We start from the raw sequence: 72,089 nt of genomic DNA, 5'->3' as shown, positions 1-72,089 counted from the left end.
TTTGTCCTTCTTTGAAAAAGAATAATAAAGTAAAATCTGAGACCCAGAGAGAGAGGTGTTGTTTTCTAGTAGGGCAGAAGTGGAACTCAAAAAGGCATATGCCACCATCGATAGTGGATAGAGGTGACAAAATTATATCCCATCTGGATAATTGAATTTGTCTGATCTAAATTAAATCAAGTTTAAACATAAGTTATATATCTAAAATTCGGGTCCAAATACAAAAATTTTGTATGATCTAAAACCACGTCTAGGTTCGGGTTCAAACAAAGAATCATGTCTGGTTTACTTGTTCAGATCCTAATCCGGATTAGGTTATTATTTGAATTTAAACCAATTCGGAATTGGTCAATTAAGTTAATCCCGAAATTCAATCCCGATTAGGGTCCAAACATGTCAATATTTCTTAAACACATGATGTTATGCGATTCGAAACCGATTCTTTTTACCATCCCTGCCCATACAGAACAACATAAATCTTTTTAGGCAAAAAGAAAAAGAAAACCTTATTATTAGTACAAAATTCTTATCCTTTTAATGCCATTCGAGGGTACCCACCATATTTTATTCTCTTAAAAATAATATTCTTCACCTTTTTTTGTGTGTGATTTTTACCTTTTATTTCATTAATGACGAAAATGGTATTTTTCTCTCTCTCTCTTTTTATTTGTTGGTATTTTCACTTGCGTACTATATGCGACTAAGCACAAATTCTTTCTTTCTTTTGGGTCCCCAATGTGGGGTTGGGAGAACAATTAGAAAATGGAATATTTGATAGATTTTGACATTCCAAATCAAAAGTAAAGCTCACTAGCAACTAATCCATCGCTGTGCATGGGCTAATTTGTCTCCTCACCAAGAAAGGACCTAACTACATTTAGACATTTACTTAGTGATTAGTAGTTCCATGGAAGATATTAGACAAGCAAAACGAACATAAGAAATTCAATCAGCAATGTTTAGGGAAAATTATTGACAGCGAAGCTAGTAATTTTCCTTTGGAAGGCAGACTAATAAATTAGTGATCGTCAACATTAACATTGTTGAACAACATAATAAATATATATGTACAAATTGAACAATCAATAAAATTAGGTTTCATATGGATTAGTGATAATTACTTTTCATGGTTACATTTTCATTTAATTTTCTTATCTTGTAAATAAAATACTATGCGCCTGTTTGGCATAGTAGTGCCCACAGCGGTACCGTTGTAGGAATTGGCTCAAAAATAAGATGGGTAAAATCGTAATTGACGCAAATTCTAGGTTTGTTATACTTAGAAGGTTTAAAGATTTCTTTTTGTAACAGTTTATGATCGTGAGAGAGAAAAATAGAGAGTTAGAGAGCCATCCTTGAGAGAGAAACTTTGATCCTCATGTAAGATGTGAGTTTCACTCATTGTAAATCTTCTCTAATATAGTGGATCTGGATCCTCTGCTACTCGTCGACATAAGTTATTGTCGAACCAAGTCAATTTATTGCATTCTTTACTGCTTTTGCTTGATTCTATATCTCTGATTTGCTTAGATCTTTTTATTGGTTTAGTCAATCCTTGTGAACTTTGTTTGTGGGTCGATTATAGCACGACAAATTGGTATCAGAGCTTAGGTCTGTGATTTTTAGAGTTTTTCGCATTGGTTGATTTCAGATATGGGTTTTGTGATTGTGATTGACTGAATATTGATTGTCATTATGAGGTAGAGAAGTTTGATGGGAAGAATAATTTCAGCATGTGATAGTGTGAAATTATGAATATATTGTATCATCAGAATTTGGATGTGACACTAGGTGATAAGTCGGATGACATATTTCTTACATAGTTTGGGAGAAGATGGATCGTCAGACATGTAGCACAATAAGATTATGTTTGGCAAAATTTTTGAAATATTATGTTATGAAGCAGACGAATGCTAAGGAGTTATGGCAGAAACTTGGGGGGTCACTACATGACCAAGAGAATGGAGAATAAACTCTACTTAAGGAAGAAATTATTTTGTTTTCAATATTTGTTAGGTAATTCCATGTTGGAGCACTTGGATGAGTATAATAGAATATTGGATGACTTGCAGAATTTAAATGTCACAATTCAGGATGAAGACAATACTCTTTTGCTCTTGAATTCATTGTCTGACTCATATGAGAATTTAATAATATTCTTTTATATGGGAAGAATGAGATTAAATTTAAAGAATTTTACAATGCATTGACCAACAATGAGTACAAAAAGAATGACAAGAAAGACAATACTCTTCTACTAATGTGTTACGAGTTAAAGGAAGGTATAAAGGAAAGAAGTTTGGGAACCATGGTATGTCTCATTCCAAGTCAAGAAATCCATCGAATAAAGGTAGACCTACAAATAAGGAATGTTCTTACTATCAGTAGAAGGGGCATTGAAAGAAATCTTGTTTGTATTTGAAGCATAAGATAAGAAGGATTTCAAGGCCAATGTTAATCAAGAAAGTAATGAAGTTTTTGACACGTTTATTGGTTCAACACTGGTTAACCACATTGATGCGTGGTTTTTGGATTCTTGTTACACCTATAACATGCGCTCTCATAGGTGTCGGTAGCACTACATATCCCAGCAAATATTATCCCAAAAGCTTTTCAATCTATGTGGTATTGACACATCACTATGTGACATGAAAAGTTGGATGACTTTTTTTTCAAGACAAAAACACCCTTCTATCATGGTCCAATTTATTTTTCAACATGTGATGACATCATTGATTTGTACTTTTTTTCTTAAACAAAAATTCAAAATTATTTATCTCTCAAAATACATGTTAGATTTCGAAAAAAATTATATATTCGAAATCAACATGTAATCCTCTTTAAAACAAGATCAATTGTCTATATGTTTTATTAGATCATTCTTAATTACATTGTTTTCGACAAAAATGTAATAATAATCTGGAATGTTGAAAAACAATGTAATTATAATTTGGAGTTTTCAAAAATAATGTAATAATAATATGAAAAATACAATGTAATTGCATTATTTCTGAGTTACATAGACTGTAATTACTTTGTTTTTTAAAACAATGTAATTACACTTTTTTCACTATCAGACTCTAATTACATTATTTTTTACTCTAATTACTCAAATTATAATCACTTTGTTTTTGAGTTAGATGCAATAACAATTTTGCACACCCAAAGAAAGTTGTATTAGCCAACAGGTTTAGGCAATTAGATTTTCATATCATTTTTGACATATGAGACCATCTCCAACCCAGGTTGCAAATGGGGTTGTAAAAGGCCCAACTACCATTATACAAACCCAATCCCAAAATATGGGGCTCCAACCCAGGTTACAAATCGGGTTGCATTATGCAACCTGTGGGCTTCAGGTGCCAAATTTCCACCTCTTTTCCCTGGGATGGAAAATACGCGGGTTGTCTTCAACCATTTCTTCGTTTCTTCTCTGTTGAACACATATCCACTGTCACCGTCTTGAAGCTTCCATTCCAGGTTGGTTTGCATCGATTTCGATATGGATTTCAAGTTTTCTATGTTTAATCATCTTGTATTTGAGATTGTAATCGATCTATTACCTTCTTTTCTCCGAAAATCCTCAACTACAATGCGATGGGCATCCGGGGTTTTAGCTTGCGATTTTCACTGAACTCAGGCTTCGAATCAGGTATGAATCGATCATTGTATACTAGTTCGTTCAGGTTTTGTTCAAGATTTTGTTGATAGAAAGTTGGTTTGCGAAATAGGGCTTAGGATCTACTGAGTTTTTAGGCGTTTGTTTACATCTTTCTCTGTTGAATTGGGACTGGGAGTGGCTCAATGTATTCATGAGCAAGGATATGACCACCATGGATCCCTCCTCGGCGGCATACTATGAGACAATCACTCACAGTTGCCATGTGTTACCCATAAGTGCTCAATTAAGTCTTGCTTTAGTTGGTTGTGCACTTTTCCACTCCTAATATGTCCCAATGTGGCAAACATTTCATCCACTACAGAGTGCTGACCACTGGAGAAAGTTGTTGGAATGGTATTTCCAACAATATCAAAATCGGTGTCCATAACAAAAGTAGCCCAGATAGATACCATCAACTAAATAATATCCCATGTTATACTCATGGCCGTTGATTACATAGTTAACAGCAGGGGTACAACTTTGAGACAAAGCATCAAAAAGAGGAGATCTATCAAGGACGTTAATGTCATTGATGCTACTCAACATCCCAAAGAAAGCATGCCATATCAATAGATCTGATGAGGCAACTACTTTTAGTATGATTGTAGGTTCACAAGCATGTCTAGTGTACATTTCCTGCCATGCAGTAGGACGGTTCTTCCAAGTCCAGTGCATGCAATCAATACTACCCAACATGCCTGAGAATCATACTTGTTCTCCGAAGGAGAGTAATCTAGCAATATCATTGGAATTAGGAGCCCTCAGGTAATGATCGGCATATACGTCAACAACAGTAGCAACAAAATGGCGAAGACACTGGATAACAATACTTTCACCGATCCGAATGTATTCGTCAACAGAATCTACGGGTTGTCCATATGCCAACATTTGGATTGCAACGGTGACCTTTTGGAGTGATGACAAGCCAAGAATTCCCAGAGCATCTCTTTTCTGACGAAAATAATCGTTACAAGCGACAACGTCGTACACAATACGACAGAAGAGATGTTGATTCATCCAAAAACATCTTCGAAAAAGATGAGGTGGAAATACTGGAACCTCCGTGAAATAGTCATACCATAGTCTTTGATGGCCTTCCTCCCAGTTGCGATTGATAACACGATGACAGGGAACGGAACCACAGTGGCGCATAATTGATGCATTTCAGTGTTGTTCTTCTTCTTCCAACATGGCAGCCACCGTAATATCAAGATCATCATCAGAATCCTCATCTATATTGAGAAGTTCACCTAAGATATCAGGATAACGACTCATTTTGACAACAAAGAAAATGAAAATTTGATGTGAGGATGATGATTCTTGTTTGCTCCAATATTGAATTATTGAACAAACATCAACTATATATAGCCAATTTTTGACTCTCAAATTTTTGGGTTCAAAATTCAAAAGTAAAAACAAGGCGAAAATTTTTTGGACGGGATACAAAATGGATGGGATGAAATTAAAAATTTCAAACATTTCAATTCATTTAAGTGGGAAAAATTGAAAATATTAAATAAGTAATTTTTTGATATTATTTTTTAGACAATTCATATATATATATTTAACAAGTATAAATAGTATCGGGCCGGAATTACAATGGGCCTTCAATTTGGGTTTTAGTCTTAAATATTAAATTGTATCTCCATTTTACAACTCCCCATTGCAATCAAAAAAATTTTCAACCCCTAAAACACAACTATTCATGGATGTAAAATTTAAATTGCATTCCCAATTTCCAACTCATAGTTGGAGATGCCCAAAGGAAACGTACTTCAAATGAGGGGGGAACAAGAAAATATAATGGCCCACCACGCTCTTCTCCCTTAAAGCATAGAATCAAAGATAACCCCATCAGTACCCAAAAAAATTTACAAAACCCCAATTAGTAGCACCAACATTGAATTGCAGAAAGTGTTCATGGCATAACAAAGGCATAGACCGAAGCATCCTGAAAAATCTGTCTCAAGCCAACATTCACCCAAACTTGAAAAGAACAAAACACAATAACAAATGCAGTTTCAATATAAAAAAAGCAGTGAGGTGGCACATCAAGAACAACGCTTAAGCCCTAATTTACAATGTAATTCATGGAGGAGAAAGGAAAGAAAAGTGGGTCGGATGTCTGGTAGGTCCGCCTCCAATATGCAAGTACCTTCTCTTAGCACAATGGGACTTGCCGCTGCCGGATCCGGAGATTTTGTTGGGGTGATTGTGATCGTGGCACCTCTTCTTGCAAGAAGCAGGTGACAGAAGTTTGCGACTGTGATTGAACAAAACGGACAAGAGCAATGATATGCGACAGGGGCAAGAGGAGGGGGAAAGGGTTAGGATTAGAAGGATATATGGGTCATTAAAAAAGAGTGAGATTTTTTTAAAAATTAATGTCATGTTGGCATGCTTATATAAACTTGTCACATAGACTGGGAATGAGCTGAGATATATATCATTTTCCCATAGGTATTGTGACTCACTCTCATTTGTTGATACGTTCTTTTCTTATGGAGTTGATCTGATAGATCTCAGACCGTCCTAAGCTAGTTAGACTGTCCTCTAATTTCGATGAGCCCAACAGGTATTCTTGTGGGTATTTCTATATTTTTAGAATCTATAAGACAATCTGTTTATTAGGTGCTCCGTTGACTATAGCTAGGATCATTCAGATATGTACGACTATTGAGCCTCTTATCATGTTTTTGATTTTGGATTTATATTCGATTATCAAAAGATCTATTCAGAGGTTTGCTTGACCTTAGTTAGCTCGTGGTATATTGATGTGCATATATTTCATCACACTTTTGTACTTATTTTTATAATATTCTTGGTAATTTTTGATGGAATTAAGTAAATGCTATTCGGCCTGGGGCATTCAAGCGGGCCCGACGCTGACAGTTTCATAATTCCTCTAGTTTTTGGTTTCTTAATTATCTAACCCTAACATATAAATAGGAGGCCATGAAATTTTTCTCGGTATTTGGGGAACAAACCTCCTAAATTTCTTAGCAACAAAGTTAGGGATCCTAGCAATAACTATCCCAGCAGTGCGTGACATGTATTCATTGGGTGTGGTGACATTATAGCAAGGGGCCCATTGAAAACCATATCCAATGAATGCATGCCACACACTACTGGAATCTTTATCATGTTTGTTTTCTTAGTTGATTCTTCTAGAAACAAATGAGTACAAAAATCAAATTTATATACACCAAAAAAAATACCCGGATAAATGCATGGGCCGTATTAGTCTTAGAAAAAAAGGGTTAACGAAGCACAAGCAAGAAAAGGCCTTATCGTTGACATCAAATTGAAGCGTTCAATTGGGCTCAATGCTTAAACCAAAAGTTGGTTCAGAAGCAAGGAATCTTTAAGACAATAAAACTGATAAACGGCCTTGGAGTAATAAGCATTGTTCCTCAAGTCCTAACCACAAATTTTTTTTTAAAAAAAAGGAACTATAATTCCATTAGATAAAAACAAATACTATAATTCCATTAAAAGGAGTCATAACAAAGAAAGTTTAACAAAGCCCATGCATGTATTAGACATTGGTAAGCACTATATGCATCACATTTTTAATTAAGTACACATTCAGTGACGGAGGTAAGTGACCTGCATCAAACCAAAAAGTGACAAAGAAAACACCCCAAATGTAGGGCAATCGTCAAGTAATAAATTCGGAAGTCTGGAGTCGAACTCAAAAGAAACAATACTAAGTCGAATGGATTTTATGCAAAACTTAGTAGGAGTGTTTATCGAAAAGAACAAAGAATTTTGTGCAGAAATTTAAACAGGTCGAATGACTAGGTAGCATGAGAAATTGTATCAAAACTAATAAATTTAGAAAACTATGAATGAAAACAACGTAGCCCCTAAACCATCCTAGTAGACACGCAGTTTTCATGTTCAAGGCAATAAGCAAGCAATCACACAAGTTTAATTGGAAAAGTGGTTTTTGAAGACTTCAATTAAACATGGCAAGACATTGGGTTTATTAATTTACGATGGAAGCTTAAGAGTAGCACACTTAATTTTCAATCAAAAGGCCTAGCCTATCCAGCATCCTAGTTCCACACTCAAATATCAATTCACCATAACATTACCATATCTGTAATATCCTGACCCGATTATACACTCTTTATGGTATTTTGACACGTTGATCGAGGTGGAGTGAACCTCGGTAATCGTGAATCGGGATTTAGGGAGAATAAAAATTAAATCAAGATAAAACTATGAAAATATTTTTAATAAATGGGGGATTTAAAAAGAAAATTATTGGCACAAGAATTACTCGAATCGGATTTAAGTTGGATTTATTATAAATTTTTGAAGTTAATTTGAACATTTTAGTTAAGGGTGTTTTTGAAAGATGGGTGTTTTTGAAAGTAAAATATTGTATAAAAGAAAATTTAAAGAAAATAAAAATAAAATAAAAAATTGCAAAAATACCCTTTTCTCTCACGATTTTCTCTCTCTAAAACGGGTTCAACTGTGATTTCATGATTCCGGCGACGGTGACGGTCAAGGCTGGTATCAAAAGAAGCGTACGGACGAGACGAGTGTAACCCAACTTGAATCACGTCGATCGGAGCTCTGGTTTGGGAAAAATCTGAGATTGAAGTTCCGGCCACCGTGAACTTTCATTGGTCGATCCGGCCGATTCCGGCGACGGTTTGGCTTGATTCAGGTACCTATGAGTTCATTTCATCGAGCTCTTCAATTTGATATAAGATTTGGCAGTTTGGGTAGCCGGATCGCCAGCGGTGACGTTGAATGGGTTCCGACCGAGTTGACCGAGTCAGGCCGAGTTGACTCGGTTGACTGATGTGTTGATCTATTTCACCAGTTTGACCCGGTTTTGACCCATTTCACCTGGTTTGACCCGGTTTTGACCCATTTCACCCGGTTTTGATCCATTTCACCCGGTTTGACCCGGTTTTGACCCACTTGATTCGGTTTGGCCGTTGACCGTTGACCATAGTTGACCGAACGTATTTTAACTGTATTTTCGTATAATGTGTTTTTCGATGTAGACAGTGATCCCGGTTGAGATTTGAAGCAGGTTGACTTTCAGAGTTAGGGGTTTATTGGGGACGCGTGCGTGGTATTCGGTTTCTGATTTTCAGGTAGGGGTTTTCTATGTATCTTGCGTGTGATTCTAGAGTTCCGGTTTCACGGACTCTTATTATATTATGGTTCTATCGGTTTCCGGAGGTGGAAATACGACCTGTTTGTATGATTTATACGTATTCTATGTTGATTATCATTGTTGGTACGTCTTTGGGAGTGGGGTGATTGGAGGTGGTTGAGGTACACTGTGGGGCCCATATAGGAGCCCAATATATTGGATTATGATGGATTATACAGTAAACTGGGTACGTACCTGTAGACCGTCTGAGGTGAGGTGCATCACAGGGGACGCTCTCTGGTGTAGGCTATGCTATCGGGATATCCGATCCTCATCCAGTTTCGGTGTGGACCTGGACTGGGAGACACCCTACGGGGATTAGGGTGGGTCCAGGGGTGGATTATGGATTATGGATTACCGGAGATTAGTGTTTGTGGTTACGGTGCTGTATAGCCTTATCGACTACCATATTACTTGGTTGAATTGCCAATGATTGTATATTTATTGTGCTGCATATTATGCGTCATATCCCTGGATTTCTTATTTTTTTTGGATATCGGTGTTCCCTTTCTATGCCCTACTGAGCTTCTTGGCTCACCCCTCTTCTTGTTTCCCTTTCAGGTGAGTTGGATTTAGGTGATGCTGGTCAGCGGCGGGACGCATGAGCTGGTGTGTAGCCTCGAGCTGTTTCTTTAGCAGGTTTTGAGGATTTGGGGTTTTGTATTTGTATATATGTTACTTATTTGCTCAGTCTGATCTCGGGTAGATAAGTCTTCTTATTTTCGCTGTTGTATAGATACTCCGATGTTTTCGATAAGTGTATATATGTGGTATTCTGGAGAGACTATGCCCATGTTATATTTCAGGAGTTGTTACTATTTTATATATTTTATATATTGATTTAGGTATATTGGATTAAGGGTTGGTTCGGGGGATGGGGTCCCCTGCCGGTCACGTTCTTATGGGTTTAGGTACACTTCGGTATACCTTAGGAGAGAGAGGCGTGACAATATCCATTCCATAGGTACCAAACTAATTCCAATCAAGACTCATATAATCACAAAACATGCAATTAACAAAGTTAAGAATTGGGCTTTGAAGACTTCCATACAAACATGCTAAGACATCATATCGCAACATTATCGATGAAAGTTTAGAATACAACACATCGAATTTTATGAAATAATTTTCCTAACGGCATGGCTTAGTTATCAATCTAGTTTTACACCCCAAATCTCTTAATTATAACATTAACATGCTCATTTATAATTATCCAAATCAAAACCAGCTGTCAATCACATAAAAAATCAGAATATTTAGAACTACAAACCATACCTCAAACAATCCAACTTTGGAACTACCGTTCAGGGATTAGAGACTAGATAAAGAGATTAGTCACTCATGATTTTGTTATAAATAATAATTTTATTGATTAAAATCAGTGCTTACACAAGAATCGATGAGAAGAAAACTAGAAAAATCTATGGAAGCTTGAGAGAAAACTGATTTATTATTACAGGGCTAACTATGAAGAAAAACGAAGCAAGTATCAAAAGGTTCCAAAATAAATCTTAGAGTAGGGTTATATACTTTCTCCTAACTATAATAAGTCCTAACTACCCGTATAAAATGAGTCCCAAAGGTTATATGTTTTATTACCCAAGTTTCCTTCCAAAACACTACTCACGGGTCTGCTTGTCGACAACCCATCCAGACGGCAAAGTTGGTCGTCCAGACAACCTCCTATAAAGTGTCTTCAAAATTTTCTTTGCTCGTTTGGATGGTTTATTTAGTCGTCTAGGCGGTTTCTTCATTCTGGCTTCAAACTTGCTTGGCCGTCCGGACGGGTAAATTGGTCTTCTGGACTGCCTCTTCAGTTGAGCTTCGTTCTGCACTTGTTAAACTTCATCTGTTCGGATGGATTTTGATGTTTTCCGGACGGTAGATCTGCTGGTCACCTGGCAATTGCAGAATTCGCTCAAAAAATAGCCGCTTTGCTCCCATTTCCTACAAAATCAACGGGAAACGCTCGTAAACTTATACTAAAACACGAACAAACACATTAACTAGATATCAAAACACCCTCATTAAAAGAGTTGGAACCTCAATTTAGAGGTCCAATCAATAAGTAGGGCCAAGGGTGGACAATTGCCCACGCTAAAAAAAATATGGCCATAGGTTAACTTTTTTAGGCTTTAACCCATTTTTACCCACCCTAGGTTCTAATTTTTGCCCACACTAATAAACTTGGCCCATCCCAAGCACAACCCAAGCCCTACCTTTACGTTTCCCCTCTTCTCTCATTCTGTCATGAAAATTGTCAAGAATCAATTTTGAAATCGAATGGGCGACCAATGATTAAATTGATAGTTTAGTTGTGTATATTGAGAAAATTGTTTTTTATGCTATTCCAAATGAGGTCGTCATGAAACGATTTCTAAATATGAAAATTGTCTAGCACATTTGTAAATTGACTTCCAATTATTATTTATCTCTATTATATGATTTTAGTGTTATGTTTCGTGCTTTCGAATGCATAATTAATAAATAATCCCAAAAAGGGGGCGCTGCTCCTAGGCCCACCCCTGTACACCCCATTAACCCTTTGAAAATACACTAGAGTGGGTTGTACTTAGTTAAAAATGTAACACATATAGTACTCGTCCTAGGTATTAGGCTTAACAAATGTATCGGGGAAATGGTGGATTCGAAACTTTCTATGTAATACATATTGGAATTGCTTAACTTAGAATCAAGAAGGTTGTTAAAGAAATCTAATAAATGAACCATAATTTATATACAATGCTTAAAAATTAAAAACATTTAGAGCTTATTCATCGTTTATACAATACTTAAAACTTTAAACATTTTGTTTATCGTCTTCTGCTCTAGACAGAAGACGTCACAATTCTCACAGTTGGGAACAAGAGTTTTATGGATATGGATATTGGATTTGCAGGTATTCAAGTCCTTGCTATTAGTCTAAAGGATTTGATAGGATGATTTGTAGGATTCTGCACCGAATCTAACCTCTGTACCAAATGGACTGTGCTCAGTTAAGGACACAAGTTGTTGGCTCAAGGTTTGCCTTCCGAGAAAAGGACTTAAAATGCTTGGAGTGTCAATCTAAAAAAAGCAGGAAAAATAGAAGACTAATCACTTGAATGAAAAGAGCTCCTATTGAAGTGAAATGAAAAACAATGCATTGTTGGAATGAATCAGGATCTTCATTGCTAAGGGATACATCCTGGAATGTAAGCGTGCTTTACAAGCTTAAACTAAAACATAGTCGCGAGGGCTTTTGGAAATGTAAATCTAAGTACTAGTTGACGTAGAGCCATGTTAAATAAAAAGATAAGTGGCCACAGTCATGCCTAAGAAAGCAATAGAGGATAGAAGATGTTGGGTCTGTGTTTAACGCGGGGTAGTTTGTTGTTTCTTCCTTTTCTTCTTTTATAGTGCTAAGAGATGAGCACTTCTTCTGTTCTTCTTAAAGGATATGTCATAGGACATCATGGGAATCGTGGTAATACCACTCTCTTGTTGTTTTCTGGAGTAACTGGGTTAGTGAGCTTTGTAACCGCAACCTTTTCCTGAATATGGGAATGATGGCAGCATCTCTCTGGTCGTGCTTCTTCTTTTTGGAGGAAATGGACTCTCTTGGATTTCGTGGTAGTCTCTGACTCGTGAATCTTCAGGCTTCATGGTCGAAAATATGGGAACATAACTCATGGCGATCATTTCGATGCTACTTCTGCATGAAAGATCGTGTAAAATAGGAACTTCTGAGTTGTGCAGGACGAACGTAGGTTGAGCCTTGTGGAGTCGTGCCTCAGCTGAAAACATGTTTGAGAAAAAACTAGGTTGTTCAGCTAATAGAATTTCGTTTCTCCATGAATCTCTTTGATGTAATCATGCTAAAATCTCGATAGTTATCCAACAAACCATGTTTGAAAAGAATCTATCAGTTAGGAACAAGACTCCCTGAATTATAACCTTTTGGACAATCATGATTTCTGAGAACTAAACCCTAGATTTCAGGCCAGCAACCAATCGAAAACCTACAAAATGAACACTGATTAGTATAAAATTCTTCTGGCCTCCACCACATGTCACCAGGAGATTGGCTGCTTTTTGAGCACTGTGGGTCCCGCCTTGTCATGTGTCAACTGACTTGTAGGATTTATTTTTGGTACAAACAATGCCCCCTTCAAACCTTCCTCTTGGAACAAGAGAAGGATTTGAATTTTTGATTTTTGATTCTCCCATTAATTGCGCTGCTAACATGATCTTGGACTTTAATCTCACCCAATCAACTAAGTTTGCACGCCTTTCACTACAGGTGTTTTGCCTCCACAAGAAGACTGACAAAAGAAAGACACTTTTTGCCATCTCTTCATCTCCTTCCTCCCACAAACTCTTCTCTTCCACAAACTTCCTCCGTAGACGCTTATATTTTGTGCATGACTATCAAGATAGGGGTTTTACATTTATTGGCCTCTCGTACCTGATATTTCTTGTTTTATATGTTTCTGTAAATCGTTCCATTCACTTGACTAGAATTGATATTAATTCTCGATTGCTTCGTATTCTTTTCTTGGAAATCGTAGTTGTTACTTGTTTTGTTGTATTTGTGATCTCTATTCGTTGATTCACACTAGTGCAACCGTTGCTAAACTTCTTTTGGTCTTACTGATTATACTTGATTGTTAGTGTGTTTCGATATTCGATTGTTGGATTCGATCTTGGTATCCTCATAGTTGGTTTATGTTCGATTGATTCTCTTGATATGTAGACTAGACATTAAATCATTTTGAGACTTTGGATTGCTAGAAAAAGTTTTATATAAATAATTTTTATTTTAAACCATTTTCCCTTCAAAATAAAATATTTAAAAATATTTTTTTATATTTTTCGAAAAATTTATGTTTAAATCAAATAAAAATAGTTTCAGTTTGATTAGGTTTTTCGTAGAACCTTGCATCACATCTTTTTAGAAAATAAAATATTTTCTAAACTAGTTCTGAATCTTTTGGCGCATGGGAAGTCTATTGAAAATTCATGTTTCACATTATTGATCGATTGATCGATTGGATTGTTGGAGGGATTATCAGTTGTTGTTGATTGGCCTAGTGGGCCGTGTGATTGTTGATTGGCCTAGTGGGTTGTGTGATTACTAAATGGCCTAGTGGGCCTAGTTACTGTTGGATGGCTTCGTGAGCCTTGTTATTGTTTGATGGCTTAGTGGGCCTTTGTTGTTGCTAGTATTGACCTAGTGAGCCTTGCTAGTTATTAGCCTATGAGCTTTATTGCGATTGTTAGCTTAGTGGGCACTCTTGTTGTGGAGATTGTTGGTCGTTGTTTGTTGGGTGGTATATTGTTGGTTGTTTGATAGTAGCTGGATATAGTGGTTGGGCTACTTTGCGATTGTTGTTTGATAGTAGCGGGATGTAGTGGTTGGGCTACTTTGCGGTGCATACCACCGTGAGACGTGATCATTGTCTGGCTTGACTCCCCCATTTTGTTTGTTGTTACCCACGTGATGATACAGTGTTTGATTGATCCTTCGGGTCTTGATCGTTTGTTATTGTTTGATTTGGATATATGTATACGTATTGCTATGCATGATTGGTGTTGACTTGTCATGGTCATTTGCATTGTTTCTTACCTTTTGGGTTGTCTTTGTTGATTCACTGGCTTGTTTTGGATATCATAGATTAAATTCACATTTTATTTGCTCACTTGTTCGGTAGGTATAATCCACTCTATTTATTATTTCATTTATTCCTTGTAATCATTTTCGTTGTTCATTTTGTTCGCTTGCTTGTTGCTTGTTGGGAAATCTATCTCGTAGGTATCTGGGATCCTGTCGGGTTTTGGAGATGACGACCAGCTTCCAATTGTGTGATCATGATGACATGGATACTAAGATCTTGTTGGGTTATGGGTAGTGTTGATAGGTTCTTAAATAGTTTGAGCTTCCGCATATTAAATTTTTATAGGGTTTTATTGAGGGTTGTTTTAACTATTTTTAGTTGTTTCGGCATTAATTTGAGATTGGAATATTAATTGGCTTGATAGATTTTGCATTGAAATGGATAGTCGACGTTAGTTTAGTCTTTTTACAAACCCCTTTTGGGACTGGTTGTTATAGTTATAGTAGTTCCAAACTCATTTAAGTTAATACAACATTTAATTTTTTAAAGAAAGATCCCTTTTTTACAGTTTATCCAGGGTCCCCAGAGACTCAGGTACGCCACTGGCAATGAGTAGGAAAGTGTAATCCATAACACATGAGGTATTCCTTTGAGATTCTTTTTTTTAAAATAATATTTTCGTAAATAGTCAGAGCATACAATGCGTGAGAAGTGTCAACAAAAATATAAAATTTAAGTTTTAACATATATCGTCAAATACTATATATGAAATTCATTTTTTCAATATATATGTTATAGTATTAATAGAGATATAATAAGTTTTTTATTCAAGTTAGTATTAATATAGATATGTTTATAGAGTACAAATACGTATAATTACCATATAAATAATATATATATATATATATATATATATATGATACGTTTTGGTAGACAATTTTGATAGTAGCATATATTGTAGATAATAAATTATGATAATAAATGATAGCAGATATGATAATTGAAATGCGGATAGGTTTTTAGTTGTATTTTTGCTGGTGAGATATATGGTGTTAAAATTGTTGTGTAAATTACATGTAGGGGTATTATGCATTTAAGTTGTAACAAATGTAAATAAATAACAAACAATTTATAAAATTAATAAAAAATTAAAATAAATATATTATCATGAATAGGGTTTATCATGGGTCGAGCCGGTTGATTATCGGTCGATAATCTAATCAACCAGACTAACTAACTTTGATTAAAATGTAAAACCATTACCTTACCCAACTTTATGGGTCGTATAATGGTTGCCAACCGACATTGTCGGTTGGTTGACGGGTCGGGTGATGGGTACACCCGACCTTTTTGTTTATCACCCACTTTAACTTGATTAGTTGGTTTGGGTTTTGGAATGGGTAAATATTTGGATTTGGGTCTTCTTGAGAGTTAGCTTAGTTTGGGTTTGAGTCTCCTTTGAACTTTAGGGTGGGTAAATCTTTAGGCTTCGCCTAGTTTGGGTACATAGTTGTTAGCATTTAAAAAATACTTTAATATTTAATTATGAAAGTCGATTGACAGATAATTATCAACCTGACTGTGTGGGTCGGTTGATGGTTGATTATTGGTTGACCGGTAATGGCCGATAAAACTGATCCATGGTAAACCCTAATCATCAATTACTTTTCAAATAATTTTAAATCATTTTTATTTAAAGAATTAAATTATCAACTAATCCAAACTAAAAAATGTGGGGTAAAAAAGGTGGAGAGAGAATAAGGGTATTGTAGTCACTCCAATGTAAAGTGATGGTTAAAGGGAAATTGGAGCAACTTTTCTCCAAATTTTCCAATATTGGACCATTTGAAAATGAAATATATTATCCAGAAAGTGTCTAGGTTTTTGGGATGAAAAATTACTGTTTGGTTAAGAAAAATCATTTATTTTCAAACTACAATATATGGTACACCAAACGGATCCATATATATATTTGAGTGAAATAATTTCTTATTGGCTTTCACTTATGGGTTTGTTTGGTGCACAAACAACTAATCATATATATAGTGGAACCATTTTGTTACACTTTTATTGTACTTTAAAAATTGTTCTCAATCTTCTAAAAAAATGGTCTCAGCTGGACAATTTTCTCACAATTGAACATTTCATTCCCAATATAACCTCATGTTAATACTCAACTAAATGCGGATGAGATGTCCATGTCCAAATCCCATGTAACTAATCCAGCTACTACAACTACAAGTACAAGCATGGGAACACGGCAAGCATGTGAGGGCACTTGGAGTGATAAGGGTTATTGGAGAGATAAGGAAGTTTGGAGTGATAAGGTATGCATTATCCCTCACAAGCTTACTAAACTGAGTGATAAATCAAGTACAAATTCATCTCTATCAAGAACAAAGTAAAAGCTAAATTCAATCACAACCAAAGGGTGATAGCTCAATATATTCAACTCTACTGGTCCTGCGCCTCAAGTCTCAACAACTGCTCAACAGACTACAGATTGGAAAGTTCTTATCATATTGTTACTACACCAACAAAATGATGATAAGAACTGCACGAGTGGAGCACTGATGGATTTTGTTTTATTCATATAATACTTAACTACATTTTGTATAAGAGTGAGTTTTGTCTAAAACATGTTGGATTCATAAAAAGTCTTTCTATCAGTTCATTTCTCAAATGTACTAAGTTACAGTTCTCCATTCCATTTCTTCTCAACTAACCAAAACACCCCAATTGTCTTCTTCTCTTACAGCAGCGCCAGCCGTCTCTCATTACCGGACTGGTTGCCGTTCTAACCGACTGTGAGTAATCGAACGACTTACCAGACTTGCCGGGATCTATTTTTAGTTCTTATAAAATATTTAAGATCTATTTATCATTTTTATAATATGTTACCAAACATACGAAACTGCTTGTTTTATATATTTTTGATAATTTTAATTAATCATCTTAATTTTAAAATTTGATTGTTATTTATTTTGTATTTATTTGCATTTGTTACAACTAAAATAAATAATACCACTGGACGTAATTTGTCATATAATATTACATAACATATATGCAAGAATTGAACATAACACTATCTACATTTCATACCCCTTATATGCTATCATACATGCTACTGACAAAATTGTCTATCAAACAAAGCCATCAAGTCTATGATATATACCAGACAAAAAGTGGGTCAACGATTCGGCAAAATAGGTCCAACTTTTCCGGTGGGCGTTTCAGGTGGCAAATGGATGGGGTTAGTGCGACTTGATCCGCTGAGTGCAACCGTGGTGTTGGCCTGTCAATGCGTCGTCTAAAACGTCCGAATTGACAACTTTTCCATTCGGGTGGTCGTGGCTTCGCGGCTTGCTTCCGACTGTTATGGTGATTGGTGGAGGTTAGGCCTTGTTGGGTTTTGGTCGTGGCAGTCTACGCTTCAGTTCGGTGGTAGTGGCGACCACTTTGATGACAAGATGACAAAGGGTCCTGGGTGACGGTCCATGTTATCTGCCCTTGGGACGACCCAAGCGCCTTGGGTGGCGGCCCATAAAATAATTATTGTACACAACATTTATTGTTGGATATTCGAATAGCTAGTTTGATATTTACACCACACTATTCTCTTGGACACATACATATCATTTATTGTCTCACATACACCAAACAATTATTAAATCCCACACACTACCGTTTTATTGTGTACCAAAGAGAACTCCCACTATCAAACATTTCATTGATGTGTATATCAAGGATTTGGGGCTCAACAATTCCCTAAACTCTACAATTTTAAACAATTATTAAGTTCCACACACTATCATTTTATTGTGTACTAATGTGAACTCCCACTATCAAACATTTCATTGATGTGTCTAGAGTTTACAATTCATATTTTAATGGTGTTAAAAAAAAATCAGAAAAATTTTAAAAATAAAAAATAAAAATGTGGTGTGGTGTGGTGTGATGTGACACACCTCCCAAACTACTTTATTTAAATTTTAAACGAATTGTAGAGCTCTTAGATCCGTATATCAATATATATAATATTAGAGATTTTATTTACAACACATAAAGTACTGTATCCATATTTTATAAGTTTATATTAAACATTTAATGGATATCTCCTTTCAAAATTGGAATCATAAAGATTTGTTCTTATTACTAAATGTGCATTCATAAATATGAAAGAAAGGAGTCCCCTCATTAACATCATCACAAAATTGATGGACCCAATCTCAACTATGCATCACGGTTGAGAGAGAGAGAGAGAGAGAGAGACTGTGTGTGCATAGTGAACCTATGGTTAAAAGGGTAAATCTATAATGGGTTATTTTTGTTTTTGACAGATAAACCCAATGTGTATTACAGAATTCTCTTACACCGGTATAAATAAGGACCCGTAAGAGCACTTGCAATGGTGTTATTTTGTCTGGGCCAATAAATATGTATGGGGTTTTGTGTTTTGTTGATGTGGTTATATTAAGTTTTGTGTTTTGCTGACGTGGCTATATTGGGAGATGTGTTTTATATTGAAAGATTTGTGTTTTGATGTAGTTTTATTGGGGAGAACATGGAGGGCATGAAAATTTGTTGGCCACCATATTGGGTGGAAAGGAAAATGTATAGAAATTTGTGTTTTGTTGATGTGGTTATACTGGAAGATGTGTTTTATTGATGTGGTTGTATTGAGAGATGTGTTTGACTTGACTTTTTATATAATAGAAGTGAGACCCAACATAAAATTTTATTGGCCCAACAAATTATCACTACTACAATTGCTCTCTGAGTCCTGCTATTAAGACCCCCTTTTTTTCTATTTAAACCTCCTATGAAAAGACAAGTCCAAACTTTAATGCAGCAATCATTCACAAGTGCCAAAAAATATCGTGTAGTTGTCAGTGTTACTAAAGTGCTGGAGACAAGACAATTTTTCTTTTCAAAAAATATATAACAAAATCTATGCCAAAAAATTTTTTACGTGCAAGTAATGGACGATCTTATAATAAATTAATAATTGTTATAATAAATTAGTAATTATTATAATGAATTAATTATCCATTCTGAATAAATATTAAAGTAAACTAATAACTATTATAAATAATAAATTAACAATTCTTATAATAAATTAATATTTATTCATTTATAGTTGTAATAACTTATATATATGAAATAAATTATTTTTATTCATTAATAATAATTAATACAATCAAACAAAAATTTACACAGCTTAACCATTAACAACAGTAAAATTTTCACCAGACACCTCACAACTTATTAATTTGTTATAAGAATTATTTTGACATTACGTTATTTTGACAAACCGTTACACATTCAACTCTCATGTCTAGTAGTTTCGTCGTTATTCCTTGAATGAGCCAAAGACCCATGGGAGACCTTGTGGAATAACTCGATTTTATGAGCTTCGGTCTCGTTCTCCCCATAAAGCCCGATCTTATCTGTCGCTATAGTGGAGTGGGCTGAGTTGACGGCCCGAGTTTAGAGCTAACCAACATGTATGATAGATATGTTGGGTTGAGGAATTCTTAGTTACCAAAAAATGTTATTAACTAATATATTCCATGAATAAGTGCTTCTTTAGTATGTATTACTGAGCATTTTAGGGTTACTATTTTTTTTGCATGGAAGAGTTTTCTTAGATTCATAATCTACAAATAAAAATAAGATTTCTATGTTTAGACCAAATCTGGACAAGTAAATATATAAACTTGGGTTTTGATGGGTAGCGATATGTGTTGGGTTCTATGTCACTAAAAAATATTCATTTAAGATATATATTGAAGTTCATAGTTTCCAAAGAAAAAAAAAATGTTGTCGTCAAATATTTTTGTTTGCCTGTGTTCAAGCTCCACGTGTGCACCTGTCATCAATGTCCCATCTAGTTGTACTCTTTAGTTGAAAAAGTCTCTTTTATTACTCGAAAGTGGACATAAATTTGACAATTTCGCTTAGATTTCTACACGTGTAACCCTATCAAGCATCTTGCCTACCGTACCTCGGTGAGCGTCGATCGTTTTTGATCACTATCCCCCGCTCTTCCTAAAAAGTCTCTTAGTGGGATCCATTGTTTTGTGTCCCAATATATTTTAAATCAATGATGAAAACATGTGTATTTATTTTAGGTTCTTATTTTGTATACTTATAGGATAATTACTCGAGGGAGTTCATTCATTTTATTATCCTTCTATTGTAACTATTTCTTTTTACGGGATGATATTATAGAGGTATCCCGCCCTAGATTTTGTCCAGTTTAATAATATTCTCTTTCTATTAAAAAAAATAAATAGAGAAGAGGGTCACCCCTTGCCTCATTCGTTCTCCTAGAAATCATGGTGTTGTAATTTACATAATTTATTTGAGTATTGAATAGAAATCATTGTGTGTATATTGAATAAAAATCTTAATTAAATGGAATTACATACATATGTATAGATGTGTATATATATGTTGACAATAACGAAAACCAAAAAAAATTATAATAAAATGAAATCCTTGGACGCCGTGCAACTGACATGACAAAGGGAGTAAAAGAAGCAAATACACGGGTGAAAATACTCTATTAATCTTTATTATACCAGCTGTCCATCAATGTATTTTCAACAATTAAAGGTCATAATCACTTGTGAATATCAAAAGGAGTTTATATAGCAAAAATGGGGAGTATCAATAGTGGCGCCGTTGCTCTAAATAGGTATGTTTGCCTCTGTCACTATATAGTGAGTGCGGGGTCCAGACTTTGAAATACTAACTTTATTGACTTTTCTAGGGTAAAATCATTCAAAGTTTAGTTACTTCATTTTTGTCTTACTTTATTTTTATTTTTATATTCTTTTTAAATTTTAATTGTAGTCTCTTACTTTCCTTTATCTTTTTTAAAAAATCTTTTCAGGTAACCTTTTCAAAATCTGACAACACCTACCAAACAATATTAATTCACACATAAACGCGAAGCAGTGCATATTCATAAAATATACTGATAAGTTGATATATTCTCTCATTTTAATACTCTCTAAACTTGGTTTTTGTTAGAAGATTGGTTTTAAAAAAGACCAATTACTTTGTTTTTCCCATTTTCAGTTTTCTCGAGCACGTGGATGATTTTTGATGGAAAAGGATATATTTTGAGTATTTTTGAAGAACTGTCAATTTGAGAATAAAGCTAAGACCTTGAAGAAAGTTGGAGAATATTTTGGGAATTTTCGCTGAAGCCAATTGACCCAGATTTTGAAGACAAATTGAGCTAAAATATGATCTCGACAGAACTGCGCTATCTGTGAAGAAGTGGGTCTAGAAGATTCTACAGAATTTTGCTAGAGACGTGTGAGATGACCCTGGAAAGCTAAGAGATCAAGCTTCAATTTACATATTTTTGGAGATTTTTATGAAGGGCAGAACATGGGAAAAACGTCCACGACATCCAGCAGTGCAGTTTCCTAATCATAGAAGAAGTCAACCTCTTCCCTTTTTGTTGGGTTTATTGTTTTGGAAACCAAGGGTAAATTTCCTCGGAGTTTTAGTAATTGTTGTAGATGAATTCTAGGGTTTGAGAGAGCTATTTAAGGAAGACTTCATAGGATTCGGAGGAACTTTCGGGGGTTCAGACACTCAAATATTCAGTCGACTTTTCTAGGGTGTTCTCCAACCTTTCTTGTGGTTTTCATTCTTGACTATGTGTAACTAAACGCTTTTGCTAGGGCGTGATGAAATCTTAATATGATTCTCTAGTTTGTTTATTATTCTTATCTTTGATTGCTCTTTTGATGTTGGATTTCTAATCACTGTGCTATATACTTGTTTGATTGCTTGGATGATTGGCCACCAACTAAGTTTTCAACTGAGTAATTTGATGCAAGCTCACGTAGATACCATACGGGGTTTGGGACCAGCTTCTTGTGATTAGGAATTGGGAACGCCTAGGGTAAATACCATACTCCTAGGGTTTACATGACATGTTAATGAATTCTTGAACTTAAGGATATCTTGCATGTTCATATTTGAGTTAGATACCATAACCAAATTGCATGTTAAGATAAAGGAATTAGCCTAGATACCATAGGTAATTCACGCCTTAGTGGATTCGCCAACAACATCGATTGAGTGGATTAAAGGTGAGGTAATCAACAACTAGAGAGGATTATTAAGATGAATTCATTGTCCTAGTGCTTTCATAAATTTGCTTTCACAACTAAAATCAACAAGTTTGTGTTTCCTTTACTTCGTTGCTTTAATTTCGTTACTTGCTATCCAAAATCAATCATCTCCCAATAATTATTTCTTTTGCTAAGTTTAGTATAGTAGTTAATCGTATTGTTTATCCAATCCTTGTGGTTCGACCTCGTTCTTGCATAGCCTATTCTACTACGGGTCTTGTGTGCTTGCGAGTATTTTAATTTGGGATTTTTGTTTGCTTATTTTAAGCGATCGAAAATTGCTATCATATACATCTATAAATTTACATAAACATGTGATATGTCTATGCGGCTTCTTTAATAAAATTTATTTTTTTAATTTATATGACATGCCTATCTTGCTTATCACTTAGATTATATAAATTTATGAATAAAAAAATTATGGATATACATCATTTTGATGCACACTTGTATACACAAATAGTCCTACTAAATAGCCCAACATTTTTTATCCCAATTGTTCTCAATCCCACGTGGCAGTCCACATCACATGCCACATCAGCATTTGTATCTATATATACACTCTTCCTCTCTCTTTATTCTCTTTCCACTTTCTCTCTCCTTTTCTCCCTCTCACTCTCACGATACAACAACCACCACCAATCGGAGCTTCTCCGTCCGACCACCGATCAGAGCCATTGACCCACCGAATGGAAGCACCCGACCACCACAGTCATTTCCCAACCCTCCGCACCACTCATCGCCGCTCGTATTGTTGGAAAAAGACATCCAAAGGAAGAGGTAACTGCGACACAAATAGAGTCGATCCAACCACCTCCGGCAATATCTCCTACAACCGACCTCATATTTGGACTCCATGCATCGAGGCACTCCTTACCCACCAATTTTCTGACCAGATAGCTATCGAAATCCGACGACCCGAGCAAATTATACTGTTCTAACAACAATGTAATTTTTCAATTCGAGCATTCAGCCACCTCCAATAGCGCCTTCGACCAGCTCCAGCAACGTAATAACTAGTCTTTGTGGCTTTTTTTTTTTTCTTGCTTACTTTGAAATTTACATTGTTTTGAACACAATGTAATAATCTGTTTGAATACCATTTGAATGAATATGCTTTTGAGACAATTTATCTACCTTGTTATTCTTGATTGGTTTGTAGACTATTTTTCTCCCCAATTTGCATTTGGCCTATTTTGAAAATAGTGTAACCCGCAGGACTGTCAATGTAATAATATGTTTGAATATCATTTGAATGAAAATATTTTTGAGATAATGTATCTATCTTGTTATTCTTGACTGGTTTGTAGACTGTTTCTCTTCCCATCTTGTATTTGGCCTATTTTGAAAATAGTGTAACATGCAGGACTGTCTAGGAAGAAAACAATGTAACTTGTAGGTTTTTCTGGTAAGAAATAGTGTAACTCGAGGGTCGTTTTGGAAATTACATTGATTTGTGCATAAAAAATATGAGAGAAGATGAAAGTGAGAGAAAAGAGGGAGATATGAGAGAGATTATTTGTTTTCAAATTTTTAAAACGAAAAGAAGTGTGAGAGAAGAGAGAATATTTGAATTTCAAATATGTGTCATGTAAGCATGGTTATCCATGTAAGCATCCTAGGTGACAATGCCACATAGATTTGGGAAGATTTGAGATAAAATTTGTTGGGATATTTAACATTTTCGATACACAAAAGCAACTTAAAATGTCTGAAAAAACAAAAATGAAAGTTCCATGAAAGTGATTAGAAGAAACTCAACAATGTAAAACAAACAAGCCATTAATCTTCTCCATCACTATTATGGCTTCAAAGTTGTTGAACGGTCGACTGGGTTTAGTGAGAGAGAATATATATATATATATATATATATATATATACACTTTCTATCTTTTCATTTTTTGGTTGTGATGTTTGATTGCAATGTGGACTATATGCCAAATTTTGTTCACTTGGATGGATGAAAACAAACCTAAAGAAGACAAAATGGACTCATGTTTCAGTGCAATTTCAGAGGCCATGATGAAAATTATTTGGAGACATATATTATCTACTTTGGATTACGTATCATCTTTCGTTTCTTGTCTTTATCTTCCAAATGATCGATTTGGCTAAGCTTGAAGTACAACTACCAAGCAAATTAAATATTTGCTTGCTGCAAAAAGTTAATTAGAAACAAAAAAAATATAATTTTGTTCTTTTTTACTTGTGTTAATTATTTATAGATTATTTTATGATGTATTCATTGAAAGTTATCAAAAGCTAAGGCCCTATTTAATATCATTATTGTTTTTTGTTTTGGATTTCAAAAAAAGAAAAAAAAATAGTGTTTGTTTGTATTTTTTGTTTTCGTTTTTATGAAAACCTACATAAGGTTTTCAAAATTTTTAAAAACACAAAAAATAAGTTTTCAAAAGTTTTTAAAACACCACACACACGACGACCTCCTTTCTCTCTCACATGATATGCGTACCAACCCTTCTCTCATTTTCGGGTTGAGTCCGACCAAGACTTTTGGGGTTAGGTCTATCCCGAGCCAAATTTCAAGCTCAAATCAGTCTCATGTCGGACTGGGCTACGGGCCCAGGTCGGTCCTGGGCTGAGATTCAGGGCCAAGTCCGTTCCGAGCCAGGCTTCTAGGCCTATTCTATCCCGAGAAAGGCTTCGGGGTAGGGTCAGTCCTGAGATGGTCTTCGAGGTCAGGTCTATCCCGAGACGATCTTCGAGGTCAGGTTTGTCCCTAGACCATCCCGGGACAGTCATCGAGGTCAGGTAGGTCCCGGGGTGAGATTTGGGGTCGGGTCAATCCCGAGATGGTCTGCGGGGTCGGGTCTATCCCTAGGCGATCTTCGGGGTCGGGTCTGTCCCAGGACGATCTTTGGGTCGGGTTGGGCTGCGAGCCCTGTATAGTCATTGGGGTCTGGTCAGTCTTCATAGCTTGGTCTATCCCGAGATGGTCATCAGGTTTGGGTCTGTCCTGGGATGGTGTTCTGGGCCCGGTCTGTCTCGGGATGATCTTCGGGGTCGGGTTGGTCCTGGGATAATCATAGGGGTCTAATCGGTCCTGAAATAGTCTTTTGGGGCAGGGGCAGGGGCAGGGGCTGGGTCTATCTCGGGACGATCTTCTAGGTCGAGTCTATCCCGAGATAGTTATCAAGGTCGAGTCGATCCCAGGGCTGGCTTTGGGGATGGATCGTTCCTGAGATAGTGTTTGGGGCTGGGTCGAGTTGTTGGCCTGGGACATTCATTGGGGTCGGGTTTGGGTCAGTTCCAGGATGGTCTTCGGGGCTAGGACAGGTTTCAGATCTGGGTTTATCCTGGGAACATCGTCAGGGTCTTGTCGGTTCAAGGACGATCTTCAAGGCGGGTGTGTCTTGGGATGATCTTCGGGGCTGGGTCAGTCTATGGGCCCTAGACATTTGTCGGGTTCGAGTTGGTCCAGGGGTGGGCTTCGGGGTCGGGTCAGTCTCGGGACAATCATCAGGGTCTGGTCTATCTTAGGATGGTTTTCAGGGCTAGTCTATGCCGGGGTGGACATCAAGGTTGGGTTGGTCTTAGGGCGGGGTTCGGGTCTATCCCGAGCTGAGGTTTGGGTCCGGGGCAGGCTTCGGGGTCTGGTTGGGCATGGACCGAACTTCGGGCATTGACTTTTCTTTGAATCAAGAGCAGAGCTTCACGACATCTCACATGACTATCTCATCTTGAATCATATTTATGTTTTCGTTTTCTGTTTTAAATACACAATCAAACATGTAGTCAAATTTATATTTCGATTTTCAATTTTATATTTTATGTTTTCGTTTTTTGTTTTTGTTTTCATAATTTTTGGAAGTGATACCAAACAATACCTAAAAGATTTGCTAAATAGAGATATTTGGTTAAGATAGTTATTAATATATTTATATTGGATTAGAATAAGTAAAGTAGATGTGGTTCAAAAAGGTAATTCATAGTGGGCAACACTCATGTGCGGGATCCCGCGCTTTAATCATTTAACACCATTTATTTGGTATAGGTGCAGCCCCACACGTGATAGGTGGCCGCACCTAAATGGTGTTAGATGGATCAAAGTGCGGGATGTGTCACACCTGAGAATTTTCTATTGATGGTATTCTAATGTTAACGTCAAACTGAGCATTTGTTCAAATTAAGTGTTGAACAAATGAGTCACTTTCGTTGATTTCTTTGATGGCTTTCCCCTTCCTTTTCTTCTTGTCCAGTCCTTCACGTATCACTACTTCGAGCTGCGTTTCCTGGGTGCTTGTCTGGATATCCATGCTGATGGACTTCGTGTGAGTCTCGAGGGCTTTGATATGTTCTTCGCGAGACTTGTTGAGAATAAGGAATTCAACCTCTATACTCCTCTCAATGAAAGCACCAATGTTGAATTCCTTGACTTCTTGCATTGAGTTAACTAATCAAACACAAGTCTGAAAGTGTACCCGAGTTGAGATGTCAATCTCTAGTTTTTTGTGATATTCCTTTCATAATCAATTACATTGCAATACGTCTCATAAATAGGTTGGGCATTCATGACTATGCAGTGCTAACTACATTAATCGTGCCTGAAATTATTGCTAAATAAAAGGAACTAATAATACCTGCAATATTAATAATAAATGTCTCTTAGTTGACTAATAACTCCTTCAATCGCGATCCTCATCATCTCCTTGATTATAGCCTGCATGACTTTATGAATCACGTACAACTTGCACAATTGAAACATTGGAACTTCCTTCTTTAGCTCCCTTGATCTTAGCCCACCTAGCATGATTGTAGGCTCTCTTTAATTCCTTGTCTTGGTCTTTATCATTCCCTTCCCCTTGGACTTTGTCGTTGTTCTCAAGGACTAAATCTGGAAACTGCTCCCATAATAATGCTAAATCTTCCCATGTGGAAACTACATGACTTTTCATTGTCTGAACACAATATCACCATTGGCATTAGGGATGGCAATTCATGCCCGACCCACCCCGACCCTTAAAGATTTTTCCCGATCCGAGACTTATGTGGGACGGGGATGGGGAAAAAGAATTTCAACCCGCAAGGGGGCGGGTATGTCTCTCGATTTGCCCCGACCCGACCCATACACCCGCCCCGCAATACATGTTTATATACATAATATATATCTATAAGATTTCTTTTATAATATATATTTATCTAAACATATATTAACCTGATATTACTATTAAAATCAAACTAATCCCCAAATTTATTTGGTAAGTCTTAAACCTAAGTACCTAAACCTTAAAACCCTGAACATAATATTACAATACTCCTATCCTCTTAATTAGATTAATTATTGAATAAATGTTGATAAAAACATAAGATGCTAAATCTTAAATTAAATACCCTAAACTTGTTTGTGTAATGGTGCTTGTTTTTTTAATGAAGTTATCTTTCTAAAAAAAATCTTAAATTAAATATGGTCTACTCATAATTCAATTGAATGCTTAGATTTAACCCAATATAAATAATCCCTAAACCCTAAGTAATTAATTCATTTATTAAATTAAAAATCAAAACATCACTCACCTAGGTGGTAATATAAAATTAAAAATCAATACTTATTAAGTCTTTATTTAAAATCTAATTATGAATTAATTCAGTTAACTCACTGTCAGCTCACCTAACATATATTTATCTATTTTATATATATAAATGTTTTATATGTAAACACATATATTAATTTGATATTGTCATTAAAATTAATGTAAAACATAATATCACCCTATGATCCTAATTAGGATTCCTAATGAAACCCCTAAACCCTAAACCTAAACACTAAACCCTAACTCCCTAAGGCTATATATAACCCTCTACTCCTAATTCAATTGAATAGATGAGATGTTGATAAAAATTTAAAATCCTAAACACTAAACCTCAAACCCTAATTAAATCCCTAAATCCTAAATCTAAACCCTAGTTAAATCCCTAAACACTAAACCCTAACTCCCTATTCCCTAAGGCTATATATAACCTTCTACTCATGATTCAATTGAGTAGATGAGATGTTGATAAAAATTTAAAATCTAAACCCTAATTAAACCCCCAAACTTGTACACTAAACCCTAAGTTATATATTATTATTATTATTTACAGAAGTACATAACAAAAAATTAAAAATAAACCTAAACCCAATAACCCAGTAATCAATCTATGACGAATTATCCAAAATGTCCTTGCCAAATTGCCAATATGTCATTGCCCATTTGTCTGTAGCTCTGTCTCATATTCTCACCCAACTAGTCAACTAACCAAGAACTAAAGAGTAAAGAGCCACCCCAATAACGACTAAGGACACTAACCCAGTAACCCTACGACTCACCTCTGCCTCTCTCATACACTCGCAAGTCGTACGTACGCTACAATAATACAGCACGGCCTCAGCCCGCAGCGCCGCACGCTGGACGTGGAGACTCGGTCAGTGAGTGTCGGTCGGAGACTCGGAGTGAACATCAATCATCAGAGATTTACGTTCTAACTTGTAAGTTGGATTTATGTTCCTGCATTTCATCTGAAAATCAGAAGTGAAAGGAGAACTATTGTTCCTAATTTCATCAGAGATTTGGTAATTTTATTCAGTTCATCTCATTCTCATTTGTTAATTGTTACAGTTGTTAAACATTTTTTGTGAAATTACTAGATCCCATAATTTTTTTTAAGAAATGTAGGGATGTATTTTGGATGCTTTAATTAAGGAGTTTGGACTTTGAATGATTGTAGTAACTTTGATTGTATGTTTTAATGTTTCTTTTGGATGCTTGGATTAAGTAGTTTGATGATTAGTTTGGATGCTTGGATTGTAGTAACTTTGATTGTATGTTTATTTAGGACTTTAGGTGTTTATTTCATTATTTGTATATGTTAAATCGGGTCAGATTGGGTCGGGTTCGATTGGATTTGTGTGGCCTTTGATCAGGACTGAGACCCGTCGATTATAACGGGGAGGGGATGGGGGAAAAGTTCCCTGATGTACGATAACTGAGGAATAATCAATGTAGGATCACCAATTTTTCTCTTCAATTGTGCTACATGAAAAACTGGATGAATGTGTGCATCGTTACGTAAGTCTAGTTTGTAGGCCACTTTACCAATCTGTTGAATGACTTTGCAGGGTCCATAGTACCTGCTGCCAAGTTTGTACAACATCTTTTGAGAGACCAATTTCTGTCGATGTGGTTGTATTTTCAAATAGACCTAATCTCCGGGTTGAAATTGCTATTCTCTCCAGTTTTGATCATGATAATTCTTCATCCGATTGTTAGACCTCTCCAAATATGCCTTGAGCTCATGAAGCAACACATCCCTTTCTATTAATTCATGGTCCACCTCGTTGTTTAATGACTACCCAAATTGGTAGTTGATCAACACAGGTGGCTTCCTTCCATATGAACATTCAAAGGGAGTTTTCTTGGTAGAAGCATGATACGTGGTATTATACCAATATTCGGTCGACGCTAGGTAGTCTTCCCAACGCCTGGGATTCTGATGCATAAAAGCTCGTAGGTACTATTCCAAGGAACGGTCTGTTATCTCCGTTTGGCTGTCAGTTTATGGGTGATAAGTCCAACTCATTGCCAAACTGGACCCCTGCAGTGTAAAAAAATTCCTTCCAAAAATTGTCGGTAAAAATGTGATCCCTGTCAATAATAATAGAATGAGGAATACCATGTAACTCGACAATATTAGCCATAAAGAGTTAAGCTATGGATTTAGCCGTATATGGGTGCACCATTGTCATGAAGTGAGCATATTTGGTCAGCCGATCAACTACCACTAAAACTCCATCGTATCCATTAGATTGCGGTAGTCCTTCAATGAAATCCATTGTTATATCTTTCCACACTTGCTCTGGAATCGGTAATAGTTGTAGGAAACCACTAGGCTTCCTTGAATCGCTTTTAACTCGTTGGCAAGTGTCGTAAGATGCTACATAAGTTTCAATCTCCTTTCTTAAACCTGGCCAGTAAAACTTGCTTGATAATCTCGTCCACGTCCTGTATACTCGAGAATGTCCTCCCAGAGTGGAGTCATGAGAATGTTGCATAATTTTTGTGCGTATTTCAACCACCATAGGCACCACTGTACGTCCTTTAAAAACAATTAACTCTCCCTTGACTTGAAAGTGCTGCATCAACTCTGGTTGTGTTAACATCTTTTGTCGCAGCTCCCGATAATGTGCGCAAGTCTGAGCCACGATTTGAATCTCCTCCCAGATAGCCCATGTTGGCCCAACAAAAACCTGTAGCATGAGACCAGTATCACGGTGTGACAGAGCATCAGCTACTAAGTTCTCCTTGCCCGACCCGTAGTGGATTTCAAACTCAAAGCTAAGGAGTTTGGCAACAAACTTCTGCTGGTCAGTGGTGATGATTCATTGCTCTAGTACGTGTTTGAGAGGTTGTTGATCAATAAAAATCATAAATCTTTTCACCAATAAATATGGCTTCTCTAGCCTCACGGCTTCAATGATGGCTAGCATCTCCTTTGCATAAAATGACCAGCCCATTTTGTTTAGACCTAAAGCTTTGCTCAGAAAAGCCAAGGGTATTCATTTTTGGACCAATGCCGCTCCAATCCTCATGTCACACACATCAGTATGGACTTCAAAGAGTTCATTAAAATTTGGCATAGCCAATACGGAGCTTTAGTCATGGCTTCCTTTAGATTTTCAAATGTCGTAACTTCCATTGATGTCCAATGGAACCTTCATTTCTTCAGCATATTTGTCTGTGGCCTTGCAATGATTCCATAATGAACCCTCGTAGGTTTGAGAGGTTCTTAGGTTGAGGCCAAGACTTCATAGCTTCTATCTCTTACGTTGGTTTACTTTGACATCCTCTCAAGAAATTATGAGGCCCAAATAATCTAGGTGTGTAAAACCTGTGAAATTCTAAATTTTCCAACACTATCTGCAGGTGTGTAACATGTTCAATCCAATCATTGGAGTAGATAAGAATATCATCAAAAAATACAAGTATGAATTTTCTAAGATATGAACGAAAAATAGATTTCATGGCATATTGAAATGTGGAGGGGGCATTACCAAGTATTCGTAGTGCCCACTATGTGTTCGGAAAGCGGTTTTGTGGATGTTACTTTCATGAACTCAGATTTGATGATATTCTTTGTGAAATACTTGTTCCTCCTAATTTGGGCAACATGTCATCAACAGCAGGTATTGGAAAGCTATCCTTCACCGTGGCTTCATTGAGAGCTCGGTAGTCATTGCAAAATCTCCATGTCCCATCCTTTTTCTTAATCAATAGCATCGGTGAAGAGAAAGGGCTATTGCTTGGTCTAATCAAACCATTTGTCAGCATCTCGTCAACTTGCATCTCTATTTCGTTCTTTTGAAAATGGGAATATCTATAAGGAGCAACATTAATGGCTTCGTCTCGTCTCGTAAAGGAATATTGTGATCGTAAGACGTTTGTGGAGGTAGAGACTTAGGTTTAGCCAAGACAATAGCATACTCCTTCATGAGTTGAGGAATCTCTTATGGCAATTTCTTCATTTCTATTTTGAGAGAACCCTCCTTGCTTGACTCTTCACAAATAGCATAACATTGGCCTCCATACTTCCAAATTTTTTCCAAAGAAGCGACCTCCACAGCTCTTGTTCCTCTTTCAGTTGCATAGCCAACTTGACCCATTTGCCTTCAACTTCAAATTCCATGGTCATCTCATGGTAGTTTGATATCACTTTTCTTAAACCTTCGAGCCACTGCACTCCCAAAACCAAGTCTAGGCCTACCAGCGATAATAGAAAAAAATCGATTGACATCCATACTTCTTGCATGAACAACCATGTGCCCTTGCACATTTCAGTACATTCTAGGCTATCCCTACTGGCCAGCCTTACTTCAAACCTCTCAATTGGAGTAATATCCAATTTTAAGGATTTGGCCTTACAGAAATTTATAAAGTTGTGGGACAAACCATTATCGATGAGCACCACCACTGGTTTGTTACAAACCCAGGCTTGGAGCCTTATAGTTCTGGGTCCCTTCATGCCTGCTAGTGCATGAAATGAGATTTACGGTGTTGCTTTAGCAGTTTCACCGAGGATATCATAGTCTTCATCTGCCTTGTCTTCCTTTGCTTGTATGTCCTCCTCCATAGGCTCAATTAGGAAAACTTGAGTTGTCTTGCGTCTGTGGCCTGACATAAACTTCTCATTACAATTGAAGCAATGTCCCTTCTCTCTCCTAGCCTACACCTCAACCCATGACAAGCGTTTGACTCCTGGTGGAATTGATTTGGTGATGTTCAGACCAGGCTTGAAAGGAGTTTTCTCCATAGTTGAACTGGATATCTTTCTTTGGTCGCCTCTCCAACTTCTGTGTACGTCATTTAAAAGGTTTTTCTCCTGTCAAGCATACTCAATGGCCTTTCTTATTGATCGTGGCTTGCTAACTTTTACCATCTTGGCTAATTCAGGTTTCAACCCACTGATAAAGGTTCCTACGAGCACCTTTTCTGGCCACCCATGCACCATGGTTGATCTCTTATCAAATTCCTTCAAGTAATCCTAAAGATCACTGGTTTGTTTTACACAAAAGAGAGCTTCGTTATGGTCAACGTACCCTGTCGGCCCAAACCTCGCCATGACATCTTTCATGAACTCAAATTTGGGGTTTTATCCATGAATCTCGGTTACCCATTTCCCCCGTCTTTCTATCACCATCTACAAACGCAGATCTTCTCCTTCCAACATCCTTACCATGCATACTATCTAAACCACCAAACAGTCCAACCTCCCCCCCCCAACATTATACCCTCTACCCCAACAACCCACCACCACTAATTCGAACATCCACTATTCTTATGTACCGCCACCACTCAATCCAGTTTTTTTTCAACCACACCCATTACCTCTCAACCTGCCGCCTATACCCCAGCCACCCACTACGAACACCTATTTCCCTATACTTCCACCACCTCACCCTCCCCCACCTCCACCTCCACCTCCACCTCCACCTCCTCCTCCTCCTCCATCCCTAGCACCTCAACCACCACCAGAACCCACGCCAAACCCACCTGCTACTTGTCATAATACCGCAGATAGACATACACAACCATTTACAAATATCGATACCTACCAAAGAACCGAGGTGTCATGGGCTTCACTGGTGGCAAACTCCAAGGAAAGGCACTGTTTGGGGGAGACCAGACGGGAAGATGGAAGTGGTGAGCCTTCGAAAAGGACCTTGAGTGTAGGGGAAAGGACAGCTAGAAGATTTGTTTCCATAGAACGAAAATCTTTCGATGTAACAATCGAAGGGCGTCAAACGGACTTTTTGCGTATCACCTACCTCGCCTTGGTACCGCAGCCACAAATTTGGGGACAAAAAATGGGTCTTTTTTCTTTAAACCAACCAACAAGGGTGGCTTTGGTCAATTACTGAGATCTCGAATGCCAAATCTTGGACAATCTTAGTCCCTGAGGGACTGGGAGGAAATGGTTGGAAGGAGATAGAAAACGCTATTCGAGATTTGGCTCTGGTTGTCCACAAAGGAGCTCCTCACTCCAATAGGCAGTTTATAGGACACCGCACAACCCAATGTCCCAATTGTGGATTCAAGTTGAACGATGATTCGGAGTGGCCAAAACTGGGTACAGAGAATGGGTGTCTGGTAACGGATCATAACCGGCCGGAGAAAGGCGCCGCCGACGAGGGTAAACATGGAACAAATCCCAAGAGGGATAAAGGTAAAAAGAAAGCTACAGGGATGTACGGGAACACATTTCAAATTTCAAAATCAGTTCCACATAGATTCTGGGCCCCAAAAATGCAAAGAGAGGCAGGCCCAAGTAACACTAATGCAGGCCCAAGCAATTCTGGACCCTCGTTGCCCACTTTTACACCTACAGGAAGAATCCCTCGGGGGATCAGTCCAGGAAGTTTGCACACCAGTCAGCAGGGAACAATCCCAAATGTAGATGAGACTGATGAGAGAAACGCAGCCGAGAAGGAAATCTCTCAAGTCAATACGCCCAGATCAATCATGCAATTAAACAAGCTTCGGATTTGAGCAGTGATAGTGAGGTTGAGAAATCTGAAGATTTTAGTGCCGACTAGAGAATGAAGGCGAACATAGAAGAACTTCTCTGTGATGCGAATGATAGTTCACTCAGTGGGGGAAAATCCATAGGGGAAAATCTCATGAAGATTGGAGGCTATTTCAGAGGTATTTGGAACTCCCGTTTTTGGACCAAAGTTACTTTACCAACCAATCAAGAGATCTGATAGTCGCAGAGTCTGAGGACAGCTGTGGAGATTGGCTCTATGATCCTGGTGTTTCTCCTTTGTCGCATATGGGTCAGGAGCTTGCCCTATCTCATGAAAGTGACGTCCTTGCCCCTGTTCCGTTAGCCATTGATTCTTCTAACAGTGTTGGAGGGCAAGGACTGTTGAACAAGGAGTCTCACTAGAAGTGGATCATTCAAAAGCTGCAACACATCAGGAAAATTCTAGGAATTACCTACTATGGTATGGAGAATGAGGCTTTTGCCCTGCAAGAAGAAATAGAGAGAAGACGAAATGCAGAAAAGGAGATTAAAGCAAGAGGAATTCTTAATACCCCCAAGAAAGTGGTGGGCAATAATAGGGAGCTCAAGGTTGGATTTCCCTATCAATTATGAAAGGCCTTCAGGCAGGAAAGAGGGTTCTAGTGGAAAGAGGGAGAATTGTTGTTAATGGGTACGAAAATCATTAGTTGGAATGTGCGGGGTTTGAATAATGAAAATAAAAGAGCGGTCATTAAGCACCATCTAAACAAATGGAAGGGGAAAGTTGTGTGCTTGCAGGAAACAAAGATAGCAGTTTTTAGTGCCACTATTTTTCATTCATTTTGGGGGAGCAGCTGTGGAGATTGGCTATATATCCAAGCGAAGGGTTCTTATGGAGGTATAGCCCTAATGTGGAATTATGACCAGTTTGAGATTCTGAGTCACAAAATTGGAGAGTATTCTATATCAGTTGTTTTTCGCTCCAAGTGTGATTCTTTCATGTGGGCTATTTCTGGGGTTTATGGGTCCCCTTCTAACAATAATCATGTCTTCTGGTAGGAGCTCTCAAATTTTAGATTGCTGTGGAATGGGCCTTGGGTGATAGGAGGGGACTTTAATGATGTCTTGTATTCGTATGAAAGATTAGGAGCTAGATTGGAATCGATGAATATGACGGACTTTCAGAGTTTTGTTTTCAGAAATAGTCTTAGAGACCTTCCATTGAAGCATGGTAAATACACTTGGTCGAATATGCGCAAACATCCTTCCCTCTCCAGAATTGATAGATTTCTAATCACAACTGATTGAGAAGACCACTTTCGATCAGTCATCCAATCCCTCATTCCTCGACCCACCTCTGATCATCACCCAGTCCTTTTGGAGAGTGGATATGTGGAATGGGGCCCTACTCCCTTTCGGTTCCAGAATCATTGGTTGAATAATGAGAACCTGGAAGAGCTTATTAAGAGGTGGTGGAACTCCATTCAACCAAATGGTTATGCTAGCTTTCGGATATCTGAGAAGATGAAGTTCTTGAAGGCTAGACTTAAAGTCTGGAGCAAGGTGGTTTATGGGGAGATTAGTCTCAGAATCAAGAGTTTAACAGAAGAGATAAAATTGCTTGATGACAAGGAAAATTTAAGGGGTACGCTCTCTGATGAAGATGGAGAGTTAAGAGAGGCTAATAAAAGAGAGATCTCCAATCTTATTAGTGCGGAAGAGTCGGCATGGAGGCAAAAATCTAGAATCTGTTGGCTTAAAGAGGGTGATAGAAACACTAAATTTTTTCACAAAATGGCTTCCATTCATAGGAGTTAGAACTGCATCAAGTCAATGTGCATCAATGGAAGAGAAATTACCATTGAAGGGAGTTTGAAATCAGACATCTCAGAATTCTACAAACATTTGTTCAAGGAAGATTTTCATTGGAGACCCTCCTTCGATGATTTACCCCTGAGCACATTGAGTGTGGAGGAAGCGCTTTGGCTTGAAAGGACATTTGAAGAGGATGAGATAAAGGAGGCTCTGGATAGTTGTAAGGGTGACAAAGCTCCAGGTCCAAATGGTTTCACTATGGAGTTTTTCAAGAGGTTCTGAACTATTGTGAAGGGAGACATAGTGGAATTCTTCAATGAATTTCATAAGAATGCTGATTTTGTGGACTCGCTGAACACCACTTTCATCACTTTAATTGCTAAAAAAGCTGACGCCCATGACATTAAAGACTTCAGACCAATTAGCATGATTGGTAGCATCTACAAATGGTTGGCAAAGCTTCTCGCGAAGAGATTAAGGAGAGTTTTGGGAAGTGTTATCAATGAGGCGCAGCATGCTTACGTAGAAGGTAGGTAGATTATCGACGCTTCTATGGCAGCAAATGAGATTGTGGACATTACATAAGGCACAAGAAATCTGGCCTCATGTGCAAGCTTGATATGGAGAAAGCTTTTGATAACGTAAGCTGGAACTTATTGTACAAAGTTCTAGAAAGAAAGGGTTTTGGGCTGAAATGGATCTCTTGGATCAAAAAGTGTGTTTCTTCGGCTTCCTTTTTGATCTTGGTGAATGGGGCTGCGACGGAATTCTTTCATTCTTATAAAGGAGTTAGGCAGGGTGATCCGTTGTCGCCTCTCCTTGTCATTCTAGGAATGGATATCCTGAGCTGCATGTTGGATAGAGCAGTCTCACATGACATCCTCGAAGGAGCCAAAATCAACAATAGATCTGATTCTGTCACCATTTCTAATCTATTGTATGCAGATGATGCTTTATGCTTTTATGGAGGAAGTGTGGAGCAAGTTATCAATCTTCGGGCCACCCTCTTAGGTTTTGAAGCTATCTCAGGGCTGAAGGTCAACCTAAGTAAAAGTTACATCATCCCCTTGGGAAATGTAAAGAGTATTGAAGTCTTAGCGGAAGCTCTCAGGTGTAGTGTTTGCAGCTTACCTACAAGTTATCTTAGGCTCCCCCTAGGCGCTAAGCACAAAGACCATAATACTTGGAGTCCACTGGTTGCTAGTTTTGACAAGAAGCTAGCAGGGTGGAAAAGAAATAGCTTATCAAAGGCAGGGAGGCTAATGCTAATTAAAAGTACTCTCTCAAACCTCCCTGTTTATATGATGTCTATCCTTCCCTTGCTGCCCCCCATTGCTAGCAGAATCGAGTCGATCATGTGTAGGTTTTTATGGGGTGACTCTCTAGAGAACAAAAAGGTGCATCTGGTTAACTAGAATTGTGTCAAGCTGCCTAGAGAAGCTGGAGGCCTAGGAATTAAATGCCTGTCCACTTTTAACGAAGCCTTACTTGGGAAATGGTTATGGAGATTTGCCACCAGTAAAGATCATTTATGGAGGAAAATCATTGCTTGCAAATATGGCACAGAGAAGAATGGTTGGTGTACCAAGCAGAATAGAGATACTTATGGGTGCAGTCTATGGAGATTCATCAGAAAGGGTTGGGATGCCTGGTTCGACTTAACTAAATTCCAAGCTGGCAGAGGCAATTCAATAAGCTTCTGTAATGATGTCAGGATGGGAGATACACCAATTAGGGTTTCTTTCCCAAACTTATATAGCTTAGCTTCTCAAAAGGAGGCATCCATTCATCAGGTGCTTCAAGTTCATGAGGGAGGCATCACTTGGAACATCACTTTTATTTGGGAAGCTCAAGATTGGGAAGTGGATATGTTTGTAGAATTTTGGTGCCTGGTTTATGGCTCAAAAATTAATCCCACCAAAGAGGACAAAATCTACTGGAAGCTAGAAAATAACAACTTGTTCTCAGTGAGCTCCTTTTATAAAGAGCTGCTAAGGGACAAGCTATACTTGGGAAACACTCATTTTCCGTGGCTTTGGATATGGAAGACTATGGCTCCCCCTAGAGTTGCGTTTTTCTGCTGGGAGGAAGTTTGGGAGAGAATATTAACTCTGGACAACCTACAAAGGAGAGGCTTTTCTTTGGTGAATAGATGCTATTTGTGTAAAGTTGCTCCGGAGTCTATTAATCATCTATTCTTGCACTGCCTTTGGTCCAAAAAGGTCTGGGAGACGGCTTGGAAGATGATGGGCATATCCTGGGTCACAAACTATACAGTAGGCAAAGAGTTGCTATCTTGGGGTTCGTTTGGCAAAGACAAGCAACAAAGGAAATTCATCCAGCTTATTCCTTTGTCAGTGATGTGGCAGATCTGGAAGGAAAGAAACAACTGAATATTCAACAACAAGGAATCCTCCTTAGACTGTTTCATTGATACTTGGTTCGATTGTCTTAAGTTTTGGACTTATTATCTCCCTGGAAGTGCGTTTGATCTTTCAAACTGTTCTTCTTTGTGATTTGGGGGTTGCTCCCCTGTGTTGCTTCTTTTAATAAAAGTTTTCCATTCAAAAAAAAAGAACATCTTTCTCAAAATCCCTCCATAGTATTTCTTGCCTCTTCTTGCACTAGATTCTCTCTATCCATTGCCACCACAAATTGGCTTCTTTATTCAAAAAGAATGTGGCATAGCTCACCTCCGAGCGCTTGATCTTTTGAAAGTTAAAGAATTGTGTTGCACGGCTGAGCCAAGAAGCAAGATCATCCCCATTGAAAGTGGAAAAAATCATTCTTGGTTTGTATGCTCATTTTTCTTTTTCGAAATACTTCTTATTCCCCTTTTCATCTTGTGGCTAACTGAGCTCTGAATCATCGTCAAAACTTGTCTCACTGGATGCTGCTAATGATGAGTTGCTGTCGTTGGTTTCTTTGATGGCTTTACCCTTCTTTTTCTTTTTGTCCAGTTCTTCACGTATCACTGCTTTGAGCTGCGTAATGCGCTGCTGCTTTTCCTGAGTGCTTGTCTGGATATCAATGTTGATGGACTTCATGTGAGTCTCCAGGGCTTCGATGCGTTATTCGTGAGACATGTCAAGAACATGGAATTCAAGCTTTGTACTCCTCTCAATGAAAGAACCAATGTTGAATTCCTTTACTTCTTGCACTGAGTTACCTTATCAAACACAGGTCTGAAAGTGAACCCAGGTTGAGATGGCAATCTCTAGTTTTTTGTGATAATCGTTTCATAATAAATTACATTGCAATACATCTCATAAATAGGCTGGGCATTCATGATTATGCAATGCTAACTACATTAATCATGCCTGAAATTATTGCTAAATAAAAGGAATAATAATAGTTGCAATATTAATAATAAATGTCTCTTAGTTGACTACTAACTCCTTCAATCGCGATCCTCATCATCTCCTTGATTATAGCCTGAATGAGATTGTATGAATCACATACAACTTCCACAACTGAAACTTATTTCTTTAGCTCCCTTGATCTTAGCCCACCTAGCGCGATTGTAGGCTCTCTTTAATTCCTTGCCTTGGTCTTTATCATTAATAGTGTGTTTGGATTGAGAGATTTGGAGGAAAGGGAAGGGAAGGGAATCTTCCCTCTAATTCTCTCCAAATCCTTCCCTTTAATGAAATCTTTATCACAATCCTGTTCAAAACTCTCTCCCTAATTTTTTATAAACTATCCAAACAAGGGAATTAGAAGGAAACTCTCTTTCTCTTCCCTTCCCTTCCCCTCAAATCCCTCAATCCAAACACACTAAGTCTTGACAAAATGTTTATGAATAGGGCTAAATTATTTTAATTAAAAAGGGTTAGGCAGTATGTGTGTAGTGCAGAGAATACTTTGTTTCATCATCCTATACCATTCTTTCCAACTCAACAATTACTGTAAGCATCTTTACCTTTTCCTAGGATGATTGCATAAAACTCACTCTCTCCATCTCCGTCGAAGTCCGAGCTCGACTCACTCAAAATTTATGTAAAAAATTCACAAATTAAATAATTTATCAAATATTTGAAAATAATCTACAATGTCATAAATATTTAATGTTCAAAATAAGTAAAATTCAATTTTTAATGTACCAAAAATGTATGAAATTTATTTACATTAGTATATTACTATTTATATTTGAATATTTTTGCCTTGAAGTTTATGGATCGAGCTTCCATAAGCTATGATAGGTAGAGAATTTACATCCTGTATTGCACCCTTTTACATTAGTTTTATCTTCTTCGATGTGATTGAGCTACAATACTACCTAAGTTTTGGTAATTGTTTGAATTTCAAAACTTAAGATCAAATTGCAGTGAAAGGGGGCAAGGATGCAGATTGGAAAGTCAACCATTCAATCGGCTACATGAGTTGATCGAATGAACAATATCAAGTCATCTCCATTATGAAACCAGGAGCCTGGCCGATCATGCACTTCCCAAACCGATCGATCAACTTGCATAAAAATGATCACCACAAAATATCTAGTGGGCCAACTGATCGATCGACCACTCGGTCGATCAATCATCTTCTTCCATATTTCTTTTTAAGCCTATTGCCTTTGGTGATATTCAACTCCAAATTAAGTGTGTCCAGCTCGAAAATGAAGATATTTGGAAAGGGTAAAGTTGAGATTAGAAGGAAAGATATAAAAATGCCTTTGGAAAGTTTTGCTAGGTTTGATCCTTGATTTTACACAAAAGGAGGTAGCAACTAAGGAGGATTGAAGAGGAGGAGGAAGGGGATTCTCCTAGATTTTATGGGTTTATTTTTATCTCTCTCTATTCATTGATTTCTTCTATGTTATTTGCTTCTTGCTTTGTAATATGAGGAACTAATCCTCTAACTAGGATCCTAATGGAACCCAAGCCTTTATCATTCAATAAATTTTGTTGTTATTATCCATTGATTTCTATGCTTTGTTGATTCTCTATGGTTGTATTTAATGTTTTTGACTGCCTGATTAACATTCAAATGAGGAGTTGCCTCCAATTGGGTAGATAAGATAGTTGCTGGTGGATCTTATGATGATCGAGCTACCATGCACCTAACCTTTGAAATTTAACTGCTATGCTTCCTTACCATATCCCTTATTCGGACATGAACCCTCAAAGGCTGACTTTCCATTGCACTCCTCGAATGGGATCCTGTTCTCATCTTCAAATTTCTTAGAGAAAGAGAAAGCTCGTTTTGCTACTAACATAATAGTGGTTGCCTCAATATTTTCCTTTTACAGAATTAGTATCAATAGAAAGATCAGGGTCAAAATCATCGTCTTAATAAGGGTTCGCTCATGCACATTCCATGTATATTGAACCTCCATGTCAATAGGTAAAAGACTCGATAATACAGTAGTGATTTGTATTATTGTTTCATAGAGTTACAATGCTCACTCTTTATACAGTGAGAAGTCAATGCTAAATATACACAACATTTAATGAGAATAATACAAATGAATAATATACATTAATGCTAGGCTATTGACTTGTGTCTATCTCGTGATATTCGTAAAGACTATATCAAGCATAAGTGCGGATCAATCAAATGGAGATTTGTGCTTGATTGGTGGAGAGGATATTGCCGCTGACTTGTCTGATTTGTGCAGGATTCTTGGAGGAGAAGATTGGGATGACTTATCATGCCCCCGCAAGATTGATTGTCCGTTAAGGACACCAATCTTGGTTCGATGAGCAATGAAGTGATGTCGAGAGAGTGGTTTGGTGAGAGAGTCCGCAAGCTGGTCTGAAGTGTGGACATGGGATACGCGTAGTCGCTTGGTAGCAAGTTGATCACGAACAAAGTGGAAGTCGATTGCAATATGCTTCATGCGAGAGTGAAAAACTGGGTTAGTGCAGACATAAGTGGCACTAACATTGTCACAATAAATGACTGGTGTGGTCTTTTGAGGAACACGGAGTTCTTGAAGGAGGTTCATGATCCAATTAACTTCAGCTGCTGTGGAAGCAATGGCCCGATACTCTGCTTCGGTGGAAGAGCGAGCCACTGTCTTTTGCTTTTTGGAGCTCCAAGAGATGGGATTTGAGCCAAGAAAAATGACATAAGCAGAGGTGGATGTGCGATCATTTGGGTCTCCGGCCCAATCAGCATCAGCAAATGCATGAAGATTGGGAGAAGTATTTTTACGTATCATCAAGCCATAATCGATAGTGCCCACAAGATATCTGAGGAGGCGTTTGACAGCAGACCAATGATTTGTGGAGGGACAATGCATGAACTGGGAGAGTTTGTTGATGGCAAATGACACATCTGGACGAGTGAGGGACAAGTACTGGAGTGAGCCGAGTGTTTGGCGGTATAGAGTGGCATCAACTGGTGCAAATCCATCATGTAGTCGAAGTGGGCCAGTAGTAGCTAGTGGTGTGGAAATTGGCTTGGCAGTGGCCATGTTAACACGATTTAAGAGATCACCAATATACTTCTTCTGAGATAAGAACAAACCAGTAGAGACCATTGTGGCTTCGACTCCAAGGAAATAGGAGAGGTTGCCGAGGTCTTTGAGTGAGAACCGCCTGGAGAGTATAGAGATAAATCGTGTAATAGACAATGAAGAAGATCCGGTGATGATGATGTCGTCAACATAAACCAAAAGATAGATGACCGAGTTATTTGCATAATGCATGAATAGTGATGTATCCGAGTGAGAAGCCATGAAGCCTTCGGATATAAGAAAGTTACGGAGTTCATGGTACCATGCACGGGGAGCTTGACGAAGACCATATATGGCTTTGCGCAATTTGCAAACATGTGTGGGATGGTCGGTATTAGAGAATCCTGGTGGTTGATCCATGAAGACTTCATCTGTGAGAGACCCCTGTAAAAAGGCATTATTCACATCGAGTTGATGCAATGGCCAATCATTAGTTACAGCAAGAGTGAGTAATAAGCGAACTATAGCGGGCTTAACCACGGGACTATATGTTTCCTTGAAATCAATACCCGGTCTTTGATGAAAGCCTTTGGCCACTAGACGGGCTTTATAACGAGCAATGGATCCATCCGAATGTCTCTTTATCCTATAAACCCATTAACAACCAATAACATTTTGTGTGGAGGTTTTGGGAACAAGGGTCCTTGTATGGTTAGCAAGGAGAGCGTCATACTCATCACTCATGGCTTTTCGCCATTCTTGATGATGTTGAGCTTGTTTAAAGGTTGAAGGTTCAGTGATAGCGGGAGATTTTTTAGTGACATGAAGATCAAGAATTTGTTTGGGTTTGACAATGTTATTGCGGAGGCGAGTGTTATAAGGATGAGTGTTTGCGCTTTGCGAGGGAGATGGAGCTGATGAATGTATTGGGGATGAGAGATGTACCTGTGAGGATGAAGAGGCATCATGGTGGAGCTGCTGAGAGTGAGAGCCCGATAATGACGAGTCCAAGTTCAGTGATTCAGAACTGCATGAAGGAGGTAAATTGGCATCTGGAGAGATGGAAGGTGTGGTTTGGACATTGTCGGAGATTGGTGGTGGAGGAGCAGTGTGTGGAATGGGTAGTTGTTGGTGGATAGGTGCGGTGGAAGAGGGAGAACATGTGTCTAAAGAGGATTTAGAAGACCAGGTGGTAATAGTAGGGACAAAAGATTGAGGAGATGTGATTTGTGTAAACGGGAATATAGTTTCAATAAAGATAACGTGACGAGAGGTAAAAATTTTGTTGGTCGTGGGGTCAAGACATAGATAGGCATGGTGGGAGAGAGAGTAGCCAACAAAGATACAAGGTCGGGAACGAGATTCGAGTTTGTGAGAGGTGTATGGGCGTAACCATGGGTAACAAAGACAGCCAAAGACTTTGAGGGAGAGATAGTTGGGAGAGTGGCGAAACAGATGAAAAAATGGTGATTGAAGATGTGTGGTTGCGAATGGCATTCGATTAATTAGATAAACAGCAGCTTGAAAAGCTAAGGTCCAATATTTAATGGGGAGTGCAGCATGGTGAAGTAAGGTGAGTGCAGTTTCGACTATATGTCGATGTTTGCGTTCAGCTGTGCCAACATGTTCAGGTGTATGAGGGGGGGATTTTAGGTGTTGAATGCCGTATTTGGATAGAAGGTGTCCAAGACTAGTAGCTTCACCACTCCCATCAGTGTATAGGGTCTGGATTTTGGTGGAGAAATACCGTTCAACAAGAGGTTGAAACCGAGCAAAAATGATGGAGACATCAGATTTGTTTTTGATGGGATAAAGCCAGGTGTATTTGGTGAAGTAATCCACAAAAATGACATAATAACGAAAATTATCAAAAGAGAGTAAGGGAGCAGGACCCCAGACATCCATAAAAATAATTTCTAATGGACGTGAACATTTCAAGGAAGAAATACCAAATGGAAGTTTATGGCTTTTATTACATAAGCATGCATTACAGGAGTGAGGAAGCAAAGTGGACTTAGATAAGGGTAGAGCATTTTTGGCGACCATGTGATGAAGAATCTTGGATGATGGATGACCAAGACGATTGTGCCAAAGATGAAGTGACGGAGAGGACGAACTGGATTGAATTGCGGGCATGGCCGAGTAAGTTGGAGAAGAAAAATTACTGATCACTGAAGTTGGCCATTCATACACGTGACCTCTACTCCGGCCTCGTACCAAGGATGCCCCCGTAGTTAGATCCTTCACAAGAAAAAAATCAGGAAAAAATTCAATAGATGTGTGATTTTGAGAACAAAATTGGGAGACAGAAAGTAAATTTTTCTTTATTTTAGGGGCACACAAAACATTATTTAGTTGAAAAATGGTATTATTGGACTTAAGAGCAGTAGAACCAGTATGAGTAATAGGAATATTATTACCATCGTCAACAGTTATGTCATCATTACCGCCATATTCGGAATGAATGGAAAGATTTTGCAGGTCCGATGTAATATGATGAGAAGCGCCGGAGTCAACAAGCCATCCTGATTGATTGCCGGACATGTCATGAGCAGTGTAATTGGCTTGAGGCCAATTCGATGGTAATGGCTTGGAGCGGCAGAGTTTTGCAACATGACCAATTTTGTCACATAATTGACAAACTGGCCGGGATTGGAATCCATTGGCAGAGTGCTTCCAATTGTGAGAGCCATGACTAACATTATCTCGATTTCCAGAGTGATGAAATTGATTGCCACGAGACCCAGTATTACCATATTGTCTATGTCCTCCACGATAGCTATTGTTGGTGAAAGTGTTGGTTCGTCCCTTTTTGTAGTTCTGTTTTTGTGAAAATTGAGCAGTAATAGGGTGCTCCTCCTTTGTTGAATCCAAGGTCTTGAGACTGGTCTCATAGTCAAGTAATTTTTCCACTAATTCTTCAAAAGAGATTGGAGATTCCCGTGCACGCAAAGCCGCTTTAATTTCCTTGTAGTCATTTGTGAGACCATTGAGTGTATGGACTACTATTTCTCCATCACTTAGATCATGACCAATCACAGCAAGATCGTCAATAATGGTTTTGACTGATTGCATGTAATCTGAGATACTTTTACCTTCTTGACTGACTTTGGTGAGTGCATCAATAAGGCTCACCATTCGAGTGTTAGACTTGTTGGCATATGCTGTCTTTAAAGAACTCCAAGCTTCTTTGGCCGTTTTGCACCGTGACACAAGTGGGCCTGCTGGTCCATGGACAGCAGTTTGAATAGCAAGAAGGAGTAGACGATCTTGACGGTTCCAAGTCGCATGTTGAGGATCATTTTCTTGTGGATAAGGTCATATCCCAGAAGTAAGTTTATCATCTGAGAACTCCACATTGAATAATTCGGTCCCTTAAGTTTTTGAGGAATGAGGGTGGCTGTGTTTAGTGAGATGACTTGAGAAACAGAAGAATAAGAGGATGAGGATGAGGAGGGATCTTTGTTGGTGGATAAAACCGTGACCTCAGGATTTGCAGTCATGGTTGAAGAGGTAAAGACAAAGTTATGATGAAGATGAAGCTAGGAAATGGAAGGGCTCCGATACCATAAAAGACTCGATAATACAGTAGTGATTTGTATTATTGTTTCATAGAGTTACAATGCTCACTCTTTATACAGTGAGAAGTCAATGCTAAATATACACAACATTTAATGAGAATAATACAAATGAATAATATACATTAATGCTAGGCTATTGACTTGTGTCTGTCTCGTGATATTCGTAAAGACTATATCAAGCATAAGTGCGGATCAATCAAATGGAGATTTGTGCTTGATTGGTGGAGAGGATATTGCCGCTGACTTGTCTGATTTGTGCAGGATTCTTGGAGGAGAAGATTGGGATGACTTATCAATAGGCACCTTGGGACTCCCCAGATGCTACTTCCTTCGTCGAGTGAGCTACCGAGATACGGTTCTAACTAAACTTCCCTTCTTTACTGGGACTATCCCTCTCAACTGGAAAAAAGTGCTATCAGAGCCTACTTCCTGAGGAGATCCGTTGAGACCTATCAATCGAATGTGAGGCCTACGGATTGTGATCAATCAGCTAGTCTAGCAACTGATATGACGAGTTGAAGCGTGTGTTCTTTGACTTGACTAAAAAAGCAGTGAGAACCTCGATCGTCTACTCCTGGGTGCCCCGAGTATGCTTAAGGCCTTCATTAGATCCCCAAGTCACCACCTCTTTGGTACGAATGAATATCTACGTAACCATTGGATTCCCAAGTTCAAACCCTGCTCCCAATCCAAAAAAATGTTGTGCCACTTCTTGGCTTGTCACTACATGCTGACGAAAGTAAAGATCGGAAGGAGATATCTAGACTTGCCTTTTACCATAGATAATATAGGGTGCATGAACCATAGGAATATAGGTGAATGACATATGCAATCACTATATGATTATGCACTACTCTTAATGAATTTTTGACACTTGAACTTGAATGTTGAGAATAACATTTGTAGTGTTAATAATACTTTTAGTGCAACCAAAGAATGGAGCATTGAATGGAAAAAGGAAATCAATTGTCAATGATTGAATAAAAATTAAGGTTTAGAAAACCAATGGAATTGATTTGTATAGGTGGCGGTGAAATTGGTAATCAATTGATTGTCAACCAATCCCCGTGGGATGATACTTGTCTCACTCTTTATTACTTATTCGAATTTGTACACTTGCAAGAATTACGTAACTAGTTTTTGGTGCTGTTACCGAGATTGTCTCAATTTTAATTGATATCAATAAAAGTTACTTCTTCTACTAATCGGGATTTTACTTTCTTTGTATTTCAGGTACTTTGTTATTGAGTATGAGTTTGAAAAGATACATTTTGAGCTCAGATTTGATACTTTTGGATCCAAATGTCGAAAGGACATTTCATCAACTCAGACGAGAGAACGTAAACAGTGTGATTGAAAGAATGAGTGATAACATCATTGGAGATGGTCGCAATGGGGTTGACCCAGCTGTGGGTGATAATGTTATTGAAGAACCGGAGGTGATTGGGCCCTACAATGCGAATGACAATGCAAGACTATGCTATGCCCACCGTAGAGAGGTCTCTATCAAGCAGCCATTGTCCAGCTATTCACGTCAACAACTTTGAGATCAAGGCAATAGTAATCTCCATGGTCTTGTAAGCACAACCTTCCATGATATTATGAATGAAGATCTAACCACACACTGACACACATCATGACATTTCTGGACATATGTGATGCTTTTAAATACAATGGAGTGTTCGATGATGCAAACCAGTTGAGGCTCTTCCCATTCTCTTTGAGGAACAAGGCAAAATTTTGGTTGATGCTACACCACTTGGGATGACCTTTGAAGAAGGTTCTAGCCAAATTATTCTTTCCATCCAAGACTACCAAGATAAGAAATCAGATAGTGAGCTTTTGTCAACAGGATCTAGAGCCTTTCAATGAGGCGGCTGAGCAATTTAAAGACATCTTGCGGAAGTGCCCACACTACAATATTTTAGATTAGATGTAGTTTCAAGCCTTTTACAATGGTTCCAACATTGCAATTAGATTAATGTTGCAGCTACAATAGGAGGTTCAGTGATGACTAAGACTCATGAAGAAGCGCATAAGTTACTTGATAAGATAGCTTTCACAAATTGCCAATGGCTAAAGGAGAGGCTTGCACAAAAACAAGGGGCCACGTTGACAAAGAGGCTAGACACCTTGGGGATGAATGTCGTATAAGGGCCCTCACTCATTTGTTGTAACTATTGCAATAGGAATCACCCTAAGTGTTGAATGTCAAGCTGGAACTTGCTTTTCTCAAACCGAACAAGCAAATCCAATTGGGATGATAATTTCAATAGACCAAGAAATGACCCTATTTAAATTTCTCCAATCTAAGGTATAAGAATTATCCCAATCTTTCTTGGAGAAACTTGCACAATATCCATAATCCACCTAAGAACTTCCAACCCCATGAGAAGAAGCTGGATTTGGACGCTTTAGTTTTTCAACTAGCCTGAGGTCTAAACAATCTCTCGATCAATACCAATCAATTTATCAACCAGATCAATCATTTCATGACCAAGACTGACACCACACTCCAAGCTTAGGCATCCTTGATCCAAAATCAATGAGCATCAATTAGAAACCTAGAGGTTCTAGTGGGTCAATTGCTCAATACTTTGTCAAAAAGAGATAGGGTTGGCCTATCAAGCCAAACTGAAGTAAAAAGAAAGGAGTAATGCAATGTTATTACCCTAAAGAATAGGAATCTAGTAAATATAGCTGTCGATTTGGATGAAGAAAGAGATTAGAGACAGATACGTGAAATAAAAAGCAAAATAGAAGGTAAGACGATCGATCAGCTAGAAGAAACGATCGATTAGCCAGTGAATTCTGAAGCTGCAGATGAAATAGAAACCTAGTCGATTGAACACTTCAGGGAGCTAATCGAGCGGCTAAATGTAGAAAGCAGTGCAGAAAAAATAGAGGAGCAGTCGATCGACCACCTCACCAAAGAGATCGATTGGCCTAGTGCGAAAGTTAGAAAACAAGGGCAGACTCGATATGTAGGTGAACATGATTGGCTCTATAGTTCAAAACAAGCTCCTCTAGTGAAAACATATGTCCCTCATATTCTATTTCCATAAAGATTAAAGAACACTACGAAAGACATTCAATTCTCAAAGTTCCTTGAGGCCTTTAAGAAACTTCAAATCAACATTCCATTTGAAGAGGCACTTGACCGAATGCCTCATTATGTCAAGTTAATGAAAGAGATACTATCTAAGACGCGCAAGGTAGGTCAGCATTAGCATGTCCAGCTAACAAAAAAGTGTATTGCTATAGTTTAAAGAAAGCTCCCAATCATGTAGAAAGTTCCAGGAAGCTTCACAATTCCCTACGCTATTTGAAGTACATTGATTGAAAGAGCATTGTGTGACTTATGGGTAAGTATCAACCTCATGCCATTATCTATTTCTTGGCACATAAGGTTGAAGGAGATAAGCTCCACCACAATATCTCTTCAAATGGTGAATAGATCGATTACATACCTGTTGTCACCTAAATGTGGCCTAAGGTGATGATGATTTGTGGGTGTGCCAAGAATTATAGTTTCCTACACTAATGTGAATGAAATGCACCGAACGTAAATATGACTTCTATCTAGATGATGGAGCGAACTATCTTGGGACCTCAATAGTTCTAGGTTCCCCAACTCCACTGAAGTGCGCTTCGTTGAGATTGAAATGAAGAAACATAAACAGACACCAAGAATAATTTACACAACGATGGTTGGTATTGAAACTTGATTGGAAATAAATACAAGAGAATTTGACATAGTTTGAGATTGACGAAGATTTGGAAATGTAATTAAAATGCTAGAATGCTAGGAAGCTTGAAAGTTGAAGTTGGCTTTGGGCTTGAGTAGTTTGTTTGATTGATTGGTTGTGTGTCCCTCGCATCTGTCTGTCTACCATCTTATATACTCTCTGTCTTGCACGAAAATCTCATCCATAAACTGCAGTTATTCTTGATTTACTCCATGTTTTGTAAGTTGAAAGTTACTGTCATCTTCTCACAACAATTTTCCTCATTTCTCTCATGTGCTGCCACCTGGACCATCTTGTTATAACTGCCTCCACTTCTTCCTTTTTGCATGGGCCATTCTCAGCACAACTGCTCCCCCAGCTTGAATTTCAACCGTTCAAAGTTGGATTTCAAGTTGATTTCTCGGCATTTCCTCAGCTTCTTCTCAAATATCAGTTACTATTAAATAAGACACATTTAAAATTCAACCTCTTCTCTTACCTCATTTAATTTGATCAGCTGCTGCCTCTCTTAGTCCTTCACTTGTGCACGCCTCTTCACCTCCTGATTTGTTTGAGAAATCCCTAGCTTTCCTCTTTCTCTGGACAATGGCTTCTTTTCTTCCAAATACTGCTCCTATTGACTCCCACCTTTCTCTCGAAAGACTGACAAGCTTTTCATCATCTTTTCGTGAAGAACTTCTTGCTAATCGTGTAAAAGAATTACCTCTATTGGAACGACATCGTTCCTGGCCCAAACCGCCTCTAGGATGGAGAGACTGGGTCGGTCGACGTCGAGCTACCTTCGGTGTACAATGGATGAAACAGGGACTTGATCGGCTTATAGACATGACCCTTGAGTCAATCCCTTTTGACCCATCTTTGATTTCAGTGGCCTGCTGTTTCTGGTCTTGCTCAACAAACTCTTTTGTCTTTCTCGGTGGCCATATGACCATCACGTTGAGGGATATGTATGCCCTAACTGGATTGCCCATCACAGGTCCGGATGCTCCCTGCCTCTTTTCTTCAGTCAGGATTATTGAGGTAGGAGTAATGGAGGAAAAGAAGACTTTTTCCTACCAAGGTTTGAGCTCAACAAGGCATCTTGGGGAACCTACCTTCAAAGAGCATACTCTATTCCTGTGGTGTCTGCTATGCAGGTATGCCTTTGGTACCTTTGCCAATCAACCTGCCAAAGATTATCTCCCCCTTGCATGTGCCCTAGCAGAAGGTCAGAATGTAGCTTTGGGTAGTATTTGGCTAGGCCGTATTTATCACTGTCTTTCTTTACTCACTTTTGAAAAACCCTTTTACCATTGTCTTTCTGGCAGCATTTGGATTCTTCAGCCTTGGCTCTTCACTTACTTCCCTGCTTTACATTCTCCTCATTATCAACTACCTACCAAATTCACTTCCTATGGGCAGTTTGTCTTAGCTTGCACTAGTGATAAATCTTTCGTAGAAATCTTCAATTTCTTCTTATCCCTGCCTTCAGATAGACCTGATTCTGAATATTTTCTGTTTATTGATACTCTGCCTGGTGGTCCTTTGATGCCCTTGTTGTCTTCAAAAATTACCATCTCTATGGTAATGGACCATCTCCTTCGTGATTTCTGGGCCAGTCTTGTTACACCCAGGTATCTCCGTGAAGGTGCCAATATTAATAATCCTATGAACCCTCCTTGTGGCTTTGAGGCCTACAATCCTCAGCTCTGTGCTAGGCATTATACCCAAAACGTGCCTCTTAACCGTCTTTTCCATTACAACCCTCCTAGAGAGGAGAGAACCATTGTTCAGTCCAGAGAAAGGACTGAAAACCAAGTGGCTGCCAATAATAACGCTTTGAGGAGGTTTGTATTCCAACTGCTACCACCATTTAGTCCTGATAGTACTTCCGACTATCAATCCTGGAAGGAAAGACTATATAAATCTGCTTCCACTTGAACCACTTCTTCCTCTCAATTCTGAATCTGAGGTAGATATTGCAGATGTTACTCCTGGTATGTTTCTTGCTCTCCTATTCACTTGCTTATCTGTCTATGAAATTCTGATCAGACAGTATGTTATGCAGCTATTCCTGCCATTCCGATCTCTTCTAAAAAGCTGAACATTAAGAATGAGCCACTTTCTCCCAAGAAGAAACCAAAAACTCATAGGAAAGTAACGACTGTGAGAAGATCTCAACGATCTTCCACCAGAGTTAAGAAGACCATACAATCCAGTTCAGAGCCTATTACTATCTCAAAGGATGATGACAGTGAAGCTTCTGGAGACGAAAGTGAAAAGATTTCCACCAGCTATGTAGGAGTTCCTTCAACAGATGAGCCAATTGTTGCCCCCAAAATCTCCAACCAACCGTCTGGCTCAGTCACTCCTCTTTCTTCTCAGGTTGATATCTTTCTTTATTTTGCTCTATCATCCCAGCCAGCATAGTAAATCCATTAGCAGGTCTGGATTTCTCCTTCTTGACTCCACCTCCTCTTGCTAGCAAAGTGCGAACTGAGGAAGAACTACAGCATGCAACCAATAGATTGGTCCAGCTTTTTGAGACAAACCTTCCAGATGTTCAAGAAGCAGATGGTAAGGAAGCTTTAAAGCATATGAAGAATTTGCTGGCAGATCCTCAGATAGCTTCAGAGAGTAAAAGCAGGCTCATACGTTTGGAGCATGATTTGCATCATCTACCCACTGCTTTTCATCAGGACTACTCTCTGGAACAGACCTTATCTGGCAAGTTAGAGGATTTATCTAAAGACCGAGCTGCTTATGAAATTTTACTTGCCAATTCTGAAAGTCTGGCTGCTGAAGACCTTGGGATTCAAAAAGACATTATTGCTACTCAAGATGAAATTGAAATTTTGAAGCTCAAAATCCAAAGTTTGAAAGATAAGATTTTGCAGCAGCATGATACAAGAGGCCGGTGCATGAAAAATTCCAAGAGGCTCAGCAAAACCTCAATACTCTGGGTTCTTCCATCATGTCACGACTACCTGATGCTCAAGCTTGGTGTTCAGATTTACAGCTAACTCAAGCACGTCTTCAAGCTCATCAGAATACCTGGTCGGCCTTGAAGCACATGCTAACTTAATTGTTGAATTTTGGCCATTGTTTGGCCTTCGTTGGTTTATTTTATTGCCATCTGTATTGGCTTCTAGTACTTGATTTTGGCCATTATTTGGCCTTAATTTCGGATATCTTTTATAATTGCTAATCATTTATTTGCAATTTCTTTTGTGTGGCCTATGGCCATCTACTATTTTTATTCATAATATGCGGCCGCTAAGGCCAGCTTATGTCTGCGGCTAAAAAGCCTGCTTTTACATTCTCTATGCCATTACAGATATAGATTCCCAAATGCTTGGGAAATATGGCTTTAAGTATTTGCCATTAATAAATCTCTTATGTGGTTGACCATCTAGGTCTGCTAACCAGCATGCACTGCCTTTGAGAATTCTATGCACCTTGAAGGGCCTTTCCCAATTTGGAGACCGTTTGCCCAATTCTCTATCCTTGATTCCTGGTGGTAAGATCACCTTCCACACCATTTGGCCTTCATGGAATACTTTCATCTTCACTTTCTTGTTGTAGGCCTTTGCTATCTTCTTCTTTTGTACTATCATTCTGTTTAGAGCCTCCATCCTGCTTTCATCCAACTATTCCAGCTCCATGTTCATGGCTTATGAATATTCTCCAGCAGATAGACCATGTTGTTTCATGATCCTCAAAGATGGAACTACCAGCTTCATAGGTAGTACTGCATCATGCCCATAAGTGAGGGCAAAAGGGCTGGTTGCAGTATTTGTTCTCTTGGATATGCGGTAAGCCCATAATGTTTCTTGTAATATCTTGTGCCATGCTATAGGATTATCCTCAATAGTTTTCTGCAAGATAGAAATCATTACCTTATTTGAAGCCTTTGCCTGTCCATTGGCCTGAGCATAGCATGGGGTAGATGTGAGTAATTTGACTCCATAGTCTTCCATAAATGCTTTGACCTCTCCTCTAGTGAACATTGTCCCCTGGTCAGTTGTGATGGTTTCTGGAATGCCAAATCTGAAAATGAGGTGTTCTTTGATGAAATCTACTACCTCTGTTTGCTAAACCTTTTTCAGAGGTACTGCCTCTACCCATTTTGTGAAATAATCAGTAGCTACCAGAATAAAATGATGGCCTTTAGATGAGACAGGAAAAATCTTTCCAATGATATCAAGCACCCATCCTCTGAATGGCCATGGTTTAATGATAGGCTGCATGTTCGCTGCTAGTGCTTTTTGAATATTGCCAAACTTCTGGCATTGTTGACAGCCTTTTGCATATTTAATACAATCTTTCAGGATGGTTGGCCAATAGTAGCCGTGTCTTCTTATCAACCATCTCATCTTTGGACCAGCTTGATGTGCACCACAGATACCTTCGTGTACCTGTTGCATTATTTTCATACTTTCAATAAAACTAGGGCAACGAAGTAACAAACCATCAGCTCCTTTTCTGAAGAGTTCACCCTCGATCATTACATAGCTCTGTACCATCACTTTGACCTTTCTGGATGCTGGATTATTGGGATATGACAAATGGTTAATGATATCCCTCCTCCAATCTTCTATCTGATTGTCAAGAGCTAGGCATTCAAGTGCCATGCCTTTTTCCCTGATAGATGGATGAGATCGTCTTTCCACCGTGATGATTTGTTGTATCAAACTTTCTGGAAGGATTAAACCAGAAGCTAGTTGGGCCCATTGGCCTCATGATTTTGATCTCTTGGAATGTACTTCAACTCCACTTCCTGGAAGTCATCAAGCAATTATAAGGCTGTACTGTAGTATGGCGCCAATGTGAAACTAGCACATTTGTATTCTCCAGCCAATTGTTTTAGCACCAATTAAGAATCTCCAACCACCAGAATACTTTTGGCTTTTAATTCAAGCAAAATCTCCAAGCCAATGATGAGTGCTTCATATTCTGCCTGGTCATTAGTACAATCAAAATCCAAATTAAAAGCTAAAGTAGTTTTTGTACCTCTTGGGGATTGAATGACTACCCCAGCTCCAGCAACCATCTCTGTACTAGACCCATCGAATTTTAGCACCCATTCACCTTCATCTTCAAAGGTTGGTGTAGTGTGCACATCTATCATGCCTTGTAAGGTCTCAGGAATTTCCAGACATGGATGGTCAGCAAGGAAATCAGCAAGTGCTTGCCCTTTGACTGCCTGTTGTGGTCTCCATTTGAGGTTGAATTCTGTCAAAGCCAATGACCATCGACCTATCCTTCCCGTTAGCAATGGCTTGGTCAGCATGTGCTTGATCAAATCCATCTTTGAGATCACGTACACCTTAGTTTGAAGCAAGTAGTGCCTCAACTTGGTACATGCAAAATATAATGCAAGGTCGAGCTTCTCCACCACAGAATATCATCCTTCAATATCTGTCAGCAATCTGCTCAGGTAGTAGACTACTCTTTCTCTTCCAACATCGTCATCCTGGGCTAGTAGGCACCCAATGGAAACATCAGTTGCTGATATGTACAACTTCAATGGTTTATGCCTGGTAGGTGGCATGAGAATTGGAGGTTTGCTTAGGTAGGCCTTGATGGTTTGAAAGGCCTCTTCATGTTTTGACTCCCATCTAAATGTCTTCTCCTTCTTTAACTTCAATAATTATGTGAACACCTTGGTCTTACCTGCAAGATTAGAAATAAATCTTCTAAGGTAATTTACCTGACCAAGAAAGCTTTGGAGTTGTTGTTTGTTCTTCGGTGGTTGAGCTTGGCATATAGCTTTGGCTTTGTTTTGGTCAACCTCCATGCCTCTTTGATGGACCAAAAATCCCAGGAAATTTCCAACTTTAACTCCAAATGCACATTTCAAAGGATTGAGCTTTAGTTGGTACTGCCTCATCCTTTCAAATGCCAGTTTGAGATCGGCCATATGGTCATTGGCCTTGACTGACTTGACAATAATATCATCAATATAAACTTCCAGTTTCCTGCCTATCATGTAATAAAAGATAGCATTCATTGCTCGTTGGTAGGTGGTTCTGGCATTTTTTAGGCCAAAGGGCATCATTACCCATTCATATGTACCCAATGCTCCTGGACATCTAAATGCCGTTTTTGAAACATCTTCTTCTACAATAAATATCTGATTGTATCCAGAGTAACCATTCATCATAGATAGCAGCTCATGTTGAGATACACTATCTATCAACATATCAGCAATTGACATAACATACACATCTTTAGGTGTAGCAGTGTTTAAATCACGAAAATCAACACAGATACGAATTTTGCCATTTTTCTTAACTACCGGTACAATATTGGATAACCATTCAGCATACATGGTTGGCCGTATGAAGCTGGCCTTAACCAACTTCTGTATATCTTCTTCGACACGCAACTCCACCTCTGAAGACATTATTCTAGATGGTTGTTGGTATGGTTTGTATCCTGACTTGATAGGCAGTATGTGTTCTACAACCTTTCTATTCAATCCTGGCATTTCCTGGTAGTCCCAAGCAAAACAATCATGAAACTCGCGAAGTAAAGCTATTAGTTTTATCTTGATAGATGGATCCAAAGTAGAACTTATGTAAGTAACTCTGGACTCTTCTTGCCCCCCCAAGTTCACTTCCTCCAAAGGATCTTGGGTTTCGGCCTTCAAATCATCTAATTTGGCTGGTGCTGTTTGCAAATCATTCCAATTCAACTCTTATTTATTATTAGTGGCTGAACAGCCATTATGTTCTACTATCATCTCTTTTTCACTGATTTCTTCTATTACAATTCTATCAATGGCAGCTTGTACTACAATCTTATTTATTGCAGCCGCCACTATCTTTTCTTCATCCTTCGACCACATCATGGAACTTCTTCAATGATTGGTTCTGATCTCCTCGGCCTATAAGGAACAATAGTCGTTGGTTGCAATAATTGTCTTGCAATTTTCTGCATCTCCTCTTTCTTAGTTTTGAACTGGATTGGTCCACATTGGGCATGGTAATAGCGAGCTTCCACCTGGTTTGATGTAGTCTTGAATGGCTGGTTGTCTGCCCAAATGATTTCTACATCATTTCCTCTCCAACACACCAAGAGCTAATGTAGTGAAGATGGAATGCACCAATTGGAATGAATCCAATCTCTTCCCAATAAAGCTTGATATTTGGCCTAACTGTCAATGACAAAGAAGGCAGTCATGAAGGATTTTTGTCAGACAGTCAGCTCCACTGGCAGTATACCAACTGCCTTAGTAACTTTACCTGTAAAACCTGCCATAGTCACGTCAGTTGGAATTAAATCATCTTCTTTCTTACCCAGTAGCCTGAGCACTGATCGTGGAATAGTATTGACAACAGAACCGTTGTCCACCAAGACTCTATCAATTGGCCGGCCATTTATCTGTGCTCTGACGTACAATGGCTTGATGTGTTGGGACATTTGGATTGAAGGTTTCTCCAGGATAACCCTTTTGGGGGTCTCTTCATCCACTATCTGCACTGTCACTGAACTGAAAGTAGTAGTAGAACATTCATATGGTACCTGAATTGCTCTCACCATGAATTCTTCATCCATTTGGCATTTGATTTGATTTTCCTTTATGTGCTTCTTAGCCTGCCAAGCAGCTGGCAAAACTAAAGTAGTAGTAGAACATTCATATGGTACCTGAATTGCTCTCACCATGAATTCTTTTGCTGGTGGTTGATCTTTTTTCACTTGGTGGTTATCCTCTTGCTTCTTTTCTTTGCGAACCCACTTCCAGTTTCTGTGTTGAACCACTGGAGGTTTATAGTGACTCCTCATATAAGCAGCATACTGTCTCTGCTTTCTCCTCAACTGAGTTCTGGTTAGTGGTGCTAGAAATTTCTTATGTCTCACCAGTTGCCATATGTTGGTAATGGTGTTGGGTGGTGGTTGCACATAGCGCGGTTTCTGGGTCTTTTTCTCCTTGTAAACCTGAGCATTTTGAGAATTATGAGCTTTTGGTTCTCATACCTGAGATTTTTCCTTTAATTTCCTTTTAAGCTCCAGTTAGTCACGAAGATCTACATCAATTGCATGCATTGTGGTTGCCATCGGAGGAAATGGATCTTCATCTACCAGCATGGACTCCTTATCAGGGAATCGCATGACACCCTTGTTGATTTTCTCCTGAATCATGTTCTTCAAAGTCCAGCAGTTGTTGGTGGTATGAGACCATAGGTCATGGTATTTGCAACCCTTTCATATCCTCCTGAGATGGTATTTTGTGTCCAGCTGGAAATGTAACAAACCTTTCCTGCCATAGAAAATCAAAAATCTCCTCTGTTTTGGTCACATCAAAAGTGTAATTGATGTTACCACCCATAGGCTACTTCTTTACTGGCTCAATTGCCTTCGGTTTGGATAGTGCGGGACAAACCCACACTTTCTTCTCTACAGTCACCTCCGCAGCAGCCATCTTCATCTCCTGGTAGTAAGTTCCCATAGAAGATTTTCTTTCCCCTACTTTCTTCTTTTAACAACTCTTCATACTCTACTACCTTCGCTGCCATTTCATAAAAATCATAAAATTCCATACCTTGGAACTTTTTGCGCAATTTATTGTCCAATCCTCGCTGGGCCATCTTGACAAATTCTGACTCAGGCAGATAGATACGACATCTTTTCCTCAGCTTTTTAAAACGAGCAATATAAGCATTAGTGGTTTCTCCTGCCTTCTGCACCAATCTGGAGAGCTCAGCCACAGACACCTCTGGTTCAGCTTTAAAGAATTGAGTGTGAAATGACCGTTCCATCTCCCACCAAGTATTGATAGAATTCCTTGGTAATGTGGAATACCAAGTAAAAGCAGTTCCTATCAAAGAGTTTGGAAATAACCTGAGACGAAGGTTGTCGAAGTTGTCATAGTTTGCCAATTCGCCACACTGCACAGTGAAGCGACCAATATGCTCCACGGTGGACATTTATTCTTCTCCAGAAAATAAAGTGAAGTCGGGTACTCTGAATCCTCTTGGGTAAGGGTTTTCCCTATCCACAACAGCTGGATAAGGTTTGTGATACTCTGGCCGACCAACTGGTCTATGACCATAGCCATATAAATCTTGAACTAGCTGTCTGAGTTTCTCCAGATCAACAGGTGGTGTTGGTGGAATTACAGGTTGAATCCTGCGAGCAGTACCCACTCCTGCAGTCGTGTTGCCTCCAGATCTAGCGGGTTCAGCATTTGCATAGGCAGCTGGATTACTCATAGGATTAGTATTCCCATATTTAACAGGTCTAAAATTCTGACCATTACCAGATGGAGAGCGCATTGGGGGAGGTGTGTATTTGCTATAACCACCATCAGCCTGGTAGTTTGCTCCTTTCTGTGATGGGAATTGCCCCCCCATAGTCAGATCTTCGAACTTCTGCTCCAACTTTCGCTCCATTTGCTTCATGGTATCTTCAATTGTTTGATTTGAACGTGCCTCCAGATTCTTGATAGTTTTGACCAGATGTTCAAACAAGATAGCGGCTTCATCGGATAAGCCAGCTGGTCGGTCAATCAGCTCCTGTTTTTCTTCAGTACCGCCATCATTGGCAACCTCTTCCACTTCTATCAAAGGATTTTCTTCCTGCAGATTCTCCCCAGCAACTGATTCTTTTCCTGACAATCGAGTGCGCGGTGCCATGGTAGTTTTGAGATTTTTCTTCTCCGGTCCCACCGGGTGTGCCAAAAAAGGTTGTTGTCACCTAAATGTGGCCCAAGGTGATGATGATTTGCGGGTGTGCCAAGGATTATAGTTTCCTACACTAATGTGAATGAAATGCACCGAACGTAAATATGACTTCTATCTAGACGATTGAGCGAACTATCTTGGGACCTCAATAGTTCTAGGTTCCCCAACTCCACTGAAGTGCGCTTCGTTGAGATTGAAATGAAGAAACATAAACAGACACCAAGAACAATTTACACAACGATGATTGGTATTGAAACTTGATTGGAAATAAATACAAGAGAATTTGACATAGTTTGAGATTGACAAAGATTTGGAAATGTAATTAAAATGCTAGAATGCTAGGAAGCTTGAAAGTTGAAGTTGCCTTTGGGCTTGAGTAGTTTGTTTGATTGATTGGTTGTGTGTCCCTCGCATATGTCTGTCTACCATCTTATATACTCTCTGTCTTGCACGAAAATCTCCTCCATAAACTGCAGTTATTCTTGATTTACTCCATGTTTTGTAAGTTGAAAGTTACTGCCATCTTCTCACAACAATTTTCCTCATTTCTCTCATGTGCTGCCACCTGGACCATCTTGTTATAACTGCCTCCACTTCTTCCTCTTTTCATGGGCCATTCTCAGCACAACTGCTCCTGGCAGTTACTCACCACTTGGGCTTCACTTTTACAACAACATGGGCTTATGGACTGTGATTGATGACGGGCCATATGGGTTGCACCTTGGGCCTTGTATATGGACTAGGTTTATTAGGCCCAAGATATTTTTTGATGCCAACAATACCCTTGGGGTATAGTTGAAGATGTCTTGGTGAAGGTGAGAAAACTAGTGTTTCCTGTTGAATTTTTAATTTTGGATATTGAAGAAGACACAAACACTCCTATCATTTTGGATAGATCCTTTTCTAATTACTAGACGAACACTAATTGATGTTGAGAAAGGGAAACTAACTTTAAGAGGTGCAGATGACAAAGTGACATTCAAAGTCTTCGAAGCATTAAAAAAATCATTGAAATCCCAATCATGTTTCCGAATGGACCACATTTACATGGTCACTCTTGGAAATCTTGTGAAAAGAAGACTCCATGCGCTATAGTGAAAGCTTGTCTAACCCAAGACACCAACGTTAGCATGCAAATCCAAAATCTACTCCGCAAGTTGGAATTGAGGTACAAACATCCAAAGTTAGTGACTTAAAGAAGAAGAAGAAAGTCAAGAAGAAAAGGACTACGACGAAGAAGACGAAGAACAAGAAGGCTATTCCCAGGATTAATGAGATATTGAAGGCAAGTGCTCGTTACATAGTGGCTAACCCATGTACATCCAAAGATGCCATCACATGGAATATTCATCACCACTCTCAAGGATTCGGGCTAAATTTTGATTGATCAAGAAGTCGAGCTACCTACTCTAAACCAAGTGCTTGTTGGGAGGCAACCTAGCTTGGATTATTCTATCTTTGTCTTTTATTTATTTTTTATTTCCCATTATTACTGCACTGAGGACGTTACATAATTCAAGTGTTGGGTGGGAGTACCCAGTGACTAGTCTAGCCTTGTTGTGAATTAATGAACAAAACTCGAACATAGAAAAGTATGCAGAAATAACAGGACGAGGTTTGACACAACTTGTCTACGTACTCAGGCAAAGAACAACGAAAAATTTCACTAATATGAAGAAGATTACAAAAGTGATGTGCTCTTCAACTCAAGAACAAACCCAAATCCCTTTCTCTCACACTTTCAAACTCCCTATCGTAGGTTCTAGATGGCTCTGTCTCATGATAGGTATGATAATACCTATTGTTTTTGGTAGAAATCTCCCCCTCTTAAGCTTCTTTTTGATAAATAATGAGTGTATTTATGTGTTGATTTCTATTTTGATAGGTTGATTACGGTTTGGATGAAAAGCGATGGAAAAGGGGCTGAATTGAAGAAAATGTCCACCGACCTTTGTATGTTCAAATAGTCATAACTTTCTGTCACCTTATTGGAATCGAGCGACATAAAAAAAATTGGAAACTAGACATCTCAAGCTTTCCGTAGCCTCTAAAATCATGCAAATCAGAGATCATATGGAGAAGTTATGGTCATTTGAAGATTCCTAGGGCAGAGCTGGAGATTTTGCTGAAGAAATGTGCCTAGGCGTGCGCCTAGGCGTGGCGCACCTAGGCGCACTATTTGTGCACGCCCAGAATCATTTTTTTCCGCCCAGTCCAGCGAGCATTGACGTGAAGATAACTTAAAGTATGTACCACGCCTAGGATTGCGCCTAGACGTGTGCCTAGGCGTGAATTCAACATGCATAGGCGCACATAAACCAGGTTTTGGGCAAGTTTTAATTCGTGATTTGCCCTAGCTGCACACAACTTTTGGACTTCGAACAGATTTTCTGGAGAGCGAAAATAGAGGGGGAAGGTGATTCTTGGAGCTAGGAGGAGAGATTCTTCAGCTCAACTTGGATCTACTCAACTCATTGGGTTTATTCATGCTTTTCTCATCTATCTTCTTGTGTTTTTCTCTCTTTATGTGTAACTAAACCACATTTACCAAGGCTCGGATGAAGCCTTGGGTTTAATGACTTTGTGTATGACTTGATTTACATATATATAAGTTGATTTAGGTATAAATCTTAGGTTTCTATGTTTGATTTCAATTTCTTCATGCTTGTTGTGTTTGGCAAACACTTTAGGTTTTTGGATGAAATTGTTTGGAGAATTTGCTTACACAATAATATGTCAAGTAGATTATACTTCTTGAACCTCTTGATTATGAATGTGTCTCCCTTTAATTAGGTGACAATTTGTATGGATCCTAATCTCCATAGAACTTCATGAATTCCTATGTATGTTTAGACCAATAAGATGGCTAGAATGCATTTAGGAATATCCGACCTCGACCAATAAGATGGCTAGTAATCGATTTTAGGGAGATTTGGCTTAAGAGTGCTAAAACCGGCTCAGGTACAGATTTGTTATGCCCGAATTAGCAAATATGTGTGTGAATTTGTCTCTTTGCAAGTCATTTCCCAAGGGGGATTCCGAAGCCTTGGTGTTCATATTCATATTCATTAATTCTTCTCATTCATATTAGTTGCATTAGCGTAAGTTTGCATTAGCGTAATTTGCATCCTTATTCCAAGAAAATACCAAAAACACTTTACTATTTGCTTGTCTTAGTTTAATTACTAAACCAAACAATCTTGAGTTGAACTTTACTTTTGTTTGCATTGTCCATACATACATACAAGTATACTTTTGGATTAGACATAACTCCGTCCCTGTGGATTCGACCCTTCCTTATCATTGTACTGTAGTCACCGACTAATACACTTGCTAGTAAGGTTAATTTAGACCCAACAAGTTTATGGCGCTGTTGCCGGGGACGGTAGCTTACGTTTAATCCATTTTTGTTATTTGTCCATAATTTTTTTCCTTTGTTTGTACATAATACTTGTACATAATATTTTTTAACTAATTTTGCTTTTGTTGGCATATGCTTTGAGATGGGATATCCTCCACCATGTGCTTATCAAGGAGCAGGTTTTTATGGGTCGAGCTCATATCTGCAAGGATATAGTGCAAGGACAACTCCACTAAACTATGCCCCATATCCACCATGCAACCCCTTCTCCACACTTATAACTCTGGAAGGTGCGAACGACCTCAATTCCTATGGAACAACTACCAGCATCAATTTGTTCCTAAACAAGTAGCACCACCACCATTGCTTGAGCAAGCACAAGACTCGTCTCTAGAAGACGTATTAAATGCATTGGTTATAAGTACCCAAAAGTTGGAAGCAAACACTCAAGCTTGTAGAGAGGAGATGTGTCAGTGGGCTTCACCACCACTGCTTGAGCAAAGAATCAGCTTTGCCAGCCTTCGATGAAATCAAGTGAGGGGGAAGATATATGTGAGACAACTCAAGCAGTTACATTAAGTAGTGGCAGAGAGTTGGAGCTTAGAGGAAAAGTTGAGTATAATTATGTGGATGAAGACGAGTATGAGATAATGTTTCTCACTTCACTTTTGGAGATGGATCCACCAATGAAGAAGGGCATGGATTTAGAAGAATCAGAAAATTCTCCATTAGCTACAGAATATGAGATAGCTTCAATCGAACAAGAAATTACTGGACCTACATGGGTTGAGAAAGATATAGAAGAGAAAGCTCTTGCTGATTCTGAAAAAAATTTAAAAGCTGAAGATTTTGAGAACAAGTATGATGATCAGGTGGAGGAAGAATGTGATAACTTTGTAGAGAGGCATGAGCATGACGCACTCCACAATCAGGTGCTATCACCATTTGAAGCACAATTCATTGACTTTGTTGGAGTTGAGGAGCCTAATGTAAATCTCAGTGCTTCCATATTGCACATCCTGGAGGAAATTTTGCCCACAAAGAAAAGATGGAAGCTTTAACAAAGCATAGAGAGCTACATTGCAAGTTCGTTGAAGAAGCTTTCCCTCTACTCAAAATATCTCTTCCATTGGCATGGAAGACTACAGTTTCAACCAAGAGGGCCACAAGAATTCAGAGATAGAATCTTTTTGAGAGGCACATCAAAGAAGGATGTTTGTGTCCCATTTCTTAGGCCACTGCGAAGTGGTGGATCTCATCTGGCTAAAGACATTAAACTTAGCCCTTCTTGGGAGGCAAACCAATGTTTCTTATTTCTTTTTATTGATTGTTCTTTTGAATAGTGCTACCACTGAGTTATGGAATTTCTGCTTTTCAATTGCAACTTCTGGAGTCATATGCAAAAGAGGGTGCATGAAGACATTGAAGAATTGTGGCCTGGCTAGTACCCCAGTCCGCGCGATGCATGACTCCAACCCCCAAGTTGTATTGTTTCAGCTTGTCCTCTTTTTAGTGCATTATTACATTGTTATGTTTTGCATTGAGTACAATGCATTCTTTAAAGTGTGGGGTGGTGGACTGCGTATGGATTATCCTGTGTGAAATTTCACATGATTTTTGTAGTAGCTGAATTTAAAAAAAAAAAAAAAAGAAATTGAAAATTTTAAAAATTTTTAGTGCTTGAATCTTGCATATTTATGGGAGTTTTCTGTTGAATTGAGTGTTATAATGAAATGCAGCTGATCTTGGTTTGTGGAACCCATCATATCCTTCTATATGCTTGACGTCTACCCTATTGCGTAATCACTGTAATTCACATCTACTCTATTGCATAATCACTGTAATTCACCTGCAAGAGAATGTGTGCTTGTGGGGTATGACTTGGGTGAATAGATGTTGAATGTGGACTTTCTCTAAGATGATCTGGAACACTATGTTAGTGATATTCTGGCACTAGTGAATTATATGCATGTTAAAAAAAACGAAACAAAAAAAAATGATGATGATTAAAAGCATGTTCCGCTCTTGTGATCTTGCTGAGTAACCGGGGCTCTTGTCTAACCAACTCGAGTTTCGTGTAAAAAGGTGAGGAAATCATGATGAACATACTAGGCTAGCTTAACTTCGAAACCTTTTCAACTCGAGTGATTGATCCGAGGCGTGCTTTATCACATAATGCCCTAAACCAACTGGTTGGGAGTCATTGGTTGAGAACTCGTTACATGGGTTGACTAGAAAGCTTAAAGGAGTGAGCATTGCACGGTCCTAGTAAGATGAAAATAAAAAAGTAAAAAAGAAGAAGAAGAGAAGTATGTATATAAATAAAAGTGCCTTGGTATTACTACTTGACTGTTCTTGGAATTCTTGGAATGTGACTATGTTTGGCGCCTATGAACTCTTGGAAGCCAAATATTTATACATTTCTTCTTTGCACGCACTTAATGTAGATGAAGTGATTGAGTAGACGGATAATCTTCACTGAGTATATGGTTTGGATGAAGTGTGGGGTCTCCACACCTTTTTGATTGGATGGCATTGATGTATATTGTTTCGATTCTAGCGATTTCCCTCCCATATGTTTGATTTGAGTTATCTTGAAACGTTGGTGGGTGTCGTTCTTGTAAGCCCTCAGGAGACAAAACTCCTCCACTAGGGACACCTAGGGGTTTAACGGCTTGTTGCATATGCTAAATGCAATCGTGATTCCTGCGTTAGTGAGTTAGGATGTTAGTTGGTAGATGTACTTAGTTTAGTTTTACTTGAGGACAAGTAAGGTTTAAGTGTGGGGTGTTTGATAGGTATCATAATAACTATTTTTTTGGTAGAAATCTCCCCCTCTTAAGCTTCTTTTTGATAAATAGTGAGTGTATTTATGTGTTGATTTGTATTTTGATAGGTTGATTGCGGTTTGGATGAAAAGCGATGGAAAAGGGGTTGAATTGAAGAAAATGTCCACCGACCTTCGTATGTTCAAATAGTCATAACTTTCTGTCACGTTATTGGAATCGAGCAAAATAAACGGAATTGGAAACTAGACATCTCAAGCTTTCCGTAGCCTCTAAAATCATGCAAATCAGAGATCATATGGAGAAATTATGGTCATTTGAAGATTCCTAGGGCAGAGCTGGAGATTTTGGTGAAGAAGTGTGCCTAGGCGTGCGCCTAGGCGTGGCGCGCCTAGGCGCACTATTTGTGCACGCCCAGAATTATTTTTTTCCGCCCACTCCATTGACGTGAAGATAACTTAAAGTATGTACCACGCCTAGGATTGCGCCTAGGCGTGTGCCTAGGTGTGCGCCTAGGCGTGAATTCAACACGCCTAGGTGCACAAAACAACTTTTCGGCAAGTTTTAATTCACGATTTTCCCTAGCTGCACACAACTTTTGGACTTCGAACAGATTTTCTGGAGAGCGAAAATAGAGGGGGAAGGTGATTCTTGGAGCTAGGAGGAGAGATTCTTCAGCTCAACTTGGATCTACTCAACTCATTGGGTTTATTCATGCTTTTCTCATCTATCTTCTTGTGTTTTTCTCTCTTTATGTGTAACTAAACCACTTTTACCAAGGCTAGGATGAAGCCTTGGGTTTAATGACTTTGTGTATGACTTGATTTACATATATATGAATTGAGTTAGGTATAAATCTTGGGTTTCTATGTTTGATTTCAATTTCTTCATGCTTGTTGTGTTTGGCCAACACTTTAGGTTTTTGGATGAAATTGTTTGGAGAATTTTCTTAGACAATAATATGTCAAGTAGATTATGCTTCTTGAAACTCTTGATTATGAATGTGTTTCCCTTTAATTAGGTGACAATTTGTATGAATCCTAATCTCCATAGAACTTCATGAATTCCTATGCATGTTTAGATCAATAAGATGGCTAGAATGTATTTAGGAATATCCGACCTAGACCAATAAAATGGCTAGTAATCGATTTTAGGGAGATTTGGCTTAAGAGCGCTAAAACCGACTTAGGTACGGATTCGTTATGCCCGAATTAGCAAATATGTGTGTGAATTTGTCTCTTTGCAAGTCATTTCCCAAGGGGGATTCCGAAGCCTTGGTGTTCATATTCATATTCATTAATTCATCTCATTCATATTAGTTGCATTAGTGATAGTTTGCATTAGCGTAATTTGCATCCTTATTCTAAGAAAATACCAAAAAATCTTGAGTTGAACTTTACTTTTGTTTGCATTGTCCATACATACATACAAGTATACTTTTGGATTAGACATAACTCCGTCCCTGTGGATTCGACCCTTGCTTATCATTGTACTGTAGTCACCGACTAGTACACTTGTTAGTAAGGTTAATTTAGACCCAACATCTTACCCCTAGAAAGTTGTAAAAACCTTAACTCTTATAGGTTACACAAATTAAAGAGAAGAGAACCCTAATTTTGACTCAAAACCTAATACAATTTTGATTTTACAATAAAAAAAGGTCAAGCCCGTGGCCTCCTCGAGGAAGTGCCCAAGCCTTCCTCATGGAAGGGCAATATGGTCTGAACGAAAAATTCAACTTTGAGTCAAACTTCAAAAATCTCTACCTTGGATTAAAATTAGCATTAGAAACGGTATAAAACACAATAGTCCATCCAAAAATCTTCATTTTTTTCTCGTGAACATCCTTCCTCATAGGGGTCACCATTTGGGCCCCCGGGCCTAGACCCGACTCGAGCCTGGCCGGAGCCCAAAATTACATCGGGCCTGGGCTCATTTTCTGAGGACGGGCCCAGCCCAAAGTTCAACACCTAGATCCAACTTTGGGCAAGCCCGAAGCCCGATCAATGGCACCATATATTATTTGCATTTATATATGTGTGTGTATGTATATATATTCATTGTTAATGCATATATATATATATATATATATTTATCTACTGTGTGTGTATATGTCTAATGCAGACAATCTCTGCATGTACATGTATACATGTGTATATATGTGTGTGTGTATATATATATCAAAAAATAGTAATAGTTAAGTGTTGGGCTAATTATTTACATATAATTACTCACCCTTTACATTGTATTTCATGTTACTTTGAGTAAATTAAGGACTATTACTGCCTAAGAATTGTATATTTACACATTGTAGGTGTTTGGGAGTATACGGGACGAAAAGGTGTCAAATCGGAGCAAAGATTGAAGAAATGGTAGAACATTTTTCCAATCGATCAGCTGTGGTGTTCGATCGATCGGACCCTTTCGATGAACAATTTTCTAGGAAGAAATTCTAATCGATCGGACACCTATTCCGATCGATTGGAGAAGCTCAGAAGTCGTGAATTGTAGTTTTTTAGATTTTCAAAATTTACCCAAACTTGCGTGGGACCAGCTCAAAACGACATTAGGTCATGTTATAAACGACATTTGAGTTTGAAAATGTATATAAGACTGATTTTTAGGGTTTGAGAAGATGGGGGGAGATCTCACATTTGGAAGCTAGGGTTGGAGCTTCTCACTCTAGGAGACAGCCATTAAAGGAAGACAAAGGGGATTTCAGGGGTTTTCTCTATTTCTTCTTATTCTTGTATTCAATGACTGCAATATTGGTTTGGATGATGTTTATATTTGCTATGAGTCGCTAAATCCTCTTGCTAGGGCTCTAATGGAGCCACATCTTTGAATATTGAATGAACTTGGTTTATTAATCTTGATTTCCTTTTGTTTGTTGATTATCTATGGATGTGCTGAATGCTTTTGGATGTTTGGCCATCATCTAAATGATTTGTTGCTTAGATTGAGACCGAAAGGAGATTTCTAGGGTTTGTCTCAATCGCTAAATGGTTAATCCACAAATCTTAATGGGTCTTTGTCTTTTGAATCCGATTGTTTGACATAACAGAGATTAGACTGATTTTTAGGGTTTGAGAAGATGGGGGGAGATCTCACATTTGGAAGCTAGGGTTGGAGCTTCTCACTCTAGGAGACAGCCATTAAAGGAAGACAAAGGGGATTTCAGGGGTTTTCTCTATTTCTTCTTATTCTTGTATTCAATGACTGCAATATTGGTTTGGATGATGTTTATATTTGCTATGAGTCGCTAAATCCTCTTGCTAGGGCTCTAATGGAGCCACATCTTTGAATATTGAATGAACTTGGTTTATTAATCTTGATTTCCTTTTGTTTGTTGATTATCTATGGATGTGCTGAATGCTTTTGGATGTTTGGCCATCATCTAAATGATTTGTTGCTTAGATTGAGACCGAAAGGAGATTTCTAGGGTTTGTCTCAATCGCTAAATGGTTAATCCACAAATCTTAATGGGTCTTTGTCTTTTGAATCCGATTGTTTGACATAACAGAGATTAGAGATAGAGATACTTCCAGTGTGACTAGACATAGAGCATTGGATATGTTAGGGAGATCGATTGTCATCATTGAGAGAGGAATTAGGGATTATGGAACCAAGGGAGTTGAATTGGATAGGTGAGGGTGAAATTAAGTACCCTAGTGCTTCCCATCTTTGATTACATTTGCGTTTAATTAATTGTTCGATCTTTTGTTCTTTGTTTTAGTTTAGTTAAAAACAAACCAACCACTCATCCTTTTCACCCAATTTACATAGTTGTTGCTTGTTTGACATTGATTTTTATTGCCAACATATCCTCGTGGGAACGATAATTTACGCATCATTTTATTACTTGTGCGATTTGTGCGCTTGTAAATATTTCACATCAAGCTTTTGGCGGTCGATCGATCGGAAATATGTTCTGTCATTTCTTCAATCCTTGCACTAATTTGACTCCTTTTCGTCCCGTATACTCCCAAACACCTGCAATGTGTAAATATACAATTCTTAGGCAGTAACGATCCTTAATTTACTCAAAGTAACATAAACTACAATGTAAAGGGTGCGTAATTATATGTAACTAATTAGCACAACATTAAGCCCGACCCATTGACCCGAAGCCCGAGCTATTGGCTCGACTCATTTGGGCTCGGGCAGGGCTTGGGCTTCCATTTTCGTCCCAAGCCTGGCCTGGGCCGGCTCAAAGCCTAAATAGGAAATCCGGGCTTGGGCTTCATATTTTCAGGTCGGCCCGGTCCGATGCCAAGCCCTACTTCCTTATGTTGCCTTCTCCAATAAAATCTCAAACTTTAGATATTAACTTCGGCCAATTCCAAATGATCTTTGAACTTGTCTTTCGATTCCATAATATTAGCTAATGCACTAGAAGTCTGTCGACCAGCCTCACTTACTTTGATAAGTCTATCGACCAAGTCCAAATTCTCTACCTTAGTAAGTGCTTCCGAAACTATACTAGTCATCCAAGAATGACCAACCTGTCTTCTTTGAGAATTTTTTGTCACGGATCAAACTAGAATACCAACATGTACTCTACCTAATTGTCTCACATGAAGCTCCATCTAATTATGAGATCTAGAAACACCTATAGTACCATCTATACCAACCTTAAAAATATATAGACCACCAATTATCTTTCCTGTCATCACTGTCATTGATCTTTTGCTCACCTTCAAACTCCACCTTTCACGGAGAACTTGCAGCCTTTGAAATCCAGATTGCTCAAAGACGTAAGATTGTTCTTTGAAGCAGGTACATGATAAACACCTGTCAAAGTCCTAAAAGCAGACATTGCAATTGGATTCGAATTAAGTCTTTCCGAAAATTTTTATGGGAAGTACCATTACGCACTAAGACTTTGCCACCTTTGACTAAATCATAGGTAGTAAACGCATCCCTATTAGGAGATAGGTGATAGGAGCAACCCAAATCTAAAATCCACTTTTCTTTGGAGCAAACCTATGGAACTATAACATAAAGTGCAAAAGTTGAATTTTCTTCTAAGCCAACATTTGCATAAATTATATTCACCTCTACATTTGTCTTTGCACGACCTTTGATCTTTGGACACTCAACTTTAAATGCCTAAACAGATGATAATAAAAACACTGAACACTCTTCTTTGATTTATCGCGACCTTTCCCAGAACCGTTCTTACCCTTAACAAATAGACCAACTACATGATGACCACTACCCTCGACATTCAAATTGGTCTTTAACTTATTCGAGTTCAAAGATGCATTGACATCGACCAATGAGATTGAAATCCATCCATATAAATGGAACTAACAAAAGAATCATACGATACTATAATGGCCCATCTCCAAGTCGGGCCCATGGGCCGCTACCCCCAACCCCTCATGGCTTAGTTGGTGGCATAGGTTGGCAAAGCCCCTATGTTAAAGGGTGGTGAGATCGGGGGTACGATTCTCACCACCAACAACCTACCTACTGTGATAAACTCAGGGGAGAGGGGTTGGGGGTAGCGGCCCATGGGCCCGGCTTGGAGATGGGCCGTTACAGATACTGGTAGCAAACACAAATAAATAAGGGTATAGTCCTCCTTGTCAACCCTGATGTCAACATCCTTTAGATCCATGAAAATTCGATTAAAATTATCAAGGTGTTGTTGTATTGATATACCTAAGTCCATCTTGAGGATATACAATAATTACTTCATATACAATAGGTTCATGAGAGATTTCATCATATACAAGCTTTCTAGCTTGTCCCATAGCCCTTTGTTTGTTTCTTTGTCTACGTACAACCTTTATGAGCACTACATCCGTAATAGAAAATTGAATCGCACTATACACCTTCGCATCCATTTCTACTGCTGTCTCTTTGGCTAATTTGACTACCTTTTCTACAATTAAAATTTTTGCCAAACCTTTTTATTGCAAAAGTACCCATATTTTTACACGTCACAAACTAAAATTATTCCATCAGTCAAACTTTTCTATCTCAAATTTTACAAGAGCCATTAAACCTAACTCCGATACCAATATGTTGTTAATTAACGAACAAAACTCAAATGTAGAAAGTTTGCAAAAACAAAAGGGAGAAAAAAATACAAGGT

The 72,089-nt window shown here is 38.4% G+C and overlaps 3 protein-coding genes across 3 annotated transcripts; 1 reads left to right on the top strand and 2 right to left on the bottom strand.

Moving 5' to 3' along the window:
* Positions 1–4,030: 4,030 nt before the first annotated feature.
* Positions 4,031–4,813, bottom strand: LOC119995554. The gene is made up of 2 exons (XM_038842068.1): positions 4,373–4,813; positions 4,031–4,297 (listed from the first exon to the last, which is right to left on the bottom strand). Exons 1-2 carry the CDS (start codon positions 4,811–4,813, stop codon positions 4,031–4,033), a joined length of 708 nt encoding a protein of 235 aa, XP_038697996.1.
* A 30,293-nt stretch (positions 4,814–35,106) lies between these two features.
* LOC119995553 lies at positions 35,107–36,441 on the top strand. The gene is made up of 4 exons (XM_038842067.1): positions 35,107–35,232; positions 35,422–35,640; positions 35,683–35,854; positions 35,951–36,441. Exons 1-4 carry the CDS (start codon positions 35,107–35,109, stop codon positions 36,439–36,441), a joined length of 1,008 nt encoding a protein of 335 aa, XP_038697995.1.
* Positions 36,442–53,568: 17,127 nt separating this feature from the next.
* LOC119995552 lies at positions 53,569–54,781 on the bottom strand. Its single transcript, XM_038842065.1, has 4 exons — positions 54,671–54,781; positions 54,248–54,433; positions 53,900–54,163; positions 53,569–53,661 (listed from the first exon to the last, which is right to left on the bottom strand). Exons 1-4 carry the CDS (start codon positions 54,779–54,781, stop codon positions 53,569–53,571), a joined length of 654 nt encoding a protein of 217 aa, XP_038697993.1.
* Between the last annotated feature and the right edge of the window lie 17,308 nt (positions 54,782–72,089).

The sequence above is a fragment of the Tripterygium wilfordii genome, chromosome 3 (genome assembly GCF_013401445.1).
Source record: "Tripterygium wilfordii isolate XIE 37 chromosome 3, ASM1340144v1, whole genome shotgun sequence".
Classification (NCBI taxonomy): Eukaryota; Viridiplantae; Streptophyta; class Magnoliopsida; order Celastrales; family Celastraceae; genus Tripterygium; species Tripterygium wilfordii.
Note: the sequence above shows the minus strand (reverse complement) of the source record. Positions and strands in the feature narration are given on the sequence as shown.

Excerpts from the sequence above, each read along its gene's own strand:
- LOC119995554 (XM_038842068.1), bottom strand. The coding sequence starts at position 4,813 with ATGCGCCACTGTGGTTCCGTTCCCTGTCATCGTGTTATCAATCGCAAC. Across the intron at positions 4,298-4,372 it reads TACTCTCCTTCGGAGAACAA|GAAATGTACACTAGACATGC; the intron begins GTATGATTCTCA and ends ACTGCATGGCAG.
- LOC119995553 (XM_038842067.1), top strand. The coding sequence starts at position 35,107 with ATGGAGAATGAGGCTTTTGCCCTGCAAGAAGAAATAGAGAGAAGACGA. Across the intron at positions 35,641-35,682 it reads TCATGTGGGCTATTTCTGGG|GAGCTCTCAAATTTTAGATT; the intron begins GTTTATGGGTCC and ends GTCTTCTGGTAG. Across the intron at positions 35,855-35,950 it reads AGACCTTCCATTGAAGCATG|TCATCCAATCCCTCATTCCT; the intron begins GTAAATACACTT and ends ACTTTCGATCAG.
- LOC119995552 (XM_038842065.1), bottom strand. The coding sequence starts at position 54,781 with ATGGCACTTGAATGCCTAGCTCTTGACAATCAGATAGAAGATTGGAGG. Across the intron at positions 54,434-54,670 it reads CCAGAAAGGTCAAAGTGATG|AAGTTTGGCAATATTCAAAA; the intron begins GTACAGAGCTAT and ends CAACAATGCCAG. Across the intron at positions 54,164-54,247 it reads AGGCAGTACCTCTGAAAAAG|GGGACAATGTTCACTAGAGG; the intron begins GTTTAGCAAACA and ends ACAACTGACCAG.